At 43.7% G+C, this 72,089-nt stretch overlaps 1 protein-coding gene across 2 annotated transcripts; it reads right to left on the bottom strand.

The window, feature by feature from the left end:
- Positions 1-14,524: 14,524 nt before the first annotated feature.
- Positions 14,525-64,314, bottom strand: LOC147629847 (serine/threonine-protein kinase BSK5-like). Of its 2 annotated transcripts, none has more exons than XM_086811382.1 (11): positions 63,136-64,314; positions 62,689-63,046; positions 62,167-62,384; positions 61,936-62,071; positions 51,429-51,562; positions 51,260-51,365; positions 48,629-48,714; positions 18,716-18,904; positions 18,401-18,565; positions 18,150-18,263; positions 14,525-15,329 (listed from the first exon to the last, which is right to left on the bottom strand). In XM_086811382.1, exons 2-11 carry the CDS (start codon positions 62,768-62,770, stop codon positions 15,081-15,083), a joined length of 1,479 nt encoding a protein of 492 aa, XP_086667508.1. In that variant the 5' UTR covers positions 62,771-63,046; positions 63,136-64,314; the 3' UTR covers positions 14,525-15,080. The 2 variants fall into 2 exon arrangements, with proteins under 2 accessions (XP_086667508.1, XP_086667509.1); XM_086811383.1 differs by having other exon boundaries at positions 62,689-63,043.
- Positions 64,315-72,089: the final 7,775 nt, after the last annotated feature.

Genomic DNA, 72,089 nt, shown 5'->3' with positions numbered 1-72,089 from the left:
TTGAGATGTGAGGGAGAGTAGCCATGATTTCAGCTCTTGTGAGGCCTCACCTCAAGAAGCATAAGCTTTAGGTATATCTATGTGCTAGCCTCATACAAAAGTCCATAATTAATTGTGGATTTTATGTACTTGAGAATCCATCTAGACACATCCAAGTGTGGCTTCTTGGGAGCTTGCATATCACAAGTCCAATAGTATAGCTCATAATGCACTTGTAGATAGTAGGGTCCTCCAAAAGCTCACCTATATCTATAGGGGTTCTATGTGTTCTCTTATCTAGCCCTAGTAGTGTTATGATCAACACCCATGGATGAAATCAGGGTGGAGACATTGTGCATGTTCTTGGTGATCTAGATTTTGGAAAAACTACAGTGAATAGCACAAAAACATGTTACTACAGTTAGAGCTTATACAAACCTGATGGCGGTGATATGAAAGATGCTTACTACAGACGTGTTGCTCAGAAAGGGGTCTTGTGCGCATCTGCTATGAGCAAGGTGCCAAATCTCCTTTAACAAAGATCTTTCCATCTTTATGATGAATCTTCATCAGCAAAGATCTTTGTGCAAGGTAAATAGAGACTCGGAGCAAGATTGCACTTGTTACCATTGATCATAACAACCTTTGACAATTAACCATTTTACTGTTGATCATTAACATGACCATTGACCATACAATTATGGTTAGCCATTATCATTATCTATTGACTAATGTTCTTGGATTTTCTAACCACCCACCTTTGAATATTTCCATACATGGATGAAAGGCATTTGCATTTGTGAAGCATTGAAATTAATTTCTTTCACTAACCTACTTTGATCCATGTACTTTCGGACATAGATATGCTTGTGGGATGTGTGGATCCTAACAAAATACAAGGATCACATTCACAATTGTTCTAGGACTATATTTACAAATGTTCACCTCAATCATTGTATCCTAAACCTATCATTATTCAATATTAATAAAATCATATTTGCATGCATATCATATTAATGCGTTGATAGAAGGATGTGATGTATTTATAAATCTTAGAATAAATATGTATCCTTGTTCAATCTTTATACATTGATTAACTCTATAATTTATACAAGGAAATGGGTGACCCATTTGGTTGTGCTCATTTCATTGGGAGTACCCAATCTTTATACATTTACTAACCTTTATAATCTCTACAAGGAAATGGGTCGTGTACTCAGTTGGTTGTGCTCATCTTATTGGGGGCTTTAATCTTTATGTCAATTGTGATATATATATATTGTAATTCTTGTCTTTGAAAATTTTTACATTGTGTAGACATGAAAAAATAATTATCATGCAAAGCAAGTGTGGAAGTTTATTTGTAAATTTGATTTAAAAAGTTTAGATTTGGTGTAGATATGTTTTGATTAGAATTTATTATTTGAGGAAGTATAGTTATTGTTTATAAAATAAAAATACCACATGGTGGTAAGACACCTTTTTTTAAATGGGTGTTTGCAACTTTGCTTCAAAAAAATATTTGTGATCAACTATATTTATTTGCAAATTTTAATGCGTTCAAAGTTCAATATAGTTTGCCTAATAAATATATTTATCAACTTTAAAAAATTAAGAATTATTCTAGTGACCATTTTGTTGCTAATTAGTAGTCCTAAAATTGAGAGGAATACTCGTGAGCTAGGGTTCTCCATAGGATAAAAAGGTAAGCTTGGGTTGTCTTTTTTTGGGGGGAAGGGAGGGGAGGGGGGCATCATTGCCAATCTAGTAGACTATATATGATCCATATGATGACACTAAAGTGGATAAATGCTCAAGATCTCTTGACAAGATTGGGGATGTAGATAGGCAAGACATCTCTCTCTCACACACACACACTCTCTCTCAATGATATAAAACACACAATCAACCAAGGAAAATAGCAACCACATATTCAACTAAGATAGAAGATAAACACAACGAGAGTTCAAAGGGAGAAATATGTAGCCTTTTTTCTTAACATGGAATGAGCTTGTTGCAACATTGTTAGAGGAGCATATATTTACAACCCACTAAAGGATTTTGAGCACTTGCAAGTTTAGAAGTCATTAAATGTATTATTTCTTATTGCAAAAGCTTTTAGAGATTTTACTTTTTTTTGTAGAGGCTTCTATTTGCGAATTTAAAATGTAGTGAACCTTTTTAGTCTCATATGTCATTATAGCAATAGGTAGGTTTGGGAAGAGATTGCTTAATGAATTCAAGTCCACAAACATGACCAAACCAACACTTGGTCAAACTATGTATGAGAGGCATGGCAAAAGCACTATTAGATACTATACATGAGAAGTATGAGAGGCATGACAAGCACCATCAGATACTATACATGAGAAGCATGACCAAACCAACACATGGTCACACTATGTATGAGAGGCATGACAAGCACCAGTTACTATACATGAGAAGCATGACCAAACTAACACATGGTCACACTATGTATGAGAGGCATGACAAGCACCATCAGATACTATACATGAGAAGCATGACCAAACCAACACATGGTCACACTATATGTATGAGAGACATGGAAATCACGATTATACATGAGAAGTACATCAAAATTAAAGCTTACCTCATTTATATAAAAAATTGTGGGATGTGAGGACGTAAACGAGTCTAGGATAAGAGATACAATGCTAATATCAAGCATATGGAAATATTGATAGCAATGGGATTTATCTAGTACAATGGGATTCATTCCAAGGAAATGTATGCCTAGGATTGTGCAAGACTCACTCATTGGGGAGCCCTAAAGGCTTTGCACTCTCACAAAAGCAACCACATAGGATTCATATAGCTTTAATCATGCCTTCTTTATTTTGTGTTGACTTTAGAGAGGCTTAATCATTACGAGGAGGAAACAAGTACTTTTTATAAAAAATTGGTAGATGGGCCCCCTCCTCCCTCCTATGGCTCATGGAAACTAGGATTGATATTTCAATATGATGTGGGTTTCATTATCCACTACTTTGATATGGCTTTCACTTGGTGAAGGCAATGTTTCTTGATTCAGCAATAAATATAGGAGACTTGTAATTTTATGTAATGGCAGCGTAGGTGCAACTATATATGGGTTGGTAATATTTAAGATACTTTGATTGATAGTTGCTTCTTCATATATGGTTGTTTGATAGCCATAAATAGTCAACTCTTTATGGAAAAGAGTCGATTTAATAAAAAATATTAAAGGGTTGCAAAGGGAGCTCTCAGTGTAACAAAGTGGTTGCAAAGGGAACTCAATATAAGAACCTCTTACGGACTTTGTTGTTTTCTTCAATGCACATGTTCATTAGGGGGGGGCTAACAAATCATAGCCTGAAAGATTTTGGCATGTAAGTTTATGAGACTTGAGATATGGAGAAAAATGAATTTTTTGTTCTAGATCTTCCATTTATATGAGGCTTAGTACTCATGAAGATCACACGGGCTAATTGTTTCCCTCCAACTCATCCATGTAGATCTTTGTGGGAATATGGGAACACAAAATCTAGATGTTCTTTCTACTCCATCTCTCTAACTTCTCAATAGAAAGGTTGGATATAAGGGCAAGTCTTAAGCCTTAAAGTTTAAGAAGTTTAAGCAATAGGTGTCAATGGTTCAAAATGAGAGGCTAAAATTAAGCCTATTATATTATCCTTTCTCATTTTCACATCAAAAGGAAGATGCTACATACATAAGGGCTTCCATGGTCCTTCTTAGAGGGGGTAGTTGACAATACTCTACATCATCAACACTTAGAGAAGGATTGCTTCTTTAAGAAGAAGTCCCAAAACCATGTTGCTAATCACGCTTTCTTCATGTTATGATCTACCATAGCCTATTGAGCCCAATCATCCTAATTAAGCACCTAGATTAGCATCTAATCACTCAACTCAATTCTACCTTTTTTCCCCTTTAACCTCTTGGCCTAAATCATCTCAAATCTAGAGTTTGAGGCATTTCTATTGGATTTAACAGTGCTTTTAATGGAGCATGTATCGTTATAATTATATGAATAAGGTGAGGATAAGGTGCCATGTGGCACTTGGTTAAACCAATTTGCCATGTGCCAACAACAGATGAATCGATTGAATTTTTTGTGTAATCGATAATGCACACGTATTGTTTCTAACTTCACACACCTTAAAGCTAGATACCCATGGCTCATAAGTGGCATATTGCTTATATAATTCTTAATGTCATAATACATCCATGAAGTATATCAAGAATTCATCCTAGCTTGTATTGCTTATATAATGCTTAATCTCATAAGTTGCCTATTGCTTATATAATGCTTAATCTCATAATACATCCATGAAGTCTATCACAAATTCATCCTAGCTTGTTGCCACATTCTCTTGGAGTAAGAAATCACCATAAGAATTCCATTTCAAACTTATTACAGGTGCCCATCCACCAAGATGTAGAGATGGACACCATTGCTTTTCACATAACGTCTTTTAGTGTGTTCTTCTTTGTTCTTTGGTGTAGAATATTCGAAGCACATTGTTGCTTTTTCATAGCACATCCTTTTGGTGTGTTCATCATTGCTTTTCATAGCATATCCAAGGTGTAGATATGGACATCGTTGCTTTTCATAGCATCCTTTTGGTTTGTTCGTCTTTGTCCTTTGGTGTAGAATATTAGTGGAAGCATGAGTGTAGATATGAACACTGTTGATTTTAATAGTACATCCTTTTGGTGTGTTCGTCTTTGCTCTTTGGTGTAGAATATTAGTGGAAGCTTTTTTTAACCCTAGAAAAGGGTTGGGTTACCATTCCTTTATGGGTTTATAGGCCTAGTCCAAATGAAGTAGAGGGTGGTTATGGTTGACCAATGCCCAAATAATCATTTAGATATTGAGCTCAACTAGTGCTGTAGATATTAATGACACACCTGGGTAATATCTTTCACACTTACGACATTGGCATGGTTGGTGAGATTATGGGTGATATGCCACCAGTGGTTTATATGCTGTGTGATAGCCACTTCGGTGTATTAGAGTTATGGAAAAGTTATAGTGCCATCTTATGTAGTTGGATTCATACTTGGACCAACCTTTATAAGTCATAGTAGGAGAGTACTTTCCCTTATAAGTCATAGTAGGAGAGTACTTTCCCTTATAGTATGTATTGTTCCTAATATTATGAAATATTTGGTTTCTATTAGAGAGATGGTTGAGCAAGGTCTACAAGTGAGGTTTAATCCTCAAGGATGCTTTTTCAAAGACTTTAAAAATTAGTGCCACTTGGTTACAAAGGGTAATAGAAATGACAGGATGTTTACTTTGGATGTTAACATGCATGAGGTGAAGGCAACCATGTTTGCGCATGGGACATGTGTCATTATAGATATTAACATATGGCACAGGCACATTGATCATGTGAATATATAGCATGACTAACATCTATGTAGGCCCAAAATATTGTTGCAGGTTTGCTAAAGTTTAAGGTTGATGGTATGCACAAAGTATGTGAAGCATGCCAGCTTAGTATAATAAGAAGGCCAAACATGTGTTCTCACATGAAAATCACGTCAATGCAAGGCTATTGGATGTTATACATTCTAATATACAAGGACCGACCAAGACTACAATAATTGCAGGTTATACGTAGTAGTACAATGTCACGTTCATTGATGATCACATTAGGAAAGTGTGGGTTTACTTCATGAAGAAGAAAAGTGAGATGTTTGCTCACTTTCAGAGATTTAAAGCCTTGGTTGAGAAGGATAAAGGTATGCAAATAAAATGCCTAAGATCAAATGGTGGGGGAGAATATTTCTCCAATGAGTTCAGTGATGTCATGAGAAAGCAAGAGGCAATTTACATGTAGGTACACTCTACAACAACGGAATGGGGTTACACAAAGGAAAAACATGCACATTGCAGAAGTTGCTCATTGTAAAAGTTTCTCATGCCTTGATGTCTCAAAAGAATATGGCATATTATTTTTGGGATGAAGCAGTAGAGTAACTATTCTTTTACATTATGAACATGACCCCCACTAAAGCTATTCATGGTATGATGCCTAAATAGAAGTTTATAGATATAAAACCAAATGTGTCTCACTTGAAAGTGTTTGGATGTATTTTATATATACATTTATTAGTCCATGATCACAGGCAGGTTATGGATAGATGCAAAGAATGTAGATACATCGTCTTGTGTGGTACTACAAGTTTGGGAACACGTATCACACAACGAGAAGGATAAGATAGATCAACTTTTTGTGCCTAATCTATCAGCATGTCACTCTTATATGGATGGTGACTCTAGTGGCTCTGAGAAAAGCGTTGATGAGGAGCTTGGCATTCTATCAATGTTACCCCTAGGTGCACAAAGAACTAGGGCTATTTTGAAGGTCTACTCAGGCACCGGATAGTGATCTACGTGTATGTAGGTCTACTCAGGTTAGATATCCTATTGAGACAGGTTGAGATATGATGGTTACAGCTCATCATTATGCTTGCCTTAAAACAAAACAGCAGATAGAGCCCACTTGTTTTGAGCAAACACTTGGAAATCAAAAATTGGAAGATGGCATGGATGAGGAGGTTGTAGCATTGGATAGAAATGCGACATGGGAATTAGTACCTTTGTGCGTAAAGGATAAGAAGACAACTGGATGTAAGTGGGTGTATAAGGTCAAGCATAAATTAGATAGATTTGTGAATATGTAAAAGGGAAGATTGGTTTGTCAAGAATTATACACAGACATTACCAAGAGTTATGGCATTGACTATGAGGAGACATTCATCCCCCATTTTTCAAGAATGGCAAACCGTGAGAACTGTCATTGCTATGGTTGTAGCGAAGGTTTGGTCTTTACATGTGATGGATGTAAAGCATGTGTTCTTGCATGGTGATTTGGAAGAAGAAGTCTACATGATGCAGCCACCAGATTATGAGAGTGCTGCAAACCCAGATTTTGTATATAGCTTGAAGGAGGCACCCAAAGGATGGTCAAACACGATCAAGGAATATCTTGTTACCATTGGACTTTAGATATCCAATAGAGAAATCATGATGTTAGCCATTTATATGGATTACTTAATTATCACTGGTGACAGTGATGTTTACATACATGATGTGAGGATGCTTTTGAAGTAGAAGTTTGAGATAAAAGATTTGGGTGAGCTATGATATTTTCTCAATATAGAGGTTATGAGATCACCTAATGGAATTTTGTTGTTATAGAAGCAATATGACTTGGACATGTTGTCCAAGTATGGTATGATAGACTGTAAGCCTATTTCAGTGCCATTAGAGCAAAACACTAAGTTTTCCATAAATATAGGTAAGCTTTTGGAGGACCCCACTATATACATGCTCATAGTGGATAACTTGACTCTCTACATGACCATTACTAGGCTATATTTAAGCTATATTGTTAGACTTATATGTAGATGCTAATTGGGCTTGTAGTGTCTAAGAGACAAGAGATCTACCAATGGCTTTATGTTTTGTTTTGGGAGTGCTACTGTGAGTTGGAGCAGCAACAAGAAACATCCCATGACAATTACCTTATTGAGTATGAGGCAGAGTATAGGGAAACTACTATGGTAGCTTGTGAGGTGGTTTGATATGGGTGAGCTTGTGGATAGGGCTATTATCATTTATTGTGACAACATGAGTAGCATACAGCTTGCACAGTAACCGAGTTGTTAGGACAAAGCACATTGAGGTGCATTATCATTTTGTGAGGGAGAAGGTTCTAGTAGATGATGTGGATTTGGTATATGTCAACACAGAGGGTCATGTGGATGATAACTTAATGAAGGCATTAGGTATACAAAGAGCTTTACAAGTTTAGGAGCTTACTTGGAGTATAGTGTGTGGAGTTGAGCTAGAGAGGGAGTTTTTATTGAGAAATGTGGTGCCATTAAGCACAAGGAAGAGGTAGGGAGTGAGTAGGAGTAGCCCAAATGTACAAGCCTAGCAAGCAGCGAGATAGGCAAAGCAAGGATAATCCCACATATGGAAGCCCAAGAGAATATAGCCAACTCCTATAAAAGGGAGCCATTTTCAAGCAATGAACATATTGCTTGCACTTAACTCTCTTTATGTATCCAAGCTAATTTATCTTGTTTAATTGTACTTGAGTGCATCTTAATTAGCACACACTCATGATGTGTTTTCTTCATTTTTATCGACCTTAGATGAGTGTTGTCATTAGTGTAGGATTAGCTTCTGATTAGGTAGATGTATTTTGTTTAGAAGAGCTTGATCCGTGTTTCTCAACATTGTATCAGAGCTAAGGTCTAGCTCTCTTAGCTTAGTTTAGTATTTTGCACATCATTAGCACTAATCTCTATCATTAGGGTTATTGTGTTGGTGTCTTTAGTTTAGAGTCCTTTATCACTCTTTAGGTTCTCAAAGGGAGATTCAGTGAGCATTATTGCAAGAGGAGGGAGAGATTTCTTGTTCTTATTATATGTTGAGAGAGAGTAGAGAAGAGAGAAAGTGCATATGCATCAGCTCTTTTTTTTTTTTTTTCAAACACACCCGGGGCCCACTCAAGTGGGTGGAGCCGATTTCCCCTTACAACAATTAGCCAATTATCATGGTAGGGCAAGGGCCACGTACCATCGGGCAAGAGCCACGAATTAGGCATCCCCCATGACCACCGCGATGAGTCGAGCGCTGGAACAGCGGAGGGGTCTCGTATGGATCCTCCTATCTCGGGTGATCCACCACCCGAGGAGGAAGAGTCACTCGAGTGTTCAAGGGGCAAGAGCCCGAGCAACCAAACACATCAAGCGAGCATAGGTGTCCCTTTATAACATGAGAGAGCCTAGTGGGACTTGAACTCATAACCTAGAGGTTACAAGTCACAAGCTTTGACCACTACACTAACTCAGTTGGGACGCATCAGCTCTTTTTCATTTGGTAGCTGCATCTTTGGAACAACCAATGCTGGGTAGAGCTGAGCTAACAGCTCAAAGAGAAGAACGAGTAGCAAACTTCACACTCAAAGTGGAAAATAGCATAAAGAGAGAAGGCGCAAAGCTCCATAAGTAAGATCAAGTTGTGACAAGTAGGCAACAATCACATGAGTGGTCGTTAAGACCAGCACTAAAGAAGAGGTTGCAATTGCATAGCTATGGATGATTGGCCCTTCAACAAGCTGCAAGAGTAGTAGAAGACCATAGTAAGAAGAACTTGTGGGATGGATCGCTGTGGCATAGGTGCAAGCAGTGCTTACACATCAGGCAGCACATCAACAAAGGAAACAACAAAAGAAAGGGCATTTGCAATAGCACAAGGCCATGCACTATAGCCAACACTGTCACCAAGAGAGAGAGGCGACCATCTTCAAAAGCTCATTGGCGATGACAACTTGCCAACAACATCAAGCCATTTTTTTTTTGTGGGTAAAAATTAGTGATCCTAGATAAGGTATTAAAACCTTAGCCTTGGTGCATAACTCAAAAAACACATTAACACATATTGCATGCCAAAACATTGCATTAATGATTGCACCATTGATGGAATATTATCCAAATTTGGTCATTCTTAACTAAGTCTACATCGACTTCTACGTCATCAATAAAATATTTTTCATTAAAAAATTCGTAAGCCGTGAGTATGAGCAAGCATCCATGAGTTTATTTTTATGTGTAAAAAAAGAAGAGAACAATTTATGAAAAAACACTACAACCAAATGAGTATGCGAGTGTATGTCTACTTAAGAATATCAAAAGTGCATTAAATACTATCCTAAGCATGCTAAGCACATGGAGTGACCACATCACAAAGCATGACACTTGCACACAAAGCATCAAAGGAAGAATCAAAGCAGCAAGCACAAGCATCAAGGGGCAATAAGAAGAACAAGGTCCACATCAAAGGAGTTGTCCAAAAGCCAAGCGTCAAGCCAAAGAGAAAAGGCCAGGAGCCAAGAAGCATCCAGTAATGCGAAGATCGAGAACAAGGACATGACATCAACGTGAAGCATGAAGCATGAAGTCAGCAACTAGGGATCTTCATCAAGCAAAATCAAGAAGATCTCAAGGAAGCAAAAGCACTGAGAAACAAAGGAGCTACCAACCACTACCCTAACCTAATCAATTCATATGTTGTAAGCCACCAAATAAGTAGGCAAGTTTATTTTCTTGTAAGCATGCTTTACCACCTAAGAGTAGCCAAAGAGCACCTAGGGGAAGTGATGCAAATGTAAACACTTCTATAAACCACTTGAGAGTAGCTAATCAAGAACCCAGGAGGGAGATGTCCCATGTCCAAGTCTAAATGTCAATCCACCTACCATCTACATTAAGGGGGGGTGTGAAGTATTTGTAAACCTTGCATCTTATCACCTATAGTAGCCTTTTAAAAACAATATGGCACCAACAAGCCTAGCAAGTAGCCACATATGGCAAAGCAAGGATAATCCCACATATGGAAACCTAAGAGCATATACCCAACTCCTATAAAAGGAAACCATTTTTAAGCAATGAACATATCACTTGCACTTATTTCAAGTCTCTTTATGTATCCAAGCTAATTTATCGTGGTGTCTAATTGTACTTGAGTGCATCTTAATTAGCACACACTCATGATGTGTTTTCTTCAATTTTTATCTACCTTAGATTAGTATTGTCATTAGTGTAGAATTAGCTTCTGATTAGGTAGATGGCTTTTGTCTAGGAGAGCTCGATTTGTGTTTCTTAGTAGTGTTGAGATAACAAGCTTAACTAGTGTTACGGACATTGATGACTTGCCTAAGTGATAGCTTATGTACTTATGCTGCTATCATGGTTTGGTGATATCATGGGTGATATGCTGCCAGTGGTTTACAAGTTGTATGATAACCACTTTGGTGTACTAGAGTTATGAAATAGTTATAGCACCAATTGATGTAGTCGGGTTCACACTATGGACCGATCTTTTTAAATTATAGTAGAAGAGTACTTTCGCTTATGTATGTACTCTTTATCTCTTTATGTTATGGTTGTAAAGAAGAGAAGAGAATAGAAAAGTCCCTCTCTCGTGTGCTTATCCACTCTTGTGTGTATGTATTTGCTTGCAAGTAGCTCAAGCTCATCCTCTCCCGTACAATTCTTCTCAATAATAGTATTCACACACATAATTAATGGGTGTGTGAACACATTCCTTGACTATTATTATTTTTTGGCTAATTTTCGAAGTGGTTTTGGCCATAATTTTGTCCCTTGTTTTCTCACCTCGCAAAATGTCAATTGCTTGTCAATATATAAGATCACACAAATGGTCATGTAGGTAGTAGTTTCGAGCATCCGGCCCTACAAGACAAGTCCTCAGCAGCACTAGCAGCACACAAAAACATAGCATATATCTAGAAAATCATCTAGATTCATATGTCCCCGTTCTTAGTACTTGCATCTGGGCGTCCAAGCTCATTGGTCACTATTCATGAGAAAGGGTCAAGACTAAATGGTGACATCCCCCCCCCCCCCTTCTAAACAGTTGACCTCAATTGCCTTCACTAATAAGAAGGAATGTTATCTCTTTTTTTTTCTAGGAATGAGTCGAACGAACTCGAGTTAAAGTGGAACTCGAGTCAAAGTGAGAGAAGGGTCAACAGTTGACGGCATGAAAGGCTGAAAAAAAATGTGAAGGTCTGCAGGGAGGCATTACGTTGGAGCAGGCATCAGATGAACTACCTTGTGCAAAGTATGGCGACATGTGGTGGAGGCTCTATGCAAAAGAAGCTAGCCGCATTATGTTGCTCCTCTCTGTCTCTTTGTCTTCGCTGCTGCTAAAACACACAAAGCAAAACGAAGATGTGAGAGTGGTCTACATGGCATTAGTGGAAGCTAACACAAATCAAAGAGATAGGGCGATCAACATGCAGGTTTTCATAGCATGGCTCATGATAATGATGGGCAGTCGATGAAAGCGATTAGACCATGGTGATGTGGAAGGAAAACACAAGCATACGAAGGGATCAAGGTGGAGGTGGTGACTCTGATACCATATTGGAAAACATGGTGCCACAATCACAAGAGGTGAGTGGAGATGGAGATGGTAGCTCAAGCCATAGTGATGGTGACCACTGCTAGATAGAGAGAGAGAGAGAGAGAGAGAGAGACTCCACATGAACACAACGGTTGTATTATTATGAATGATAATACTCACACCATGTATAATGTATTTATAGGCACTAAGGCCTTATCTTCTGACCTAACCCTTAATAAAGGGCATTCACAAGAGGGTATTCACACCAAAACAACCTAGACATAGCCCACACCACTGAGGCTCTGATAATTCCAACATTCTACACGTGAATCTCCGTGCAAAGGTCAACCACACCCTCAATGGCTGCCTTCATGGAATTGGGCATGATGGACATGATGGTGAAATGCCTAAGTGGGTATACTCATTTACATATATTTTTAAGGAAATGGGTCACCAAAAAAAGACATGATGCCTAAGAGGGCACTTATTTATTACATATTTTTTAAAAGGAAATAGGTCACCAAAAAAAGACAAGGGTTCTTTTAAAAGATTCTACTTTTATAATGTATTTGTCTCTTTCTTCTTTAGGCTTATGTTTATGCTCTACATATAGTCGGTGGCTTAACCACCTCATCCTTGCATATCCATGGTACTACTCATAGAGAAGAGATCAACTCTATAAATTCCACCATGTATGTCGAGGATTTTGACTTCTAGGAAACTTTTGCTCACAAAGCTACGTTGGCTAAGTTAGAGACCTCAACAATTGAGTAGACATGGGTGGTGCTTTGCATGGATGTGAAGTCCACTTCACATGGATCCTTTGAAGAGTGGAACAACCCCTAGTGTTTAAGCAATCTTAACAATGATCACATCTAATGCTTTACTCTATAATTTTGTAAAGAAGGGGTTGTGTATGGTTATTGTTCATATACATGGATGATCCCATCTAATGCTTTACATTATAGTTTTGTAAAGAAGGGGTCATGTATGGTTATTGTTCCTGTACACTAGTGGGTTGACCTGTGCATGTATATAATTCTCAGCTTGATATTTTTCAAATTCTACCTCACCTTGAATCTCCCCCTCCAAACTCCAAACTACATTTCAAACCTCCGAATTGTTTTTACGTGGCAGCTTCGTGAAACTCTTCTTTTATATAATATATATAGAGAGATAGAGATGGATGATGTCATTGTAACAGGGACAAGAGTTATTAAAGTAAGAGTATGAGGTAACGGACATCAATTGGATTTAGTACTGTCTCAGGATTAAGGTTTAGATGAAGCCAAATCGTATTCTTATCTCTTAGCACAATTGGATGGTAGGATTTCGACATTGGGTTCTTCAAGTCCCGTGAGAACCATTTGTATTCCATCCAAGCTTCTGTCTCAAGAGTGCATAGCCAAAGGATGGCCCCAACTATTGTAAGTTATTCAACATATTAATCAAGGTTTAATTTTTCACTCTCTTGTGGAAGTTGTGGCTCTTGCTTGAGGGTGACTTTTTTCTTAAGAGTAAGCACTCAAGGGGAGATGCCTAAGCAAGAGAACCACTGCTTTTGGATTGAGTTTACAAACAATTCTTTATTGATTGTGAATTTTTTCTTTGGAGAAATCGATTATTATGTATCTAGCTAGAGCCCATTGGCTTCTATCATAATCATTAGATCTTGATAAAGTCGTATCCTTTTTACAAGGATTGGATGACCAAGAACCTTGGTAAAAAAATTCTTCATAAGCCATATTCCCAAACTGGGTTCTGTGTGTGTTTTTGATACATTGCCAAAATCCTTTAGCCTATGTGTTGGAGGAACCTATCCTACTCTGAAATCTACAAAAGCATGTTTGCTATGGCTCATGGAGGATCTGATTTACCTATAATCAAGGCATGTAGGCAAGGCTTCAAGTACCATCACCAATAACTTACCACACTCTGTCCTTCCCATGCCCTTTACGACGCAAGATGTCCTGAGGACTTCTTTTTTGTTATAGCTTGTCCACATTGTTTGATTGACATGCCCAAGAGTCTACATCAATTTGAGGCAGCATAGCAAACCTAACAGCACACAAATGCTTTGGGGGATGCACTAAAATTCATGCAGAATTGATTTGCAAAAATACTTTAAGGGAGGGGATGTGTTTATGCTATAACTAAGGACTAGGTGATACATGCTTATAAATCTATCACAATTGACATCTCCTCATGTTTTTGTTCATGCTGCATGTGTGTAATGAATTGTTTCACAGATTTCGTTCTTGTAGGAGTATTATTATCCTTGGTTCTATAAAGATTATCACGGATTTTGTTCTTGCAAAAGATAGTATTATTGTCCTTGGTTCTAAAAGGTATTGTTGGGTCCTTCCATGGTGATTTTGCAATGCTTGTTCTGTGTCATAGAATAAGCATCTGGTCACGATCAAGGGAGCTCAAGGAGCTGCCACGTGGTCGAGCCCTTGCTCGGCCATGTGACAGTTTTCAGAATAGTGTGCATAATAGTGTGGCTTTATATCAAAACCTTTTTGAAAGCCATACACAAGAAGGGGGCACACAAGCGCACATGTGGCGCGCACCAGAACACACAAGATGATGCATTTATATCATATTTCATTGTAGAATCAATACCAGGAGTGTCTTAAAAATTCAGTTTTTAGATCTGAGTAGAAAAACAGACCCAAATGGCAAGCTCTACATAAGTCTTGGGCAAGCAAGGACCCCCTGGTTGCTCAATTGCTGCAGTGTCTATGATATGAAAGTTGAATGTAGATATAGTGAAGAACAAAAGAGAATGAAAGCCTTGTTGGAGGGAGTAGAAATTGTGTGTGGATGGTATATATTCAAAACAATGCTGAGCTGATCAGTTTGGCCGATAGCCCGTTCATGCTTCTAGCAGAAACATCCTGAAAATTACACTGAGCAGCAAACATCTTCAGGATTCGGGTTCGGCAGCACCCACAAAGCTCTTTTCTCTTGTTAATAAGCTCTGCTGCATGAAAAGATGAATCTGCGTTTGATCCATTGCTATCTAGCCATATACTCCTGCTAGTGTGGGCAGCACACTAGCCAGTTTCCACATGCCCAAAACAAAGAAAAGGAGGCACTTTGCAAAGAAGCTGGCTGCCGACTTTGTCCCGTGCCTTCTTTACAGAGAAGTGCTTGGTCGCTGCGCCTCAATAGCTTGCCCTTCCCTCATCATCTCCTCTGCATCTTCCTTATGCCCAAGCTTTGTGAGGGCTGCAGCTTGCAGATAGAAAGCTGTGGGCCATTGTGGGCTGACCGTCAAGGCCTGCATTGCATCTCCAAGGGCAGCATCCGGCTGGTCTGTTAGCAAAAAGGCCAGGCTTCTTCTTGCAAGGACAGTAGGTGAGACCATCGACCCCAAGTCAATAAACTGCAAAACAGAAATTGAGTTAGTGTACATGCAAAGCATTACACTGTACAAGAACACATATTACTTGCATAAAAATGATGATACATTGACCAGCGCATGGCATTATCTATGAATCACAAGCAATTATTATTTATCAGTATACTGCATAGCCAACTTTCATGCAAGAAGGCACCACGCACACGTGCCTTGCTGCTCTCTCGAGGGATTAGCCCATGCTGAGTACAGGAGACTTGTAACATAGCACAAGATCATCCAGTTAGAGCTCAAATCAAGGCCCACCCAGATTGAACAAGTCTTGTGCATGTCGGAGACTAGTAACATCCTGCAAACTCAATGTCCAGCTCTTGTGACTATCTGTACATGCCCACGCATCCTTGTTGAGAAGAATCCATTGCTGCCTTCAAGCACTGGGGAGCACTCAATGGACTAGCCACATTCTCACCCAGTTAGACAAATTTTTCTATTTCTAGCTTTCATTTACTGTTTATTTATGGACATTGTTGATTTCATTTCCTAGGATATATTTCGCTAATACTCTCTCTCTCTAGTGCAGGAGCTCGGCCGATAGGTGTGACAGTCGACAGAGCCACTCAGTTATTATGCAGAGCTCAACGCCCCAGACCCCATGGCCCTCGCCCATGGCCACTCCACCACAGGAGGATCCAGGCCATCATCGCAGGACCTTCTCGCACCAGCTCAGTTTTACCACCTTGAGCACCATGTCACAGCGGCCCATGAGGGATGTATTAGGGTAATATGAGAGCTCTCCGCTCACGTACCTAGATCAGATTTTTTAGTTCTACATTTTTTTTATCGTTCTTTATTACCATTTTGTACCCAGGATGATGTACCTCATGGATATGATGTAACCTTTTGGTCTCATAGGTCATTTTGGCCTTTTGAAGGCGTTAATACAACTCTCTCTCTCTCTCTCTCTCTCTCTCTCTCTCTCTCTCTCCCCGCCCATAGTTTTATCTTTCTTTATTTTGACCTGTTTTATCTCTATGTTTATGATCTTCAGTTTACATAAAAGAACATCTGTAACACTTTTTGGTCTCATAAACCCATTGGATATTTGGTATAGATCAAGACATTCCCTCCAGGATGAGTTTGTAACAAGACCATGTTCTCTGAGACGGTAGACAGATCTATTTCAGATACTTGGGCATTCATATGTCACATGCACTCAGGATTCACATGGGCCTGATTAGGGTGCTGTCACAGAGCCTTACCATTGAGGCTGGGAGAGAGGAGGCACCCATGCCAAAGCATCAAGAGTCATGAGTATAAACGGTATGTGACATGCATGAAGAGAATGAGACTGAGGAACAAGCTTCGAGAACAGGGGCCTCTTCAACTGCCTATTCAGACAGTTGTTTGGTCCTTTTCGCTGAGTCATGGACTTGTCTGATTGAGACCCACGCATCCCACAGACCCATGATTCGTGGAACCACGTTCAACAACCCAGAGGAGACCACAGAGAGTGCAAAGGGGGGCTTTTCAAGCTCCTTGGACAGATGACACATGGAGGGATCACCGTCTTGTCCTCTAAAAGATAAGGTTCTCAGCCACCTTTTGCTTCGACACAGAGTGAGCTTGCAGTCCTAGGGTAAACATGGCCAGAGCCCACTAGTGCTTCATTGAACTTGTTAATCATATGCTTTGCTACAATGACCTGGCCAGATCTTCTCTCTGTTGGTATAGCTTCTAGGGATGCTCTTAGCTCTATGCATCTCTTATTACAGTATATATGCACATTGGACCTTCTTGGCCTCTCGCAGGCATTAATAAATTCTCTGTCTCTCTCTCTCTCTCTCTCTCAGGCTTGTTTATCATGAATTAAAAAAGATACCAACTACACAGGTGATGTCAGGTCTTTCAAAGCAAACAGGCATACTAACTGGCTTGGACAAAACCATCCAGAAACTTGCAAATTCTCTCAATCATAACTGCACTATCAGATGCACTTCTTCCAAGATAGTAATGCATCACTCCACAATTTTCAGCAGCTCCCAAGTTGCCAGGTCTTTCCTTTTTAAGATGATAAGGTCATCCACATGTGAAGTATTGCACCCTCACGAAACCTATTTAACCTTGTAGAGCGCAACAGCCAGGAAAACTAGTGCTCAAACTAGAGGGCTGCTGAGCATGAACCTCCTCCTTGAGGTTTTCCTAGAGGAAAGGAGACTTCACGTCAATATGGCTTACGATCCACTTTTCATCATCTCTTACAGACTGTTGTTAAAGTGGTGATCAGAGAAAATGTATCATGAAAGTCAAATTCCTTGACCTGCATGGAGCCCAATGTACTTGGTGCCAATGACCTTGAATCTCACTTGAGATGATTCTTTGAAGTGGAGTTTACACACTAAGTATGACCTTCACACACTCCGGTTTCCTTTGCGTGTCTGCAAGGACCTCATACCTGTCATCAAGGCATTATTGACTAATCTCTCTCTCGCTATGCTCGTTCTTTTATGCTCTAACATTTGATGGAATTGTGTCAGTGGTTGATCCAGATTCCACCTCGTCATCAAAGAGCCACTGGTAACATTAGATTTGTGGTATGGCTGTTTGTATTTGTTGTTGGTAAGCACATGATGCCAACTGACCCTGCTGAGGCAAGGGGGGAGCTGGCCCAACATGTGCTGGTGGTGGACAAGCTTGGGTCTGGTTGGCGAAGGGGAGGGAGCCTCCCCTTCACCAACCAGAAGTTCATGATTGTTTCTGGTTGGCCTCGCAGCCTTTTTGAAGGTAACATCCGATATTTCTTTCATCCTTTCAGAAAACATATAAACCTCCATCCACACATCATCTTACCTGTGTATAGCAGTCGATTGCAGTTTTGAAGTCCTTTTCTCGAAATGCACTGTCACCTCTCTTTTTGGCAGACAACATGTCTTGCATCTGCTTTGTCCACACTTGAAATGAGAGCTGCACTTTCACCGACCAAACAAAATTATAAGCCATTTTGTCAAGGATGACTTTGAGATTTGACGCTTTTCCACACATGTTTGTTCATCATAAAAGGTATATAATCATAATGCATTGGAAAAGAAGTGAGAAGTGACCTCGTTTTCAGTGCCTTCGTCATCCTTATAACCTGTCTTCAGCATTATGTCATGTATGGTAGTCAAGTCATTCCTAGAGCATGCCTCCCACATTGCAGACATCGAATGACTTTGAGGTTGGATGGTCTCAATTCTCTTAATGCCCATTAAGATATATGAAGGCACCTGCCATAAGATGACATCTTGTTAAGTGTGTTATACAAGCAAATGAGAAGTCCTTATGCCTCAGTTAAGACCAACAATTACCAAGACACTACCACATAAGCAAGACGCCACCCTTGCATTCTCACCCAATAATTGCACAGACAAACTAACCTCTGCATGCTTTTGAAGTGCTGTTAGGGACGTCACAAGGTTCCTTGCACTGGGTCTCTCTCGGGGTTCGAATTGAAGACATCGGGATGCTAAACGAACAAGCTCAATCCCATCATCATTTGAGTATTGCCCTTCCAGGTATGAATCCATAAGTAAAAGCATATTTTTACTCCTGATCAAATCAAGAGCCTGGAATGACAAAAATTGTCATGTATTAGTAAAAGAACCAATGTACTTCCTTGCCTCCAAGAAGCAACTTTACTTCCAATTTCAATTAGAATTAGGTTTTTAGTGGGAAAGAAAAACTGGAGAACATTGCTCATGTCATACTTTGGAAAACAATTGCCCTGCATATAGAAGAAGACCGAAAACTAGCGCATCAAAAAATCTTCTTAAAATAATACATGGAGGATAGGAATAAAAGGGAAAAAATGTATCTTCAATAAATAGCCCCATCAGTGCCAACAACACCATTCGCTTCACATGGAGATTGATTGCACGTGCAATCAGCCTACGAAAGCACAGGGTCGGCCTTGTGCACTCCTGGAATCTAGGGGCTCTACCCTATCCAAGCACTCAACACGCACGGGTGCCAGAAAAGGAAAAAAAAAATTGTAGGTTCACTAGGGTTTGATACCAATTGTAGAACGCGTGTCTATGTGCTACGGTTTTCACATATGAGCACACGCAAGAGTCCATGACTTTTTGTGCCTAGCCGAGTGTCCCAAGCACAAATGGCCGAGTGTCCCATCAAATGGCCACCGACTTCCACGTGGCACCTGCATTGGTCCAAATGTAGCTTACAGTCCTGCATGCACTTCCTTGACTGCCTGCAACACACTGCCGAGTGTCCCAGGCACAACTGGCCGAGTGTCCCAGCAAATGGCCACCGACTTCCACGTGGCTTGGTCCAAATGTAGCTTACAGGCCTGCATGCACTTCCTTGACTGCCTGCAACACACTGCCTGGCTGTTCCACACTTACCATAGGTGCGTTGTGTCACGCAGCAGTACAAGTGTGCCATGAATGGATAGAGGGAAAAAACACTCTGACAGAGAGTGTGTGAAAAAATATGTGTGTGCACGTGTATGCTCGTGTGTGCACACGTGTCACCTCGACTGCGATTTGTTGGAGATCAAGCTTGAAGGATGGGAGATTGTCCAAGCAATAGGGCATTTTGCATAAAGCATGATTGCCTAAAAAATGATTTGTGTGTGAATTTGGTTTTGGTGTTATCCGAACGTCGATCTCTTGTACTTTCTCCTCTTGTATAATTCTGTCACATGCACGAAAGCTTTGTCTTCTTTCAGCCATAAACACCTTTCATAGGAACATCCTGATGCAAAATGCAAAGAAGAGATGGAGAGAGAGAGAGAGAGAGAGAGAGAGAGAGAGATGTATTTTCAATATATTCATATAGTACAAAAAGGGTACATAGTTCCTGGCAGCCCTAGGCATGCCCAAAAGGTGGTCTTGACTCCAAAGAGTCCTAATGTATTGTAAGGTCCCTCCCAAGCCATGTATGTATGTGTCTCTTTTAATATAGATTTCAATAAAGAAAGAGAGTGCACTTAGAGAAGAGTGAGACAATAAGGCTAGAAACATTAGGAAAGTGTTAGAATAAAAATATTAGCTCCAAAAAAAAAATCCTAAAAGAAATAAGAAAACAAGAATAGTTCTATTAAGAGATAAGTATCTCCAAAAATAGAAATTCGAGTTTAGATGATAAGAGGTCATATTTAGAGTACTTTTACATATTTAGAGTCCACATACTAAAAATGTAAAAAAACAACGCGTTTCTAAAGATGGCGTGTTTGTGGCTATATACAGACGTTTTTGCCTATTCTACCCGCGTTGGCTTGTAGACCAAATGCCTTCCGGTTCTTTTGACTGGTTATATGACCATATTCTGAGTTTTTATCAGAGAGTTATGGCCGAAACAATTTGTTGATTCTGTCATGGTCACTACACAGGGAAAACTGTAAGAAGGCAACAAGTAGTCTCAAGGTAATCCTAGAGCTTGAGATGTATATATCCCTTCATTCTTATCTAATATCTTAGAAGAGAAGATTAGATTGCTATGGTCTTTCGGAGGAAGAGACCAAAACTCCATAGCTTTTCTTTTAGAGAAAGAATAGTATGCCGTAGCCCTGTAAGAGAAGGCTATTTTGCCATACACCTTAGAAAGAGAGAAGAGTCACAGTACGAGTAAGAGGAGATAAAGCTTGGGGATGATTGGATGATTTCAATCGTAAGAGGTATTAGAAGACTCTATTCTCATATGTCAAGTTCTAAAGCTCTTGTTATAACGAGCAAAGGCAACGATAAACGACAAATTTCTATAAGGTATATACATATTTTGTTTTTCAATTATATATCATTCTTAGGGATTGAGGTATGGCCCCAGCTTCTCTATTAATTGTTAATAGTGATCTATTTGATTGATTTACTATTTAAAGTTTGTTTTCTTTTAAACAACAGCATATGCCTTAATAAAGAATGTCTTATCACAATCTCAAGTTGAAATGCTAAAATCTTTGTGAAAAGGATTGTTTTCTTAAGAAGGTAACATGGATTCTAGTCCTATGGTTTAGTGAATAAATGGATTGTTATCTTGATTAAATTAAGGTACAGGTACAACTCTCCCTGCCTTGACGATGCCCCGTTCTTGTGCTTGTATAGCTAGACGGTGGAGATGTTAGTAAGGCCCGGAGTTGGCCCATGGTATCCCTCATACCATTGGGAGAATGACGTTCGCCGATTGAGGCGAGTGATTGTGATGCTGCCTAGTTCTGAGGGCCTAGGCTAGTGCGGTGAATTAGCCCACCCTAGTACGCAGACATCTCTCTGAGGGGCGGGAGGATCAAGCGATGGAGCCTGAGAGGGCGACAGGCCGGCTTGAGTTCTCGCCAGCGGCCGACGATGAGGTGTATGGTCCCGTAGGGTTTTGCCCAGCATGTAGAGACTGGAAGGCCGAATTCTAGATCATCAGCGGTATAAAGGAAAAGAATAAGAGAGTCGGTATGGCTTATATGAAATTGATTCATGTATAAACTTTTTTGTTATAAATCTTGTCTTGGTATTATTGTGTTGTATAAAAAGACAGTTTTAACAAACCTTGTGAAAAGGACTTTAATTAAGGAATATGTTTATTTATGTCAAACAGTGTGGTAGGATTAATTAGAAAACACATTGACGCGTGAGTAGGGTGGAAAGTGGGAGGATGGAATGCCCTGACGGCACTATCCTACGGACGGGTGGACCCGATTAGTCGGGTAGCTTTCCAACATATTAAGTGAAAGCCCTACGTTAGATAAATAGGTTCTCGGATAAGTCTATTTTAGAAGACTAGGCCAGCGGCCGTGCCTTGCATGGATGAGGAAAAAAGCGTTGTCTCTAGGAATCAAGACTAGTAGTTGCCCAAATTATGATCAATTACCCTATGGGTGATTTGATTTGTAGAAGACCACGCTGTAGGATAGAACTAGGTCTCACCTATAAATCGTATCCTTGAATCTCTGCATGGTCAAGGTGTCGATGAGTAGGAAATTTTCTCCAAGATAAGACTTAGTGGACTATCTTAAGTGTTTCTCCTATTTTGGAAGGGGGGAACCTTACAAGTGGTATCAGAGCCGATCTTAGTTCCTAGGATTTGTTTTTCAAAGATTAACTGTCAAGGGATTAAAACAAGTGATTGTTTATCATATGCGGACGAATCAATCATCTCTACTGGCCATAAAAGTGATTTGAATATCCTCATATGTTGAGACAATCATTCTATGAAATTGTGCTTGTATCTTGGGGGTGCACACGCAAGATATTTGTACAATAAATTTGAGAAATTAGATTGGGGAGAAAACCTTTTGTGAGGAAAAAACATAGGGTGATCAAATTAAGAAACTAGTGAGAGATTGAATAGAAGGATAGACCGAAACTTTGTTTAGAGAAATTTTCAGGATATATCTCATTAGTTCGCATATTATAAATTATTAAGATTATAACTCCATTAAGGTTTGAATAGTTGACGTGTGAATGTCATCCATTGGATGCTTTACACTAGGATGATCATCCAAGATCTAGAACCCATCTCCGACAAACATGAGTCTAACTTCGGATGTGTAATTAATTCCCAGAGGATCATGCTATTAGATGTGTTAATCCCAAGATACTAGATGTGTAATTTTCAAAAAACTAATCATCTATGTTCTAATCCTGACTGCCTTTAAATGTGGTGCTATGATAAGTATTTGATAGTTTTGAACTTTTCATGGATACAATGAAAGAAGCAAGTTTACCCTTGCTCGTCTAAAAATTGAAAGAAATGCCGAATTAGTTAGAAGCACTGTTGTCAATCTAACCACTGGAACTAGAATCAGTTATATGAGATGCCATGAAATTACACCTTCGTGAAAGGTTTTGTCCTCTAGGATTTTGAGAGGATAAAATGAATGAATTTTTGGAGAGCTAACCCAAGAAAGGAAGACCCTAAAAGAATACCACTAAAATTTTGTTAAACTTCTCCGATTTACTCCAGAGATGGATGAGGTAACTCTTCTCCATCGATTCATTTGGAAGCTTAATCTACCTTTGAATAACCTCATCAAGAATGTAAAACTATCCTCTATTTCAGAAGCCATAATTCTAGCCAAAGACTGTGATCAAGTTTTTTTTATATATAGAAAGTGTCGAGAAGGACATGAGTCCTTCCATGTTAATCAAGAAGAGGTCTCCTAATTCAAGAGGAACGTCAAGCCCCCACCCCTGGCTACAAGGAATCATGAGCTAGAGCAAAAATTAGGTCAAGAAATAGGGATAGTAGGGTTAAAGATAACCGAATTCAACAAGTATTTCTATGAGTAAATAGAAGAGGATTGGTGCAAGATTCATGTGAAGTAATGTGCATGATGAATAGAGGTATTCTACAAGACGATACTAAGATTATGAAATTGCTATCATAGGTTAGATTGCGTAAAGGATTGATTCCCTTACATTTCTCCATGACAATTTGTTAAGTACTATATTACATGGGGGTATAGAATAAGGAAATCGAAGGTTCATAGTATTTGAGAGGTATATGGATGCATGAACTTAGGATAATAAGGCCAATTAACTTTAGAATAATAAAGATCTTTTGGAGGCACAACAAAACGAGCCGAGCACATGAAATAAAGGACTCTTTAAGAACAATGTTTAGATAAAAGAAGATTTTTACCTAGTGGAGACAACACTTTGAAAGAGACAGGAGGATTTACTTAGATACTACCCCAGCTCGCGAGATGAGGACATCTCGAATCTTTTAAGTGGGGGAGATTGTAAGGTCCCTCCCAAGCCATGTATGTATGTGTCTCTTTTAATATAGATTTCAATAAGGAAAGAGAGTGTACTTAGAGAAGAGTGAGACAATAAGGCTAGAAACATTAGGAAAGTGTTAGAATAAAAATATTAGCTCCAAAAAAAAAATCCTAAAAGAAATAAGAAAACAAGAATAGTTCTATTAAGAGATAAGTATCTCCAAAAATAGAAATTCAAATTTAGATGATAAGAGGTCATATTTAGAGTACTTTTACATATTTAGAGTCCATGCATACTAAAAATGTAGAAAAACAACGCGTTTCTAAAGATGGCGCGTTTGTGGCTATATACAGACGTTTTTGCCTATTCTACCCGCGTTGGCTTGTAGACCAAATGCCTTCCGGTTCTTTTGACTGGTTATATGACCATATTCTGAGTTTTTATCAGAGAGTTATGGTCGAGACAATTTACTGATTCTGTCAGGGTCTCTATACAGGGAAAACTGTAAGAAGACACAAGTAGTCTCAAGGTAATCCTAGAGCTTGAGATGTATATAATATCTTAGAAGAGAAGATTAGATTGCTATGGTCTTTCGGAGGAAGAGACCAAAACTCCATAGCTTTTCTTTTAGAGAAAGAATAGTATGCCGTAGCCCTGTAAGAGAAGGCTATTTTGCCATACACCTTAGAAAGAGAGAAGAGTCACAGTACGAGTAAGAGGAGATAAAGCTTGGGGATGATTTGATGATTTCAATCGTAAGACAAGGTATTAGAAGACTCTATTCTCATATGTCAAGTTCTAAAGCTCTTGTTATAACGAGCAAAGGCAATGATTAACGACAAATTTCTATAAAGTATATACATATTTTGTTTTTCAATTATATATCATTCTTAGGGGTTGAGGTATGGCCCCAGCTTCTCTAATAATTGTTAATAGTGATCTAGTCCTATGGTTTAGTGAATAAATGGATTGTTATCTTGATTAAATTAAGGTACAGGTACAACTCTCTCTGCCTTGACGCTTCCCCATTCTTGTGCTTGTATAGCTAGACGGCGGAGATGTTTGGTATCCCTCATACCATTGGGAGAATGAGGTTCGCCGATTGAGGCGAGTGATTGTGATACTGCCTAGTTCTGAGGGCCCAGGCTAGTGCGGTGAATTAGCCCATCCTAGTGCGCAGACATTCCTCTGAGGGGCGGGAGGATCAAGCGATGGAGCCTGAGAGGGCGACATGCCGGCTTGAGTCCTCGCCAGCGGCCGACGATGAGGTGTATGGTCCCGTAGGGTTTTGCCCAGCATGTAGAGGCTAGAAGGCCGAATTCTAGATCATCGGCGGTATAAAGAAAAAGAATAAGAGAGCCGGTATGGCTTGTATGCAATTGATTCATGTATAAATTTTTTTGTTATAAATCTTGTCTTGGTATTATTGTATTGTATAAAAAGGCTGTTTTAACAAACCTTGTGAAAAGGGCCTTAATTAAGGAACATGTTTATTTATGTCAAACAGTGTGGTAGGATTAATTAGAAAACAAATTGACGCGTGAGTAGGGTGGAAGGTGGAAGGATGGAATGCCCTGACGGCACCATCCTACGGACGGGTGGACCCGATTAGTCGGGTAGCTTTCCAACATATTAAGTGAAAGCCCTACGTTAGATAAATAGGTTCTCGGACAATTCTATTTTAGAAGACTAGGCCAGTGGCTGTGCCTTGCATGGATGAGGAAAAAAGCGTTGTCTCTAGGAATCAAGACTAGTAGTTGCCCAAATTATGATCAATTACCCTATGGGTGATTTGATTTGTAGAAGACCACGCTCCCCCTGCAGGATAGAACTAGGTCTTACCTATAAATCGTATCCTTGAATCTCTGTATGGTCAAGGTGTCGATGAGTAGGAAATTTTCTCCAAGATAAGACTTAGTGGACTATCTAGTGTTTCCCCTATTTTGGAAGGGGGGAACCTTACATGTATGATCCAGTCCCTAAAAGAATGAATGAATCATACAATGCTTGGCTGAGCCTTTTCATAGGCCTTGGGACACCCCCATATAGGAGTTTGCCAGTAGAAAAATACACAAAATATTGTCCTTGCTGCCGACAAGCCCAGTAGCTCCTCGATTTCCTTGCCATGCCCTGCTCAAGCCTTAACCGGTCTGTTTATCTCCTTTAGGGATTAGCCCTCGGATGAGCATGTTCATGTGCATGCACATGACATCCCCTTCTACTAAAGGATTCCAACTTCTAACGTTGGATGACTATCCTCATCCCTTTGTTTCCACATGGACTCCCCAACTTATTCCTGGCAACATTTTCAATGAAAACCTCCCTATCTCCAATTGTCATGTGCACCCATGCACTGTCGTACACGGTGACAAACTGGCTCATCAACAGTGCAAGAATCATGTACACAAGTAGTACCTTTTAGGATATTTTGTTGTATGCCGTGACCCCTTTGTGAGCCCCATTTCTCAGCAGGCCGACACCACCTTCTGTCAGCCGATCAGCCCCTTAACCCATATAAAAAGGCAAGCCATCATCAGTCCCAAAATCATCACTGATAAAAATCAGAGTAATCAAGTTATTCACTCACCCTTGAGAAGGGTTATCTGATAGAGGATATCCGATAACCCTTGAGAAGGGTTATCCGATAGAGGATCTACTATCAAGATCTTGAAAACAGAAGGACAGAGAGGAGGAGACGGAGAAAAAGGGGCTGGAAAACGGGTTCTTTCTTCCAGGGCCAAGATCTGCACCTTCTGCTCTTCCAATTTGGTCCTCTGGTCTGTGATTGCTCGCATCATCGTCTAGACTCTAGAACGTGTCAAGTATCTATCCTGCAACAAATACCAACGAGCAAAGGATTCTTCTTGCACGTACATGCAAGAGTAAAAACATATATTCAATTGAAAAACTGAATGTATATTTATTTCAAAAGAATTGCATATACATAGCCAAAAATACTTGGCTAATAAAAGGATATTGGCAAGAGTACACAACTAAAGTGTATGCAAAATAGCATCCTTTGTACAAAAATATACGCCTTGATGAGAGGCTGAAATCCATTGATCTATATTTCAAGCGAAGCCTTGGCATCGTCATGATGTGTGATCTTTGGTTGAGGGCAGAAGACTATCATATGACCTACTACTCCACAATCTCTACACGTAGGCTGCCACGCATGCTGTTTCACACTAGTTCGGGGCTTCCATCAATCCAAGGGCTACTCTTCCCTCAAACCCAGGAGGAAGAGAAGGAACTGGGTGAGGATCTTCGGTCTTCTTTTGTTCCTCAGAGGATTATCGGGGCCTCTTCTTCACATAACATGAATGCTCATCCAAATCCTTAGCTAAACGTTTCCTGTATTGCTCAAGGGGTTTTGGAATGAGGAATTCGCCATTGGGCTGCACCTTGATGTCACTGTTCTCCCAGAGGTACCTGAAAGCCAAATCTGCGAGATTTCGGCATACATTTGTGCTAGATCTCCAAAGATATCCATCACGGACCTGTCACAAGCTACCTTCCTAGATAATAATCTTTCTACATAAGGGTAGTGTCGGTAGTTTCTCAACAAGAACTCCCGTTTGGACAACTATCCCAGAAGCTTGTCCAATTGTTCTATATAAAACTCCTTCTGAGCATCAAGGGTCTTCTGAAACCTTGTAGCCATGTGCTCAAACAGTGTTTTGATGTTGTATCCTAACAAAGTTGTTATGTCCATAGTATAAAAGTGAAAGAGAACTATAAAATTTTTTTGAGTCTTCCCAATATCTTTTGCCCTTTTCCAAGCAATCTGGAAAGGCTGCGCTTTGATACCACTATAACCGATCGGGGACTCGCAACAATAGACAAACATTTCAAGTATGAATACAGAGTATGAATCATAGCGGAAAACCACAATAATATAACGACACTGCATTGAGTCGAAACGGCCAGCCTCCCGTAGGAACTTCTTTATTCAATAGAAGCTTTTACAAGAATCCAAGGTGCGGGTGCTTACTTGCACCGGATTTGCCACAAAGCATCGGCGAGACTATTACTCAGGTCTCTATCCAAAGCCATTTGTTTTTCCCATCTTGCTCCCCAAGCTGAAGCTAGACACTTCTTTCTGTCCACTTGTGTGTGCCCAAAATAATAATATGTCTAGCCAGGTTTTAATGATGTGTGAAGACACAAACTTATAAACATTATAAGTCACTTTAAATGATAAAAATCCCATGATGCTTATGTTGTGCAGCCATCTTTCTGAAAAATGTATATCAGGTAGATCCATGTATGCTGATCAGGTAGAGAGAGAGAGAGAGAGAGAGAGAGGGAGAGAATGAATTGGATACAACATTGGGTCCCGAATACCCTCTGTAGGGCCCCCACCATGAATGGTGTATTTGCTTTATTAGAATGATGCAAATTCTACAAGAAAAAATCTTGACTTGCACTCTTCACCTCGGTTGAGAGTTCCCCTTGGCTATCCTGGCCCTTGGAATTCAGCAACCCAATGTGAATTATGAGTTACTTTGACTGATTCATGCCTGGGGTATTTATACCCTCTTCTATTGTTGGTCGGCTGGTTAAATAGGGGTCGGCCTGCTGCAGAAAACCCCATGACCTGGTCCAATAGGCATTAAATGCTTTTTTGTCAATCGTTTCACACTATAGCTGATCTGTCCACCTTGTCTTGTCTGTCCAGGCTGCGGCAGCACCTAGGCCCTGGCCAACTGGCTGTTGGGCAGCCTATCAAACTTGGCCGCCTGGCTGGGCTGGCCTCTAGGGCCTGTCGGCTGCCTGGCCAAGCCCCTTGGATTGGCCAACAGTCTGCCCAGCCCTTCATTGGGCTGCCAAGCAAAGCCTAGGGCCTTCCTGACCCTTCTTGGGTGGCCTAAGCCTTGCCAATGCCCACACAAGAGATAGAATCTCTCTTTTGGGTAAGCCCTAAGGGTTGGACCCCTTCTACATGCTTTTCCTACAGATGCCTAGCAGCCCAAACACTCAAGTCACCTGATATCATTCCAGAGGGAGACTCACCGTACAGACTGGCACTGCTTCATGTGCAGGACAATGCACACCTTACCTTGGACGCTTAGAGTGGAACCCTGTCTGACTCGGATCTGGCTTATGGAGGTAGATGCTATATAGTAGGGGCGATAGGACGTACCGCTTTAATGGGCGAACAGCCCAACCCTTGGGACGTACTACCGCCCCAGGTGGCGAGCGTGTTCGTTCTGTCCGGGCATCCTAGTAAGACGCGGAACACCCGATCCCATTCCGTAGGCTACCATGGGACCAGGTTCCACTCCAGGTCCTACACGACACTGCCCACTCCATGTCTTCAACCATCACCCATAGCTTCATCATTCCAATCACCTTTGCATTTTTATAAGTGTTTGTATGAGTGTTGCATTTTATTTTATTTTATTGTCTCTAAGCCTAGTTTGCATTGCATGCCAGCCCGACTAGCACCGGCATCATGTCAGCTTGACCACCAATAGAAACATCATACTACTGCCCACCACTACTTTGGCAACAGCCGACCTTTAGCCACGTAGTCTGCTGCTCCATCGATAATGAGTTTTTGGCCAATAGCACCACCGATCGACCAATGTCTACACCTGTGATCTGACGTGACAATGAGTCACTAGATGCATCTAAATCACTATCCTTTGTCTTGTCTTTGCCCTTCTTATCGGATGAAGACTTGCCCTTGCCCTTGCCCTTGTCCTTCTTGGACAAGTAGTCCTTAGACGAATGTCCTTTCTTCCCACACAAGTAGCAACGACTCCGACTTTCTTCTGTACTATAGAAAGTGCCTATTCCTAACCATTGAGAGACATCTTGATCTTTCCCTGTGAAACGAGGACGGACTCTTCTTCCAAGAAAAGGGAGCTAAGGTCATCAAAATCCAACTTGCTTTTTGTGACCTGGCACCACAAAGCCCAAGAAACCACATTGTACTCTGGAGGAAGCTTTGTGAGGATAAGTGCAACCAACTGAGCAGAGGACAAGGCAACACCCATTGCCAATAACTGGTCATGGATAACCTTGGCCTCATTAAAAACCACTGCATCAAACTACCAATAGAAATACCAAATTGTAGAGTTGCCCTTGCAGAGTAACTGCCCTCATCAAGGTATCTCGAGCATAGAGATCCTCCAGCTTGGACCAAACTTGATGTGCACGAGCAAGAGTTTGCACAGCCGGTGAGACCTCCTTCGGAATGGTCCACACAAGAACCGAGTGCGCCTTCGAATCACGATCCCCCTAGTCTTGTAATTCCGTAAGGAATTCATCCTCCTGACCCTGGGGTCCAACGCCTCGAGTTTTGAGGACGCTCGGGCTCCTTCTCATTGCATTGAACAATCTCCTAGAGACCCTTATGAATAAACCAGACCTGCAGATTCAACTTCCAATGAGCATAGTTGGTTCCATCCAACTTGTTCGTTCAAAGGGGGAGCCATATCCACAGCAACAACGAACACTGCAAAAAATGCAAATCTCAGCACTCCAAGACTTCTCTCGAGCACTTTTCAACGGAGCAAGGCACAAGGATCAATCAGCCCCCTCTCAAAACTGAGAGAGAATGGAGCTTGATAGCAGTAAAACAGTCCACCAAAACTCACCAGGAACACCCAACCGAGGGAGGGGAAGCCGGGGAAGAAGCAGGGTTGTTGAGGCTGCTTGTCAGGCTGCACCACACGCGAATAGACCACCTTCAGATGCTGTCCTGACTGTAAAAACAGCGCACACTCCTCACAAAGCTGCTGCAAAGTTAGAAAAACAAAGCGCAACACCCCCAACACAGCACCTTTGTACCCAGTAGGAGAAAACGCAAGGGGTAGGAGCACAGCAGGAAGAAAACGCTGATGAAGGAGAGTGAAGGAGAAGAAAATGCAGCAATTCTTCTTCCTCCAAAAACGCAGAAAAGGGAAGGGAAGAGATCGCAGATGAAGTGGGCAGCCAAGGAACCTAGGCGACTGATACCATGTTGGAGTATGCATAGGCAGAAGCATAGACAAAGAAAGAGAGAGACAGAGACAGAGAGAGAGACAGAGATTGTAGACAAGATCACTTTATTGATTAGCAAGAGGCTTACAATGGTGATAGCCAGCAGATGAGCATTACAATGTGTGCTTGAGATTGGATGATAACAAGTGATGAGAGGAGGCCTTTAAAAAGGAGGCCAAGAGCTGACCGACTAGGCATATATCAGCCCACGACCTATAAATGAGAAAAAATACATGTGTGCCAATAAAAGGCTTGTTCCCACACAACACAATGAGATGCACAAAATTCTAACAATGTGATCTCTTCAGAAGGAGATTGGGTTTATCTCAAGATAACGAAGCAAGGTTGAAATAGGTGGGCAACCGTTGCCCAAAGTTGTCGTTTTGGACCCTTTCCCATTTTAAAGAAGATCAATGAGATTTCCATGAACCTGAAGCTACCACCCAGTTGGACCGTGCACGATGTGTTCCATGTCAGTTGGTCCAATCCACCTGTGCATCATTACAAACATTGTTCGACCCATCACCCATCACCCAACAAAGGCATATTTGTCTCCGGGGTTGCTGCCACAACCATAGCCTCATCTTTATTGTCACCGCCAAAACATTTAGGCCTCTTAGAAAGGCCTAGCTCACGAAGTTCATCCTCTATCTCGCTTTTGTCAATGTCAGGACCCAAAGCAACCACTGTTTTGTTAATGAAATCTTCATTGAGAGTCAACATCTCACCCACTTTCTCCTGTCTCTCCCTCTCTCTCTCTTTGTGCTGAAAGCCTAAAACAGCAGAATTTAGTTGTACAAAACCCTAAACCAGCAGCCCCAAACCCTAAAACAGCAGTTTGAAACCCTACAACAGCAGCCCAAAACCCTAAAACAGCAGATTGAAACCCTAAAACAGCAACCCAAAACCCTAAAACAGCAGCCCAAAACCCTAAAACAGCAAAAAACAGCAGTTTGAAAACCTAAAACAGCAGTAAGAGAGCAACTTGGAACCCTAAAACAGCAGAAAACAGTAATTCGAAACCCTAAAACAGCAGCAGACAGCAATTTGAAACCCTAAAACAGCAGTAATAAGAGAGCAATTTGAAACCCTAAAACAGCGGAAAACAGCAATTCGAAACCCTAAAACAGCTTCTCTTCACACAGATCTCTCTCTCTCTCTCTCTCTCTCTCTCTCTCTCTCTCTCTACTCAGTATCATCTCGGAGTCTTACAGTTCTGTTCTTATAACTGTAGGACAATCAGTTTTATTGTACTTTTTAGTCTCATTTAGTTGTTCTCTTTGATAAGACACCAACTCTCAGTTTTGGTCTCATAGGCCACTATGGCCTCTTAGAGACGTTAATATATCATTTCATTTCTCACTCTTATTTCTGCTACATTGTGCAAATTGTCAAGAACCAAGGTGCAGAATATTCGTTATCTGAAGTATAATGTTGTGTGTAAGCTTCCACATGTTACAATGAAACCTCATTAGGGTTTCCATTCTAGGTCAAGTGATCCTTGGGTGTGGTCTATGGAGACCTTACACCTTCCTACGAAATCAAGTGAATGAGCCCCTTCAATAGCCCCTCCGGCATGTGGCCAGTGATCATGATCCCATTGAAGGCAACCCAAAAACCAACCTCCATGAGGTCCCAATGATGAAAAAAGAGGGAAGCCGGTAGGCCGTCTGCTCTGGGGCAAAAGGGCATCACTCAACAAGGTCGGATGTGGGGTTGAAGTCGTGCTGCTATCGAGAGTGAAGAATGTCTGAGTTGTGCATATCATGATGGGACTCCACTGAAGCACCCTATCAACCCTTTGAGAGTCAAAATCTACTCGGGTCTAGCCGTGCCCAAGAAAATGAATATCAGTGATTTTGTCGGGCTCACCAACGAGGCCTACCATGAGCAAATCCCAAATCTGACCACATGCTGAGTGGCATCTGTAAACCGGCCTCGGTCTTCAGACAAAACAAAAGGGCGGTGCAAAAACAAACACTCGCACATAAAACACTTCAACGCCATTGAGGACCTAGAAAAGGAAAACAAACAGGGGGAGCTAGAGTGCTCCTGCATATAGTACACGGACACCGATTGGCCCCAAAACGCAGTGGCGTCCCTTGCGGTATTTCTTTAATTGATTATAAGAGCTTTGATTACAATAAGGTTGGGAACTCAGCCGTCATAGTAGAACTCCTGAAGCCTGCAAATACCCTGCATCATGGCTTCATATCCACTCGGCATCCACAAACAAGTCCAGCCTTGTCACATCAAAAGACTCTCACACATTGAGTCTGCATACAAAAGCTTTCTCCCATGATCAAGGCTGCCGCAACCATCCATAGCCTCTCACACTATGAACAGCATCACACCCTAACACATCCAGTGCTTCTGCATCACAACACAGACTCCCAAACTGTCTCTCAAAAGAGAACTCGCATCACAGCACAACATACCATACACTCGACACACCTGTACCAACCCTCTCTACCTTCCAAGGGTACTATCCATCTCTGTCATCATGGATTCCCTGTCCCCTGCCCAATCAGTAGCAAGGCTGTACCAAACATGTGTCCATTCCTGTACCTTCTGCCTGCATGTGACCTATCTCCTGGAGAAACCCAAATACATGTTTCCTCGAGAAACCTACGACCTGTTTCCACATGAAACCCTTAGGCCTGTTTCCCTTTGAAACTACTGTCCAGTTTCCATACAGAACCATTCATGGCACCATTCAACAACAGTGCCAACAACGGCATACATCTAGTTACGTGTTCCCTCATGAAACATCTGGAAACATAGAGATGCCCATAACTGTAGGTCCCTCTGTTCCTTTCTAGCAGGAAGAAAAACAATCTGCTCCATGAGCATGCAGCCATGCGAGCTTGCTTCACTCCCATGCCAAGAAACACATTCAAGTGCAGCCAACCAAAACATCTCATAAACAATCTCAAAACAGTCTTGGCTGTGCGCCTCTTTCAGCCCGCTCCTTCCAAGAGAGAGAGAAAGATAGAGAGAGAGACCTGCTCAGCCTGCCTGTGTTCAGCCCAGCACCTCCCTGCCTGAAACGGCCTGCAGTCCTGGCCGCCTACTATGGGTGGGAGAGAGAGAGAGATAAAGAAAAGTCCTGTGCCTACAGTCCAGCCCTTGCCTGCTGCGGCTGCTGTCCAGCTGGACACAACACTCCTTGCTCCCCACCGTTATTTTGCAGCCAGACGCGTGTAAACTCCCCGACCAGCCTTCCAAAGGCGTGTGGAGAAAAGCGCGTACTGTTCTGTCCAGCAGCCGCCTACAGTTCCCCTTGTGCGTGGAGAAAAGCATGCACTGCTCTATCCAGCACTGCCTGCAGCCGCCCGTTTGCCAAGAGAGAGAGAGAGAGCATGGCATGCTGACACCTGTACCTGCAGCGGCTGTTCAGTCCTGCAGCCAGTCCAACAGCCACCTAACTCCTTCCCTTCTGCAACCTGTTAGAAGCCTGTAGAGCCTGCTGTCCTTGCAAAGGAGAACCATCCCACAAGTGCTCCTCTGTCCAGCAGCCGCCTCTGTGCAAAGGAGAAAAACGGCGTGTAAGAGCAGTCCTCCTAAGTGGAAAGCACACGTTCATCAAGAGATAGGCGCCTCCTTTCTGCCCGCCAGCCCCTCTTCTTTAGAAAAGCACACACGTGGCCCCAATAATAGCATATGGGCCACGTTTTCTTTCATGTATGGCATTATAATGTTTTTAAAGGTTTTTAAAACCTTTTGAGTTAAAATCTCTTTGTCCCCTTCACACTTGGGGTTGTCCACACATGGGTTTCCTTTTTAGCTCCAATCTGATGCCATTCACACTGTCCACCATGTCCCCGTGCACACCTGCATACTGTCCAGAGAAAAACACAGGGTCGTGACATACCCCCCTCTTGAAAAATAGCAAGCGTCCTCGATTGCACTCAATGGCACAGTAAGGCATCTTATGACCAAAGATGCCCCATATGGCAAAAACAATGGCCCTCCAATGCATCTGGGTGATAAAACAATCATCCTGCACAATAGACCACACTGTCACTTCAAAACCACTCTTGCTCAAGAAACCACTCTTGCTTGTTCCTTCAGAACCTGCAACAAAAGTCTAAAATCAAGTGGAAACATGTTACTTGTGTTAGCCAAAAACAAAACCGTGCATCATTCTACATATGACACACATATGCATGACACACGCAAACAATATGCTCCTCAAGATGCTCTACCTACTCTAAAGTAACAGTCTAAGGGCTACTCGCAAGCCTTACGCCCATGGGCATCCCGCAGGACCCACGACTGATGGTACAACATAAGCATATGAAAGCACTCAATGCATCCAAACAATACATCCACTAAGTACTTCCCACATATGTCTCATGGCCATCCCGCAGGAGTCACACCCAGTGGTGCATCCATGAACATAATAAAGCACTTGATGTATCATACCATTATACATGCAGCACACGACACAATCCAGAGTATTACCCAATGTATTCTCAATGGTACCAGGATCCAATGGCACCAGAATACAATAATACCACAAAAATTGTATGCATACATGCACAAATAGAGTTCAATCCATATATGAACCAAACCAACTCTAGGACTGCTCGCAAGACTTATGCCCTCCATAGAGTTATCCATAGTTGCAGTTATAGTTCAAGGTGCGCGCGACTGTGAACCATACTCAACCATCATCTCATGTGTCTAGAACACAAGATCATAGAAGTCCCATAAGCAGATGTACTCTCAGTCTCCAGTACCTTCGGGTAAATACAAAGATGTCACCAAGCGACTCCTAGATAACAACTGAGCCTGTCTGTAACAAGGGAGCGGAGGTGCTACCTCCCTCTTGAGCATCAGGCAATGCTCCAGACCTATGCTCTGCTAAACCTGAATGAGCCGTAACAAGAGTCGACTCCAACTCAAAGGCATCAAGATAAAGCTGCAAATCCTGAGGTGAATCTGCTAAGTCACCCTCCTCCATCCACTTCGCATCCATCAGTGAACAGCTCTTGAACTTCACAGGATAGCGACGGGAAACTTTACCCTGTACCTTTCTTTCCTTGTGTGCCAGTATCTGCTCGGGAATAAGAACCTCGTCAAGTTCCTCCGCTTCCGTCTGAGCCTCATCTGATACATCCTCAGGCACCCAAAACTTGCTTGTACTCCACCCAAGTGGTAAGCACAAGTCCTCGATGAAGCATAGTAGATCACCACTGCTAAACATAGAAAGAAACTGTCTTCCGAACCCATGAAGCCTCTATGAAGATACAACCCGTGACAAACTGTCGAATGTTTTGCACCATAACACTTCAACTGCTTCTTGTTCTCCTGGCTGACTACTTCTTGTCCTTGGTGTCTTTTCTCCTGAGCTTCATCTTCAGCTCTTGCTCTTCACCTCATAGAGGCAAAGACACACAATCCTGCACTGCCTTCTGCACCTCCCTTTCACTTTCCACATGTTGAAGCTTTTGATGTGACTCTCATGAGACAACCACGAGATCGCCCCCTTAGGAAAGTTGGCGATTGTCCTGACCAAAGCAACCACGGACTCGCCTCCTTGAGAAAGTCGACGATGTCCCGGCAAACGGAACCTTGTAAACCGGCCTCGGTCTTCAGACAAAACAAAAGAGCGGTGCAAAAACAAACACTCGCACATAAAACACTTCAACGCCATTGAGGACCTAGAAAAGGAAAACAAACAGGGGGAGCTAGAGTGCTCCTGCATACAGTACACGGACACCGATTGGCCCCAAAACGCAGTGGCGTCCCTTGCGGTATTTCTTTAATTGATTATAAGAGCTTTGATTACAATAAGGCTGGGAACTCAGCCGTCATAGTAGAACTCCTGAAGCCTGCAAATACCCTGCATCATGGCTTCATATCCACTCGGCATCCACAAACAAGTCCAGCCTTGTTCACATCAAAAGACTCTCACACATTGAGTCTACATACAGAAGCTTTCTCCCATGATCAAGGCTGCCGCAACCATCCATAGCCTCTCACACTATGAACAGCATCACACCCTAACACATCCAGTGCTTCTGCATCACAACACAGACTCCCAAACTGTCTCTCAAAAGAGAACTCGCATCACAGCACAACATACCATACAGTCGACACACCTGTACCAACCCTCTCTACCTTCCAAGGGTACTATCCATCTCTGTCATGGATTCCCTGTCCCCTGCCCAATCAGTAGCAAGGCTGTACCAAACATGTGTCCATTCCTGTACCTTCTGCCTGCATGTGACCTATCTCCTGGAGAAACCCAAATACATGTTTCCTCGAGAAACCTACGACCTGTTTCCACATGAAACCCTTAGGCCTGTTTCCCTTTGAAACTACTGTCCAGTTTCCATACAAAACCATTCATGGCACCATTTAACAACAGTGCCAACAACGGCATACATCTAGTTACGTGTTCCCTCATGAAACATCTGGAAACATAGAGATGCCCATAACTGTAGGTCCCTCTGTTCCTTTCTAGCAGGAAGAAAAACAATCTGCTCCATGAGCATGCAGCCATGCGAGCTTGCTTCACTCCCATGCCAAGAAACACATTCAAGTGCAGCCAACCAAAACATCTCATAAACAATCTCAAAACAGTCTTGGCTGTGCGCCTCTTTCAGCCCGCTCCTTCCAGGAGAGAGAGAAAGATAGAGAGAGAGACCTGCTCAGCCTGCCTGTGTTCAGCCCAGCACCTCCCTGCCTGAAACGGCCTGCAGTCCTGGCCGCCTACTATGGGTGGGAGAGAGAGAGATAAAGAAAAGTCCTGCGCCTACAGTCCAGCCCTTGCCTGCTGCTGTCCAGCTGGACACAACACTCCTTGCTCCCCACCGTTATTCTGCAGCCAGACGCGTGTAAACTCCCCGACCAGCCTTCCAAAGGCGTGTGGAGAAAAGCGCGTACTGTTCTGTCCAGCAGCCGCCTACAGTTCCCCTTGTGCGTGGAGAAAAGCACGCACTGCTCTATCCAGCGCTGCTTGCAGCCGCCCGTTTGCCGAGAGAGAGAGAGAGAGACAGCATGGCATGCTGACACCTGTACCTGCAGTGGCTGTTCAGTCCGCCTGCAGCCAGTCCAACAGCCACCTAACTCCTTCCCTTCTGCAACCTGTTAGAAGCCTGTAGAGCCTGCTGTCCTTGCAAAGGAGAACCATCCCACAAGTGCTCCTCTGTCCAGCAGCCGCCTCTGTGCAAAGGAGAAAACCGGCGTGTAAGAGCAGTCCTCCTAAGCGGAAAGCACACCTTCATCAAGAGATAGGCGCCTCCTTTCTGCCCGCCAACCCCTCTTCTTTAGAAAAGCGCACACGTGGCCCCAATAATAGCATATGGGCCACGTTTTCTTTCATATATGGCATTATAATGTTTTTAAAGGTTTTTAAAACCTTTTGAGTTAAAATCTCTTTGCCCCCTTCACACTTGGGGTTGTCCACACATGGGTTTCCTTTTTAGCTCCAATCTGATGCCATTCACACTGTCCACCATGTCCCCGTGCACACCTGCATACTGTCCAGAGAAAAACACAGGGTCGTGACACATCTCACAAGCTTGCAAACCAATGAAGAGGCCAAGAGGGAGTACACTATCAATGCCAAGAGCTCAAGGTCCCCTTTGAAGAATAAGCAAGTGGCGGCGGCCTCAGCCGGGGATGACGGAATGGCTGCCATGGAGTCCTCTTGAAGGGGTAAAGACCAAGCTGACACTCGCGGAAATAGCTGCAACCCAAACGCTTAAACTTGGCGGAAAGGGGAGGGAGAGGAAGGGCGCAGAAAAAGACAGGAAAGGGAAAAAGACGAAGGAGGCAGAAAAGAGGGTGGCAAAGGACTGAGAGGGGATGGCCAGGCAGGAGAGGAGGCGGAAAGGCGCTCGAAAAGCTCAGACGGATGAAGGCGGGGGTGCGAGGAGGCTGGTGGTGAAGGCTCATAGGAGAAGAGAGGAGGGAAGGGGTGTGGAGGAGGGTGACGCGTGAAGGGAGGAGGAGGCAAGGGCCCACAAGTGGATGGAGTGGGCAGTGCAAAGGAGGGGTGCAGCCGGCAGCGTGCAGATGGGGGCAGGGGCGGGGGCACACTGGAAGGAGGCAGGGGCGCATGGAAAGAAAGGGGGGTGGGAGGGAGAGCTCCAACTCGCTGACTCTAGCTGAATTTATGATTTCCCAGAATGAGGCTCAAGCATTTCATGGAAGTTTCTTCCAAACATGCTCCAAAGAAGAAAGGTTTATTTCAGATCCTCAATGACGATGTTTTCAAGCTGGAGTTACCGAGCATGTTTCGCTTGAGTGATCTTGTGAAGCACCATGGGCTTGCCTTTGACACTCTCCTGGAGGAAGAAGAATGGCAGGTTTCTGGAAGTGCTGATATTGAAACAGGTGGTTCGTCGTCAGCACAAAAGAGGCTCTTGTTGAAAGACTATATCCAGTATCTCCTCAAATTAAATGGTTATCCGATTCAATGGGCGGATTGGTTTGATGAGGACCAGTTTACATGCGAGTCTCACCTGCTATTGAGAGCTTATCAATGCAGCCCAGGACAACTGCAGCTGTCATGGGGGAGAAGGTGACTCACCTACACCATGTGGACAGACTGAGTGCCAACAGCCAGGTCAGACAAGGCACATAGGCAGCTGAGCAGGGCCGACACCCGCATGCGGCCCACACAACAGGTCAAGTGCTGGTTGGGCAGCCTTAGAGCAATCATGGAGCTGGCCGTGTTCTGGTCCTGCAGGCTGACTAGCAGAAATGACCCCAAATGTTCCTGCAAGTAGGCCTCCTTTCCCCGTCATCAATCAATCAGTCAACCTCCTTCAAAAGTGAGCAGCCAGAGAGGGCCTACACATGCATTTGAAGGAGGAAATCTGCAGAAAACCGCCAGCGTTTGAGCATAGCGACATCTTGCGCCAACTTGTCTGAATGTTGCTCTCTTGTAACATCCCACACAGCCATTGTATTTCTCCCTGTTGTATTATTGGGCTTGCGTTCTCAGAATCGATACAAGATTGGAGTAGATTGCTTGTGTATATTTGTGTTTGTGCAAGTTACTTGTTAGCACATTCATAGAATCGATAGGTCGAGAGAAAGAATGAAAGAAAGATATATTAAGTGTTTACTAAAGACCCAATGGGCCTATGAGACCAAAGTGATACAATAATGTCCATGGCATATCTCTTCGTGGAATGGAAAATAAAACAGAAACAAAACATAAACATAGCTATCTCACTGAGATGATACAAAACTGTCCATGGAAACTCATCATGGAAACCTAGGAACATACAAACATGAGAGGAGCATAAGCCCCCATTAGATAGTATACCACTCTCCAAAATATCAAGTATGGGGCTAATGAGTATGGCCAAGAGGTCTCCCTCAGCTATGTCACGTGGAAAGGTAGCTCGATGGCGGTGGAGCATGTCCTGGATCTAGAGCTGATGAGAGAGAGAGAGAGAAATGAAATGATATATTAACGTCTCTAAGAGGCCATAATGGCCTATGAGACCAAAACTGAGAGTACATCAGAAGTTGGTGTCTCATCAAACAGAACAACTAAATGAGACTAAAAAGTACAATAAACTGATTGTCCTACAGTTATAAGAACAGAACTGTAAGACTCAAGACTCCGAGATGATACTGAGTAGAAAATACTGGAAAATACTGAAAAATGTATATCAGGTAGATCCATGTATGCTGATCAGTTGAGGTGTTGCCCTCTCCTTAGATCAAGTATCTCCGCCATGGGGCTGTCTAGAATGGAGAGGTCGTAGAAGCGAGGTAGGCGCCTCCGATGCCGAGCAATAATGACTCTGATCTAGCGATGGTGAGGATGCCGTGGTCGGGATCCTGGTGGGCGTGGCCGACGAGCACGACATAAGATAACTGCTCTATCAGTGGTGACTCCCTGGGAGCGTGGTCGGTGCCCTGATGGCCCAATGGAGGAGATATCAGGAGGTGTGTGGGCTGGGTTGCTGGTGCCGGTGCTGGTGCCGAAGAAATCTGTCAGGGTCCTCTGTCTAGATACATCATGGCTCGGTCTCCTATCTGCCAAGAGGGTCTCTCTGTGTCTCCTGAGCTCAAGTAGAAACAATCTAGGCATCTCTGATCCTCAAACTCCATGACCCTGCGTAACGGCCCAAAACCCTCTTGGAAGAGGCAATGATATCTCCCTCGGATCTCATAATAGACTGTACATCGGCAAATGTAGTGTTCCTCTGTCTCTACCTCCTAGTAGCATAGCTGACAAATGCGGTCATCCAAGATCTGATGCACACATTGCCCTGTCTCAATCCGCAGCTGGTGTGATGAGGTCCGGATCTGTCCAATGGCACAACGTATCCCATGTGATAGGTGTACATCCATGTACGCCGGGCGGGTGATAAAATCATCTGGTGAGAGGTGTAGAAAATGGCTCTTGTAATGAGCCATTTTCGTGCCTAAGGGCTCAAGGGGCCTAGTCCATGTCCTCTCTGTGTCCACTTTGATGATATCCATCCTGATCACGCGGTTTTGCTCTGAGCGGGTGAGATCCAAAAATGGACAATCCAGACTGTACTGAAAGGGTGGTAGTGCCTCTATCTGCAAACCATGTAGGTCAAACCATGATCTCATCTGAGCGTACCAGCAATGAGTATCTCCATCCTCTGCCAACTGTCTATGGATGAGGTCAATGCCAATCAGGAGTACCTCTGCTGAGGGAGCTCCCATAGCCGCTGTAAAAAGGTAACTGCCTGGAATAGGGCCTCGGTTACTATTGGTGTGGCACCCAGCTCAGCCCAAATAATCTCATGTGGTACTGATGATTTGCTCCGAATCATGCGGGCAATCATCATAATCAGTGGTCTCTCCATTTGCCTATCCCTCATCTGTCCCTCTCTGAGATCTGTGATGTATGCTGGGCCCCCAAATTGGAGCTCCGTACAGGAGGGTCGGTGTGACAAGCGTATCAAATAGCCACAGTTTGGTGTGTGGCTCCTGAAACTGTATGTGTAATGAGTGATATTGCCTAATAAATATTTACTAGGAATGTGGTAACATACAAGCAACGAACCAAAAAAGAACATCTTTTAAATTTGCCACTTTTGTTGCCACCAAAGCATCTCATGCAGTTTCCATCCTATGATTTAGGGAAAAACATGACCATTACTCCAGTTTATAATCATTTAGAAGACAAAGCAAAGGCATCATTATGCATCAACTACGGTAGCAGGAGGACTCGACAACGTCGTGAAGAGCTTCTAAGCCCCCGCATCCCCCCCCCCCCCCCCCTTTCCCCCCCTTTTTTGCCGCTTTCCTTCGCCCCCCTAGCCTGTCCCACCTTTTTAGAGCCCCCACACCCCCCCCCCTCCTTTTCCGTCATCCTTTGTGTTCTCCGCCTCTTTCTTTTTCTTTCCTACTGTGCAAGTCGGTTCTTTCATGCTCTTTGGGGTTTTTGCTCTATTCGGCAAGCTTTGGCCTATTCTGGTTTTCGCCCTCAGGACTCCATGGCAGCCGCTCCGTCATCCCCCACCAAGGCCACCATTGCTTGCATTTCCTTCTCCGAAGCGGATCTTCAGATTCTAGCCACAACTGTTGCCTCACTTGAGGCCTCCACCATAGTCTGCAAAATTGTTGGTGGCCGCCCTGCGTGCAAACAGCTCAGGGGTCTTTTACATGCGAGCCTCATTGGCGAACCTGCAAAGATCACTGATATTCACCCTCTGGGGCGCGGATACTACCAGGTGGAGTTCGACTTGCCATCGGCGTCAAACCGAGTCATGCAACTGAGTCCCCTTACACTGCGTAACGGCACACGCCTTCTTTGCATGGTGGCAGCATGGCTTCGATCCAGTGTTTGACCCTTTGGCGGACGTTTCAAGCTTCCCAATGATAGTTTGTTTCCGTGCCTTATGAAGGAGTACCTTCCTCTTCTCCTAGTGATTGGTGGTGCCATCAAGAGAGTGGAGTCGCCCCCCCCACTGCTGCCTAGGCCCTCGCATGGCAGTTGGGATTCCATCCCTCTGCATTTGTGTAGCCTTGCTGGAGTCTGCACTGCATTGTATATCTATTCCTAGCCTCGGGGGCGACCCCATACAGCAGCGCGTGGAGTATTCATGCCTTCCAGGTCAATGCTTCATTTGCAAGCAGATGGGTCATTTAGCCACAACTTGCCCTCGGCGGCAATCCAGGAGACTGTCTCCGGTGGTTCCTCCCCCCGTTTTTCGTGCTGATCCTCACCTAGGGACAGGGAGAGAGACAGGCCCTCAGGCAGCAGAGCACCAGGTCCAACTATACAGACAACCCAATTGCCGGCGATGAATGGTTGGCCCATGCTCAGGCCACCAGACGACCACCAGAGCCAAGCGTCGTCGTCGCACGCACCAGGCTGCAGAGCTCAGGAGGATTCAGTTCTGTCAAAGAACCGTTATGAGCATTTATCTCAGCATTTTCCTGCTGGTGACGTGCCCTCTCCAATCTCGGAGCGGGCCCCTCCGGCCCCACCAGTATAGCGGCCGATCCCTCATCGCGATTTCCCCCCCGGCCCCCAGTGTTCTGAGAGGCCGGCCGGCCTCTCTGAGCCCCCGGCGGGCCCCTCCTCACAGCCTTCCTCTCCGATGGATCTCTCACAGCAACCCCCCCCCCCCCAGGCGGCCTCTCCAGAGCACTCTCGTCGCCCCCCAACAGCCCCTGACCCGGGGCAAAGGCAGCCGGCGGGTTCCGTCCATCGCTTGATTCACCGATTTTCTGAGCCGATAGAGATGACCATTGCCACCTCCCCAATGAGGGCTCTCCCACCACAGTCCCTAGGTGGGGGCCCCAAGATCTTGGGACAGCATGTGGACTATAGTTTCTTCCGATGTCTGCTGATGCAAGGGACCGACATTTTTTAGGAGACAGTAGCCCTTATTCAGGTATGTGTAGTTTTTCACCACTCCAGGCCCTCTACGCCAAATAATGGCACAATGATCTTCTATCTCTCGTTCAGTGCAGCCCCGGGGACGGAGTGGGATCCCGAGTTGGTGGCAACTGCCATCCAGAGACAGGCAATCGAGCTCTCCCACCATCTCCACGATCTTCACATCATCGATATTCTCACCCATTTTTGGCCTTTGGCTAGGATGGAGCTTGGAGGTTCAGCCCATCGAGGCCAAGACGGGGAGATGGTAGCCTCCAACCTGGAGGTGTTTCTTTTTGTATTCATGCATACTTCTGCCACGGTACCTCTTCCCCCTTCTTAGAGATACCTCCATTGTGATTGATGGACTCCGAAGTATGCATACGCTCGCACTCAGACAGAGTGGCATCACATGGAGGATAGGATTAGTGCCCACCTGGTGCGTCTTCGTCCCCGCACGGATTGTGACCATTCCCCGTCTAAACCCTCGCCCAAGACTCTTCGAGTGGAGGGCAGTTCCGCTAGTGCCGCATCACAAAGAGATTGATATGCGGATTGTTTCATGGAACACTCAGGGTTTAGGGGGGCCTCAGTGCTTTCAGAGACGAGGTGTCCTCAGAGGCGAGCTTCAAAGAGGCATAGTTGGGGGACCCATAGACATTTTATTCCTCCAGGAGCATCACCTTTCAGAGGGGCGCACTCGCCGATGCAGGAAGATTCTTCCAGGCAAGGAGTCAGACTTTCAGGTCCCCATCCTTCGGCCCCTCTCGGACACAGGGAGGTGTTTGTATTTCTGTCAGTGAGCAGCTGTTGACTGGCTCAGGAGTCATAGCCCCGGGGCGTGCACAGTGGATTACCATTTTGATCGGAGAGGATAGCGTTGGCTTCCTCAATGTTTATGCTCCAAACGCCGCTACAGGTAGAGCCCTCTTTTGGAGCACAGTCCGGCCGGCCCTCCCTCGGGCTGACTTTTGGTGCTTGGCGGTGACTTTAACATGATAGAGACAGCAGAGGACAAACTTGGAAGTGGCACGGCCACAGTCTCAGGAGCAGAGTATTCGGCCTGGGAGGAGATGATTCTCGCACTCAGGGGACAGGACCCTTGGCAGCTTCCAAAGTTTGGGCATAGCCCTGGGAGCCTCTACTTCTCGAGATCGGATAGGAGCAGCACCGGCCCCAACTTCTCTAGACTAGACAGGTTTTATGTTGATGAGTGGGCTTGCAGCCGAGGGGGTATGATTGGTATCTTGGCAGGCACTTCCTTTTCTGATCATGCCCCGGTTATTCTGTCCTCATAGGACCCCTAGAGACACGACATGCATGTGAGCTCGAGGATTCCAAACAGCCTCATTCAGGACCTGAGCTATGCAGCAAGAAAGAGCAGATATGGGCGGGATTAGACTTTATTTCAAACTCTCTCCATGCACATTGGATGAGGGCTTAGGGGAGATCAGCAATTTCTTGCAAGAGGCAGCCTAGAGCCGATTGGAGGGCTTCTGGGAGCAGGAGAGGAGTCTGAGGAGGAGTCTAGCCTCTTTACAGTGGCTTCAGGAGAGGTCCCCCGATAGCCAGTGGATCGAGAGTCAGCTTGCTGCCGCTCGCACGGAGATTATATCCATCGAGGAGAGGAGGGTGGAGTACAGGCATCACGCCAAGGCCTCTTTCTAGACTCAAGCCGGCTTCAAGGATTGCGTCTTCCCCTCCGCACACACGAGGAGCTACTGGACGCAGAGTTTGCAAACGACACAACAGCTTTCCTTGCAAGAGATGTGAGGAATCTCCAAAGATTTGCGGAGGCGATCGAGATTTTCTGCTGTGCATCAGGTGCGCTCATCAACTGGCACAAGTCATGTGGTTTTTGGGTAGGCTCAGCACCCGCCCCAACTTGGCGACCAATTGAGGCTTTCCAGTGGATCCCGAAGGGCACTGCAGTTCATTATCTAGGTTGCCGAGTTGGCATTGATCTCTCCCGAACAGCAGCTCGCCCCACTTCTTCTGAGTATTCAGAAGAAGCTTTTATATTGGAGCTCAGTGAGGCTCTCCCTCGCAAGCAGAGTGGTGGTAGCAAACCAGGTACTTCTAGAGCCACCATGTGGTACATCACTTCATGCTGGCCTTTTCTTTCTCGGGCATGTATTGGCCAGGTACAGTGATTGATCTGGAACTTCTTATGGGCCGGCAGTGATGGGACAAGGTGGCAGGTGGCAGGTGGCATGGAGAGTGATCATTCAGCCATGTCGCAAAGGGGGGCTAGGCCTCATCGACCCTACTATCCAAAGCCGTGCCTTGCTAGGCAAGCTAATTGTTAGACGACTCCTTCTCGGTGGTGAGCCATGGAAGGATTTCCTATTGGCCCGGATTTCAGCCCGCACTCCGAGTCTTGGGGAACCTTGGCCACAGAGTACCAGATGGAACTTCACAGAGATGTGAGCCCGTGGTTTTAGCCCAGCTTTTGAGGACAGATTTGCAACCAATTTACTTCGTGCCTGGGGTCATCTCAGGCCTACCCTCAGACAGATAGCTCCAGTTGCCTCAGAGGAGCAGCTTCGGCAGCCTTTGGTATGGACCCCCTAATCCGTTTACCCAATGGCCACATGTTAGGGGCCCGACCGCATGTATCTTGGGGCACCTTGAGCATGGGACTAGCCAGGTCTCTTGGAGATTGGATCACGCACAGGCAGTTACCCCTGGAGGTGCGGGAGAGGGGCCTAACAGGGATCCCGGGTGGAGACAGGCTCAACATCAACATTGACTTAGCTATCCCTCAGGAGTGGCTGACTCCTATCCCACTCCCAACCCCCCCAATGTGGCTAGGCGTGTTTACCAGATACAATATCCTCGTGGCGGTCCACGGAGCAAATGACGATAGTGGTCTGCTCAAGCCTCACTTGCTCTATTGGATCCCATGGCAGCATAGTAGCAGGGGAACGGCGTTTCCACCCCTTGGGAACGGTGGAACGCGTTCCCCCAAGGCTGAGATGCCTAAACCGGGTGGAACGTGCATGGGGGAACGATTTGGCATGGGAACGGCCAAGGGAACGTGGGGGAACGGTTACATGGAACGTCTTGCTGCCGTTCCCCCTTTGGGGAAAGTTTTTTATGTTTGGCCAAGAAAAAAAAATGAGAAAAAGTGTACCTATTGTCGCGAGCCGCCTGTGGATATCCTTGAAAGACGTACCCTATTGTCGCCTGCCCGCATACTTCCTAGGCCCGTGCGGCATGCGTGCTTGACAGCTCTGAGTCACGAGTGGGCTCCTCTCTCGAGTCTCTTTAGACTTTGACTCCTACTTTCCAAGGCAAGGCAGCAAGGCTACTTACTTTTCCCTCTCTTTCTCTCTCGTTCCCCCTTACGGTTCCCCCTCGTTCTCGTCCGTTCCCCCTCGTTCTCGTTCCCCCTGTGGCCCGTTCCCGTTCCCCTGATGGGGGTTTCGTTCCGTTCCCGTTCCCATTTTGTTGCTACTATGCATGGCAGACTAGAGAGATTTGAGCCTCCCTTGGAGGATTTCAGTGGCTGCACCTTGCAGAGGGTGAGGGTGATTGGTTTTCGCGCACGGGAATGGCACATAGATCCAGCACCGGCCAAGGTGAGATTATGGGAGTGCCGACCTCTCACGCGCCTTCAATGGGACCCGGGAGAGTGGACCTGGCATGATCCCACAGGAATGGCACATAGATCCAGCACCGGCCAAGGTGAGATTATGGCGGCTATGGATATGGGAGTGCCGACCTCTCACGCGCCTTCAGTGAGACCCAGGAGAGTTGACCTGGCATGATCCCACAGACCAAGAGGAGACTCTGGATGCCCCCTTCTTTGCATACACAGCGCGGCTAGGCCGCAAGATCTAGATGCCTGAGATAGATGGCATACCGGCAACAGCACATTGGCAATCTCAGGGCCTCTCACAATGCTTTTTTTCAGATTTTTGGAAGAGGCTTTGGGACAGCTTTCGGCCTAGAAAGATCACCCTCTTTCTTTGGTTGATGGCACACAGAGTTTGGCGGCCGGTACTTGGCTGGCACTTGGAGGTCAGCCAGCAGCTTGCCCTCGGTGCAGCCACCCCCAGGAGTCTCACAGACATTGCCTTTGGGATTGCCCGAAGGCTCAGCAGATTTGGCGACGGATTCTCCACATCTTCGCTATGGACAGGGCATCGGTCCGGACCATTACATGGGGCACTGTCGCTTGGGCCACAGAGGCTGGAGTGGTCAGGGCTTATGAGGAGGATGTGGGAGGGCTAGCCCTTCAGGTCTCACCATCGTATTGCAACAGTACCAGTCACAACCCCACCTACAGGGGACTGGCGGCCAGGCTCATGCCAGAGATGGGAGCTTTGCAGTAGCATAGCAGCCTGGCACATTTGGCGTGCTACCCACACTATGCCGGCTGAGACCATCAGGAGCATATGGCTTGATATCATTCACACCCTCTGCGGTCGATGGGGGAAGTTACAAGGCGGTTCTGACCACATGTGGAAGCGGTGGGAAGCTTTCTTGAGGCTTTGGAGGCCTGGGCCTTCCTCACAAATAGAGGCAGTGACCCTATTTGGCATTACAGACCACCTGTGTGGTTGCCCCCCCACCCCCCCATATGAGATAGCCTTATCCTCACAGAGCCTCCAGCTCTTCCCCTTTTGATCATTTACTTTTCGCCCTTAAAAGAGGCGAGTTCGTTTTTTAGCCCTTCGTGGTTGTATCTAGCCCTTTGTGGCTATTGTTTTTTCATTAACTAATATGACCATTACTCCAGTTTATAATCATTTAGAAGATAAAGCAAAGGCACTTACATGACTTGGAGGAATATGTTTTCCACTTAATAGATCCAACAGGACCGTACCAAAGCTGTAGGTGACACTCTCAGCTGTAATTCTACCTGCATAAATAAATAAGCACATTTATCCAAGAAAAACAACTAAATTATGCCCAATTCATGATGTTTTCTTTTGACAAAAAACTCCTCTCTCCTTGTTAAAAATTACAGTAAAAATATCAGTGTGGAGGAGAGAGACAAAACACACAATGGTCTTCATCTTCTTTCTTCGTTTTCCAAGGAGGTGTCCAGGTTAGAGACATACGATAACAGAAGCTCAATGCCAGGAATACATGTTATATTTTGGCACCAACTACATGATATGATGATTTACACAAGAAACGCAGATAACCATGCCTGAATGGTGCTTCGTTTTGTAATTAGCGAAAATGGAAAAAGCAATAGACCACTTCCTGTCATATTGATGCAACTTGGACGTATCCAATTTTTTAAAACAAGCGCAACAAGTCTGGCTACAAACGTGGTCAATGATGCCACCATCAACACTCCTGAGTCCTAGCCAATACAAAAGAACAGCAGCCACACCACATGGTGAGTTACCTAGGACTGTGTGCTTGCCGACCAGCAGTCCACCAACCGACCAACAAAGGCATCCAAACGCTAGCTTAGCATAGTCCAAGCAAGAAGCAGCAGAGGCAAGTCTTGGGTAAAAGACGGGAGTTCCCAAGAAGCAAGATTCAGCACAGTAACGGCCAGATAAGCATCCTTTTCCAGATATAGCTTAACACCCACAGGAAATAGTCCAGATAACGGTCCAGATCTGAGTTTTAGCATTGTATATAATCATCTTTTGGCGATATACAGGACATTGGTCAACTCCAAACGCATGTTACAGTGGCATCAGAGCTTCAGGTCAGCCTACAGGAAGTCCTTGCATTACGCGTGTCTTAAGGCATCTTGCATAGAGGCTTGCATTAAGGATGCTGCGTTAGTTTGCATAGGGTTTTGTAGTAGATCCATGCATTAGCTCTTGCATGTAGGAGCCTTGCACACAATCTTTGTCTAGGTGTAGGTAGGCAAGTCAGCAATTGCTCTTCATGGATTCCTTTAAAGTTGTTCCAGCAAGAACATGCGGCTCCAGAGGAGCAGTACTGCCAGGAAGATGAAGAAAGCAAGGCACGAGAAGAGGTAAAATACTTTTGAGTAATATCGTCAAGACATCGCAGCGATTGTGTTAAAAGCAGAAGCAATGTACAGGCGTACCATAGTCGTAAGTACACCCATGGTTGAAACTTTGCAAGAGGGACTTTCCCCAGCAATTAGGCTAGGAGTTGTCCATAAATAAGATTCCTCACAAGTCAGACAGCTTTAAGTGCCTGAAGTTGTCTTATTTGGACCAGTGAGAGACCGAGAACAGGTTCTGATGTCAATGTAGGCAGGACTTGGCCTTAGAGAATCAGCAAAACCTAGAGTTGATGGCAACACCAGTAGCCCATAATCATGCAAGCCTAGTTTCAGAGTTCATTTCCGAGGGGAGTACCCGTAGTTCCGGTTCAGGGATGTGTTCCCTGACCATGGCTCCCGAGGATGTAGCAGAGCCAGATGTGTTCTGTGACCATTGTTCATGAGGACGTAGCAGAACCAGATCCATGAGAAGAAGAAAAGCCGGAAGAGAGTAAGTTGTGCCTACAATTGGACCAGATTGGGGAAGCGGAGCAAAGGTGAATCATGTTCCCCTATGCTCCCAGTTACACAAGAGGAGATGTCACATGCATCACTTTCAGGGATGCCACCTCAGCACGTTCAGATTCAGAGGCCAGCCCAAGAGCTGCCCAGACATCCCCAGGCTAGGTGCCCAAGTGTGAAGAAGGCAAATCATCAGCGTTTATGGGGCTGTGTGCTGGCGACCAGCAGTCCACAAACTGGGAACATATAAATAGGAGGCTGAGGGGTGGACAAAAGGATCCATATGCCAGATCTGCAGAGTCATCTGCAGAGTCCACACCAGGAGCAGAGGCAAGTCCTGAGTCAGAAGAAAGGAGTTCCCAAGAAGGATCAAGATTCAGCTCAGCAACAGCCAGACAACTTTTCCAGATGTAGCTTAACACACACACACACACAAGCCAGATCGCGGTCCAAATCTGAGATTCAGCATTGCATGTAATCAACTTATATATAGTAGATTAGGTCAAGGTCAACTCTTGGACTGTGGCAATTAGCATTAATTAGCCTCTAATCAGTATTTTAATTGGTGATGATCAAGCACACTTCTGCACGTTACACATACACACACACACACACACACACACACACACATATATATATTATAGAGAGAGAAAGAGAGTACCTTCATACTTCAAGCATTTGCAATACTTGTACTACATAACTATGTATGTAGTACAAGTGTAAGTACTACTAAGCATATTTGTAATACCTATGTATTTATGTTTGTCATATGAGGGTAAAGGGTTGCAAATGCTGCATTCATATAAATATGTACTACATACATACATATATACACATGCACTACATACATAACACATACCAAAAGTGTCCTCCAAAGTTTTCTTTCTTTTTGAATTCTTGATGTTTTAATCAACTTTGAGAAATGACCTGGAAGTGAAGTCCAAGCAGGCCAACTAATTACCAGTCCTTAGGTACTCTGGAGGAGTGAAGACCAAATTAGTGCTGTAACTCTTCCCATCTCTGCTGTTTTTCATCAGCCCAAAGCATGAGAGTCGTGGATTTCCGTCCTGTAAACCAATCCTTATTAGGGAATAGTATACCTATGTTTTAAAATTGCTGCACTATTTTACCTGGTCAAAGAGAACTCGATATGCATTTAGATCATGGTACAGACGTCGCCCTTGGTTGGCACAATGTTCTAAAGCATGTGCTATGTAAAGTGCAACCCTTAAACGCATCGCCCATTGCATCGGCTGGTTCTCCCCTGCACAAATTTCAATGCTTATCATATGGCTAGTTATATGGAAGACCTTAAATAAGTAACAAAAAGTTTGAGAAAAACAAACATGCCAAGATGAGAAAAAACAAGCAGTTGGTTAGCAAATGTGTGAAGCCAGGTGAAAGGGATTTTTAATGGTAATCTATGCAAGGGAATGGGACTTGTGTAAGAATACACAATAGCGGAAGCTAGATCAACACAACAAAGCACTAAATTGCAGAGAGAAGTGGAGAGTAAACAATATTACTGCTTGCAAAAACTTGATTACAAACTGATGACGTCCACCCGTCCGTGTGCTCTCGGTAAGGAGCTTTGATGGTGATCTAGACAGACTCTGGACGGAGGATGTCTTGCTTACAAGAGTGCTTGAACTCAATGAACTCAATGAACTCAATGATGAAGTAAGGCTGCCAAACTAGTCTATATATGGTACCCAGGGTTGGCATGGACGTAGGTCAGCCATGTCGGCCAACCCACAACTTGGTCCAAAATAACCAACCAACCACATCATTCGACTAGGACCACATTAGACTACAACAGCGTCCCGTGGGAACTTTGTGAAACTCCCACGGCCATCTGAGACCGTCAAATGGGCCCCGCAACCCGAGGATTGTGTCCTCGGTTTGTTGTCCACAGCACTCGCTAATGTGGTCACATAGCCCGCACAAGCATGCTACATCCTACTTGGCACAGAGTGCCAAGTAAAGTCTAATCTCTACATAAGCTATCACATGCATGCCCATGGCATGGCTAATCTCTAGCATGAACAGCATTAATTCCTTATTAGAATAATCAATTAGGACAGCATTTAGGTCATCTATAGTATTAGAATCATTTTTATCAAAACAATCATCATCATTTGCATCATTAGCATCAGCATAAGCATCAATATCAGATCACTAGCTTCAACATCATCATCATTTTCACGTGCACGCCCGAAAGGTGTACAAGTGACATGGCATCATTCATGGCATCATAAACATTAATCGAGATTTATCAAGATTTATCTGGTATTTTCCAGCATTTTATCAGGCATTTAAGCATGGTATTCAGCATGTATCTCGCGGTATAGGCTGAGTACATCATCTAAAGCAGCACATTAGACTTCATTAGTCTTCATAGGCATTTATGGTGGCAGCCGACAAGTATTATGAGCATTTATGGCATTTATGGGCAGGTTGTGAGCATCTAGGAGCTGGCCGACCAGCATCATTCACACATATATATAGAAGTGCATCAATTCAGTTCAAGTATCTCAGCTTCTCTTCAGCGTTTTCCTTCCCAAGAGACAAGGGAAGTCAACGGGACAGCAATTCACTCAGCATACAGTCATCATAGGCAGCATATTCAGTCCATGACCTCCTCTCTCCTCAGCATTTCTCATCCATGGAGCAAGGGAGAAGCAGATCAGCAGTTTAGCCAGCATATTCAGCACATAGTTCATTGTAACACGCGGAAGCTCTCAGAGTCTTCTTTCAGCCTTAAACACCATCTAGAACATGCTGATGCAAAAACGCAGACAGAAGGGAGAGTAGAGAGAGAGAGAGAGAGATATGGCTGGAATCAGTATATTTCTGATGGTACAAAAAGGTACCTACTTCTACAGCCCTAGGCTGCCTTCATACAAAAGGTGAACATCACCAAAATCTGTCCCTAACTTGGACCCAACTCATATGGAGTTGAATACCTAAAACAATGAGCACTCTATGCCTTATATAGTCTCTTGGACCCTAGAAGAGCAGCCGACTGGGCATAAATGAAACGCCTATTGCCGCCTTTGTCTTGATTCAGCCGACAGCCCCTTGTATCTCAGCCGACAGCTTCAGCTTAGCTCTGGTACAACCGACAGGCCTTCTTGCCCTTGCTTCAAGTCCACACTAGCCATTTCTGCACCTTGTGCTCCAAGTCCTATCTCTAATGATCTTTTTCTTGGTTGCCCCTTCTGGATTAGCCCTGGGAATGTTCATGGCAATGCTTGCACATGACATGTCCCTCTGCTAAACTTGATGACGGGCTTCCAACTTGTTCCTTGGATGACTGTCATCATCCCCATCTTTTCCCGAAGTCCCTCTGTCATCCTTCCAACTCTGGGAACCCTTTTCACTGAAAACCCGGCCCGGTCTCCAAAACCACTCTGACTCTGAATAATATCTATGCATCTGTTCCATCCAATCCCCAATCCATTCTTGCCCTGACTCTGAACACTGTCTTGGTCTTCATTCCTGAGAAATGAGTCTGGCACTCTCACATCACCCCTTGGAGGATAATCCTCCCTTGGGACCGTTGCCTGGAAACCTATCTGGCTCACAGGACTACCATCCCCTCTCGCTTTGTGGAACACCACCAACAAACCTCCTGGGAGCTCTTCCCGATCTTGTGTTCCTTGCCCTGGGCTTCATACCCGTGCACTTTCCTGTTCCTTGGACCTGTACACCATCATATGGGACTGAATCAGTGTTTAGCTTTGCTGAGCCTGATGCTCTGATACCAATGTAACACGCGGAAGCTCTGAGAGTCTTCTTTCAGCCCTAAACACCATCTAGAACATGCTGATGCAAAAACGAAGACAGAAGGGAGAGTAGAAATGAAATGAAATGAAATGATATATTAACGTCTCTAAGAGGCCATAGTGGCCTATGAGACCAAAACTGAGAGTACATCTGAAGTTGGTGTCTCATCAAAGAGAACAACTAAATGAGACTAAAAAGTACAATAAACTGATTGTCCTACAGTTATAAGAACAGAATTGTAAGACTCCGAGATGATACTGAGTAGAAAATACTGAAAAATGTATATCAGGTAGATCATGTATGCTGATCAGTTGAAGTGTGCCCTCTCCTTAGATCAAGTATCTCCGCCATGGGGCTGTCTAGAATGGAGAGGTCGTAGAAGCGAGGTAGGCACCTCTGATGCCGAGCAATAATGGCTCTGATCTGGCGATGGTGAGGATGCCGTGGTCAGCATCTTGGTGGGCGTGGCCAACGGGCACGACATAAGATAACTGCTCTATCAGTGGTAACTCCCTGGGAGCATGGTCGGTGCCCTGATGGCCCAATGGAGGAAGTATCAGGAGGTGTGTGGGCTGGGTTGCTGGTGCTGGTGCCAAAGAAATCTGTCAGGGTCCTCTGTCTCGGTACATCATGGCTCGGCCTCCTGTCTGCCAAGAGGGTCTCTCTGTCTCCTGAGCTCAAGTAGAAACAATCCCAGGCATCTCTGATCCTCAAACTCCATGACCCTGCGTAACGGCCCAAAACCCTCTCGGAAGAGGCAGTGATATCTCCCTCGGATCTCATAATAGACTGTACATCGGCACATGTAGTGTTCCTCTGTCTCTACCTCCTGGTAGCATAGCTGACAAATGCGGTCATCCACGATCTGATGCACATATCGCCCTATCTCAATCCGTAGCTGGTGTGATGAGGTCCAGATCTATCCAATGGCACAACGTATCCCATGTGATAGGTGTACATCCATGTACACTGGGCGGGTGATAAAATCATCCGGTGAGAGTTGTAGAAAATGGCTCTTGTAATGAGCCATTTTCGTGCCCAAGGGCTCAACGGGACTAGTCCATGTCCTATCTGTGTCCACTTTGATGATATCCATCCTGATCACGCGGTTTTGCTCTGAGTGGGTGAGATCCAAAAATGGACAATCCAGACTGTACTGAAAGGGTGGTAGTGCCTCTATCCGCAAACCATGTAGGTCAAACCATGATCTCATCTGAGCGTACCAACAATGAGTGTCTCCATCCTCTGCCAGCTGTATGGATGAGGTCAATGCCAATCGGGAGTACCTCTGCTGAGGGAGCTCCCATAGCCGCTGTAAAAAGGTAACTGCCTGGAATAGGGCCTCGGTTACTACTAGTGGGGCACCCCGCTCAGCCCGAACAATCTCATGTGGTACTCATGATTTGCTCCGAATCATGCGGGCAATCATCATAATCAGTGGTCTCTCCATTTGCCTCCATCCCTCATATGTCCCTCTCTGAGATCTATGATGTATATTGGGTCCCCAAATTGGAGCTCCGTACAGGAGGGTCGGTGTGACAAGCGTATCAAATAGCCACAATTTGGTGCGTGGCTCCTAAAACTGTATGTGTGCACACTGCCTCTCAAGTGCCCCCAAGGCTGCATGCCCTCGAGCTAATCTAGCTGCTGCTGCCTCCTTCAGGGAGAAACGCGGTCCTGTGAAAGTAACTCCCAAGTAGACATATGACCTGACATACTCTACCGGCTCCCCTCGGAAAGTGAACTGAGGCTCTGATCTCGTCACCCATGCCTGTGTGGTGTTTAACACCATAACCTTGGTTTTCCCAAGGTTCATTGTGAGATCTCTATCCGCACAGAAAGCCTGTAATGCATCCAGGTGTCTCTGTAATCCCTCCGGAGAGTCTGAGATTAGAACAATATCATCAGCATATAACAAGATGGGTATCAACACCCCTGCCAGGCATGCCCCTAGGCCTCCCAATCTGTCTACATAATCAGAGACCGCATCAATGTACAGTCCAAAGAGGGTGGGCAATAGCGGGCATCCCTGCTTCACCCCTATCGTGCTGGTCACCCTATCAGATAGTCCGCCTGGAGCTCGGACTCTGCCTGTCACACAGACTCATACAAAGCATATATTCCCCACTGCATATCCTCGAGTACCTCAATATCATGCAATCTGTGCATAAGCCTAGCACGTGGTACGGTATCGAAGGCTTTGCGGAAGTCCACAAAGCAGCAGTATATCCTTCTCTTCTGTGCCCTGCCCTCTTCAATAAGTGCCCGAAGTGTCAGCATGTGATCCAAGGTAGTAAATCCTCTCCTGAAGCCAGCCTGTCCATGTGCTCGATGACCATGCCTCTCTGCCCATCGGCTTAGCTCTGACTCCAATATAGAGCCATATAATTTGGCCAAGTAATGACCAATCATGATCGTCCTGTAGTTGCCTGGTACCATGGCGTCCCCACTCTTAAAGAGTGGTACAATGATATGCTCTGTCCAGCTTGTCGGGAAACCCTCACAAATGGCACGATTAAACACATGTACGATGAGCGGAGCCAAAGTGTCTCGTGCATATGAGAAGTGCTCTCCAACTAGCCCATCATGATCCTGTGCCTTTCCATTCTGTAACCTATCTATCACATCTAGCACCATCCGCTTAGTAAAAAAGGTGCTGCTAGCCGGTCTAGCTCCTAGTGGAGGGGGGGTGGGGGGGCTGTCTTGGTGCATCATGTAGCTCTCTAGCATAGGTATGCCATGCCTCAGGTGCAGTAATTGGAGTACCATGCTGTCTCTCCTGAAACATCTTCCATGCCCTCTTGCTGTCCTTCCCCAGGAAGAGTTGGTAGATCTCCTCCTCTAGCTTAGCCAGATAGGCTCGTTTCTTCCTCCGCACAAGGCGCCGAAAGATCATCCTAGCCTGTCTATGCGTGTGAGACCCAATGGCAATCTCACACTGTAGCTGTGCTCGTGTCTCACGACACTCATCATCATACCAACTGATCTGTGGGGCAGTGCTGCGGGGGTGGGTGGAAGGGATAATAGTGTAGGGAAACGCATATGAGGCGGATGCATGTAGTACATCTGCCAATCCTCTCGTGATCTCGTCCAGAGGGCTATGCGGGTCTAAAGCGAACTAGCCATCAGATACTGCATCTCGATAGACCCCGGCTGTCTCACGTGTAAACTGATATCTTGGGTACCTAGGTAGATGAGTGGCTGGCCCATCTCTCGGGGATCTACCCACTAGTGTGAAACTCAGGTATGCATGATCGGCTGCTATGCCTATGGGCCTACTGGAAATCGTGAAACCCCGCACATCAGGTATCAATGAAGGAGATCCCATCAAGTAGTCCACTGTGCTCGCTCCCCCTTTAGAGTTCCAGTGTGTGAGAGCATCTGATCCTTGCCATCTCGATAAGCCATTGTATATGACCAACGCATGTGCACTCCCGAGTGTGAGAAAATGCCTACCATAATCTGTAATCTCCCCCTCATCCTGTGCTGATCTCTGCAACCCTACATACTCTGCCGTGATCTCTCAACTCGTACTTGGGCTTGCATTTCTCCCTTCAATTGGGCATATATCTCTTCCTTCAGCGTTTCGTATATCACTTTCCTTTGGGCATGCATCTGCTCGGTCCATTCCTTTTCAAGCTCCTGTCGCATGGTGTTCATCTCTGTCCTTATGTGAAGCTGTAGCTCCTCATAAAGGACCTCATCTCGTCGGGCCATCTTCGTAGAGAGAGAGAGAGAGAGATATATGGCTGGAAAAATCAGTATATTTCTGATGGTACAAAAAGGTACCTACTTCTACAGCCCTAGGCTGCCTTCATACAAAAGGTGAACATCACCAAAACCTGTCCCTAACTTGGACCCAACTCATATGGAGTTGAATACCTAAAACAATGAGCACTCTATGCCTTATATAGTCTCTTGGACCCTAGAAGAGCTAGCCGACTGCTGTCGGCCAGCCGACTGGGCATAAATGAAACGCCTGCTTCCACCTTTGCCTTGATTCAGCCGACAGCCCCTTGTATCTCGATTCTCATCCAACAGCATCTGCTTAGCTCTGGTACAGCTAACATGCCTTCCTGCCCTTGCTTCAAGTCCACACTAGCCATTTCTGCACCTTGTGCTCCAAGTCCTATCTCTAATGATCTTTTTCTTGGTTGCCCCTTTTGGATTAGCCCTGGGAATGTTCATGGCAATGCTTGCACATGACATTCATCATTCCTACCTCCTACATAGAGGGAAGCCGGCATCGAAGGGTGGACCTCAACATTGGAGCAAGGAATAGTCCTCATCATCAACATTCATCATATCCCTCTCCTCTCCCAAGAAGGATCTTCATCTAGGACAGCATCATAGATCTATTTAGATCTCATTGTAACCCATTCATCTAATATAGCTGCATTGCATTGACACTATTTGTCTCTCTCTTAAGCATCATTAAGTGAAGTTTAGTTAGCCTAAGGTTGTGATTACTACGGTCAATCCCTCACATGTCACATTGGTATCAGAGAGTTACAGGGAAAGGTGTTCAGACAGAAATATTAAAGTTAAAGTCAGAGTCAGAAGTAGCAAGTCAAAGATAGAAGTCCAAGGAGGAAGGATGATAGAGTATCCACCCCATTATCAAGTTTATGTCACGTGCACACCCGTGCCATGGCTAATCTCCAACATGAACAACATTAATCCTTGATTAGGATAATCACTTAGGACAGCATTTAGGTCATCTACAATATTAGAATCATCTTCATTAGAACCATCATCATCAATAGCATCATTAGCATCAGCTTAAGCATCAGTATCAGATCAGTAGCTTCAACAACATCAGCATCATCATCATCAGCAGCAGCAGCAGAACCATCAGCAACTGCAGCAGCAACATCATCAGCATTTACAGCATGGAAGCATGGAACATCTGTCAGCTGCCTATAGACAGCCTAACGGCAGCCATCAAGGACCCTAGAAGCAGGCAGGGCAGCACCCGGTGTGAAGGCCAATCAAGTGGGCAGGCAGTACAGTATGCGCAGCATTTTATGCAATAAAATCAGAATAATCCATGTCCAGACCTGGCCGACCAGCACTCCACGCACATATATAAGCATCAAGTCATAATTCAGTTCATTCAGTAGATTCATCATTATAGAAAGTCTAGCCATCAGTAGAAGTCATGTAAGGGGCCAGAGGTCACCCCTCTGGGCCTGACCAACAGCCTAATCATGCACATACATTCAGTAATCATGTACATACATTCAGCAACCTTTTTGTACCATATAATACAAAGAAAACCCTAACACCAATCTCTCTCTCTTCTTCTCTTTCCTCTATTTTAATCATGTGTAAATCAGCATCTTGTTCTTAATCAAGCTTAGGGCTGTGGATCAGTACAGCAAGGCTTCCGTGCAGGCAACACAGGCCATCTCCTAATCATCTAGCCACACTTGGCCACCATCCAGTGTCTAACCACAACGGCTACTCCTCATAAAGGGGGCCTTACAAAATAGAACACATCCTGTTAGAAATTGTGCATCTCAGTGTATTTGGGGAATACCTATTTATGAGGTTTTATCCATTTATCTCCCTTTTAATAGGTCGTGGGCTATCAGCCAGCTCCTAGGGGCAGTCGGCCAACTTCCCAGCATCACTATAAAAGGGGCCCTCCCATATTCACTTGTTAATCATCTAACCTATTCATCACAGGCACATGTTCTACAACATTTGTTGGTTGATATTGCCATTGTAAAAGCCTATTGCTACATAACATGATGTTTATTGTCTGATGTCTCTCTCTCTCTCCGTTGCTCTCCCTCTCTCCTATGTTTTGCTTCCGCATTGTGCAACTTTATCATGTCATCAGTCGCTTAGGTGACCGGCACTTCAAGGCGGCGGTGAGTTTCCTCATCTGTTGCAAGATCTGCGTTTCTGGAGCAAGAAGGTGCTGCGTTTTCAGTTTGGTGCTGTGTTTTGTGCATCTTGCTGCTGAGTTTTCATCCTGAAGACTGCGTTTTCACATTGGTGGCTGCGTTTTTCTTCTGGGAGTGCTGTGCTTCAGCTTTGGTGGCGGCGTTTCCCTGCTTGGAGCTGCGTTTTCTTCTCCTACGGCTATCTTCTCCTTCAGTCGGTGGTACTGCTGGTGCTGCATGGGCTATGTTCAGCCCTTGGCAGCAATGGAGGTTCTCTTGCTGGTGGTGTTTCAGCGTTGCCTTCGCTTGAGAAGGGGCTGTCGGTCCTGTGCTTCCACGGTATTGGCATTTGGAGCAGAGCCCTGGACAGCAGTTGGTGGTCCTCTTCTTCGCGTGTGGAGTGCCACAGACTTGTGGCATCTTTAGTCTGCCTCTTCTTCGATGGATCTACCTCCTTTGTGGGTGTTTTCCGGCAAGTTTTAGTGGACTGTTTGCTACTGTCCAGCCCCTTTCTCTCCCAGTTTTGAGAGGGAGCTGCTTGTTCCTCGTACCTCGTTCCGTTGGAGAAGTGTTGGAGATTGCCTTCGGAGTGTTCAGATCATCAGTGACACAAAGGCTTGCTTGCAGAGGTGTGCTATTGCCGTGGATATGGGTTCCCTCTTGGAGGAGGCATCTATCCTTGTTTCTCAAGAGCAGGTAAGGTTCCCTCCTAGTGGACAGGATCAAGCACTTGCTATAGTGCAACAGAAAGGATGGTTTCACTGCTAGTCTTATGGAAAGCAGGTTCATTTGGCCAAGGATTGCAAGACCAAAGGTACAACCCAAGCCAGGACCAAGTTTTCAAAGACGGGCAATGGTCATATACAGGATGATGGCTCTGATACTTCTAGTGTCCCCAAGGCTGCAAAAGCCAGGGAGGACCTGGATGGTCAGCTTCTATAGTTATACAAATTGTTCTCCCCCACCTGCTTCCATCCAGAGGAGGCTTGTGGGCAGGAGAGGGGCTATTAGTAGCTCCATTTCTCGTGCATGGGATCCGTGAGTCGGAGTTCCAAGCATTAAAATTATCTGGCGAGACAAGTTCATTTTGGAGCTATGGACTCTGGATATGTTCCACTCTATTGCTTGGTGTGGCAGAGATTATGGACTGGATGAGTTCCAAGTTCATTGTTTGAGGTTTTGGGACGTGATGTGTCACGGTCCACTGTTAGGGGATAATGGGCGCAGTGTGTCCAGGAGCTCATCATTTCATTCTTGGAGTTCACTCCACACTTGTGTGGGAATTCGGAGCCAAGAAAAGTTCCTTGTTGTTCGTGGTGGCATTTTGAGTGCTCTTTCCCAGGTGTATCCCTTACTGGGCAATACTGGAGTGTCCATGGTTGCATCTTCATCACCTTATCTTCTTCAGACTTTGCACACTATGAGCCACAGCAGGGGTGTTAGAAATTGTGCATCTCAATGTATTTGGGGAATACCTATTTATGAGGTTTTATCCATTTATCTCCCTCATAGTAGGTTGTGGGCTGTCGGCCAACTCCTAGGGCCCCACACAGACACAAAGCTAAATGTGGAGTGGACATACACACAAGATGTGGGAACAAAATGATTGAGTATTGGAGTACGTAAAAGAGGGGTGATGCGAGGATGATAAACCCAGTGTATGAGTAGTGATTCAAAATGGGACCTTCAAAAATCGGCAATAAGGTCCTCAGCCCACATCACCGTACGAAAATCTAAGATGCCCCCATTCATGAGGCTGGAGACAAATTTTCTTATCGCAGATACACGTGGAAAGTAAGATACTGAGAAGTAGTCATCCTTGGCAATGCATTAGAATAATCTCAACATGAAGTGCACACAAAACCTAGGGTAAAAAGGTGTGATTGACTAACAGTGAACAATCTCAACATGAAGCGCACATAAAACCTAGGGTAAAAAGATGTGATTGACTAACAGTGAAAGAGGTGCTTTGCTAATGTGTCATTTGGCATATACTCCGCCACGAGCAGCCGTTCGTCGCCTTCACAGCAGCATCCAATCAGGTTCACCATCCTTTCATGCCTCACTTGGCCAACTCCCCATGCTTCATCCTGCATTTCAAAGCATTTTAAACAAGGTAGATAGTTTTCACATTCTTCTTCAACAGTATGGAGCAGAAGATTCCATGATAATGGGAGATGATTACTGCAAATTGTCTGGTATCAGGCCATGCAGCTTTGGGAAAAGACTTCACAGCCACCCAATAGTCAGTAGCCAGCCGGCCTTTATATACAATGTTCGGAGCCTTCTCTCCATGATCAGACACAATGTTCTCCGGACTAAAACCTCCAGTTGCAATTCTTAACTGCTCATAAGAGAACTCGCGAAAAGCAGGCACTCTCTCTGCCTCTGTGCTACCATTATCTGACACCAAAAAATATTGTATGATAAAGCTAGCGCTCTCTCTCTCTCTCTCTCTCTCTCTCTCTCTCTCTAACTAAAGAGTTCTTCGCATTAAGACAATCAAAACAGCCCAAGTTTGATGTGAAGAGTGAGAAAGAGAAAGAGGGGCAATCTTCAGGTTAAAGGGGTATCTAAGCCAGATGGTAGGTTTCCTTCAGATTAAACAGAACACTTGAGCAGCCATTAATGCTTCTCTAATGAAAATGAAGAGAGAGAGAGAGAGAGAGAGAGAGAGAGAGAGAGAGAGAGAATCATTGTAAAAAACCTGCTTCTGTATTATCGGGCTTGGTGAGTAGCTGTGTGTCCGGTACGTTGATGTGTTTGTGAGTAGAATGTAAGCACCCCATGGCTCTTAAACCCTGAAAAAGTCACCTTGCGAGTGAAGATTAAGCCCAACGCATCAAAACCCCATATGCCATTGATGATTTCTTCACATCGTAGATGTCTTGACAACAGAATCCTTTATTCTTAGCTCAACCTCTGTCGTTACTGTCATTCTGGACATTGCCCAAATGAAAGTGGGGACAGATCCTACTGGCCAATACGACCAAAAAGATTGAATGGATCTACAAAGAGTTTCGATTTGCCAGCTCAATTTGATATCTCACATGCGAACCCCGCTGCTGCATAACCCACACCAAAGTAATAGATTAATCATAACCCACCTTGTTTTTGCTTCAAATTCCATTTGATTTTGCTGCTAAATGTATACCAATCACTCTGTGCTAGCTGCCTAGCACATGTAGAAGGAATAGCCCGCCTTGATTTCGGTGCTAATTGCGCTCAGTTAACCCCGAAGGTAGCAGATTAAGCATAATCAACCTCGATTTTGCTGCTAACCGAGACAAAAGCGGTAGCTTGGCGGTGATTAACCCTGATTTTGATGTTAATTAAGCGTCCAGGGATCACTGTCTCTCAAAGTCTGCGTTTTCATTGAGCCCCACTTCGCGGGTCGCGCAACTAAGGCTTGCTCTGACTTGCTGTTTTTATTCTTTTTGACCCACAGCGACCCGTCACCCCGCCCACAAACGATCGTGCAATCCTTCTTCAAAGTTCAACGCAGCCCGCGCAGCTATGTTGTCACACCTCCGTAGAGGCCAATTCTGGGGTCTTGATAAGCAACATATCGGAGAAATTGATGCGTTTCACGGCACAATTGCCCGAATTCCGCAGACAATCAGACACATAACACCCACTTTCTGCCAGAATATTGCCTACAATCAGGCCAAAATCGCCCATTCCTTCACAAAATTTAGCTCAAATTCAGACCAATTCGCTCATTTCAATCATGCTTTCAGGCCAAAACCGCCCCCATCTCTCCAATTCTGCTTTCACTCATGCCAACAGTCGCCCAATTCTGCCAAAACATCGCCCCCATTCATATCCAAACCGCCCACATCTGCCATGATTTTGCCCTCATTGAAGACCTAAATCGCCCACAACCTGAAACAAATTGGCCCTCATAAAGACGGAAATCGCCACAGGTCTGTCAAAATGTTGCCCTCATTACAAGGCCTGGAAGATTGCTCAAGGTACGGCCAAAAGAGAGATACAGCCTATGGCTATGGGGAGCCAAGAGGTGAAAGAATCAGAGTTCACAGAAGCTACGAAAGGTAGGCTAAACAATGGGCGATTTGGGCAAACTGAACTGTTGGAAGGAGCAGGGTATGCTTAGACAGCATACATAGGTAGGTATCCATAGCCATAGCCAGTTGCAGTAGAAGTAGACTGTAGCCATAGCCATGGATATAGTCATCATCCAAAACGGTCCTATGGCCATGCATATGGGTGTTTCAGGTCACAACATGGCCTAAATGCCTGTCACTGGCACTGGGCTATGGCCATGAATAGCCATGGATGTATATATCCATGGCTATGAACTCCAGGTGACTTTTGTATATTTTACGATTGTGGGATTTTATTACTAAAACCTCCTATAATTCACCAATTTTTAATTCTTCAAACTCAAAATTGGAAGGTGGGAGCGGGGACAAATATAAGCGGCTCTCCTCCCCTGGTTAGATTCTGGTCAGTGTGTGTTTTTCTCCTTTAAAAAAAGAAATTTTTTTTAAAAATGGAACTGTCCAACATGGACATAGTCATACATAGGCATCCATCTTTAGAGAAAGCATGGACATACTTAGACATCCATCGATAGCAAGCTTGATTCTTACGACGTACACCCCCTTCAAAATTGGTGGGTTTGGTGAAATATAGCAAGTTTTTTTTTCTTTGATCTGTATTTTAAAATTTTGCAAATATTTAACAACCAAAATGCTCAAAATGGGCGTGACGCCCGTCAAAAAGCACCTATCATTTATAGAGAAAGCGATATTCTTGATTTTTTATGGCAGTCTTCCCTGTTTTTTTGGAACTCTTCCATCAACACACAAAATTTTCTATAAGTAATGAAAACGTACAATAAACCTCCAAACAATGTGAAATGTGAAAGCCAATGCCATCAAATACAACAAAAAATCCTATCAGCAATCAAGAATTACAACAAATATCCACACAAAAAATGTGAAAACCAATTATACTAAGATCTTGTTACCACACGGTGGTGGATGAAGGTTTGGTTGGATTGTGAACGGCCATCCCTACTAAAATTCAGTAACCCCACATGAAAGAAAATGAAGCACTGTCAAAATTTGCATATCCCCTTAAAGTTGATGTGTAGCTTTTCCATGGTCTTATTTTTCTGTTAATTTTTTATTTGTCCCACCACACTTCAAACCTTAAAACATTGTGGGAACATGCTCTAAGAGGGCGTGCTAAGCATGTTATGAGCATATTCATGCATAGCTAGGCAGAGTTTCCATGTAGTGAAAAACTCACAAAACTGGTTGGAGTTATAAATGAGAAGAATGCAAAAGCATCTAGTATCTTGTGGTTGTGAACTAGACAAACAGGTTACCAACCATGAGAAAACTTACAAGAACGGTTGAAATTCCGGACAAAATGAAATGAGATTTAGGATCTTGTGGTTGTGAAGTAGACACATAATTTTTTTTCCCCGACTTTGAAAGTACGCTACCAACACACACTAGATACCATCGCCTGCACAGGGGGAGTTATGGTTGTGAACTAGACAAATGGGTTACCAACCGTGAGAAAACTCACAAGAACGGTTGGAATTCAGGAGAGAATTAAATGAGATTTAGGATCTTGTGGTTGTGAAGTAGACACATAAAATAAAATTTTCGGCTTTGAGAGTACACTACCAACACACACTAGATACCATCGCCTGCACAGAGGGGAGATTTGAACCCATCACCTAGGGACTCTCAAACTCCTTCCTTATTACCACTACACTAACGTACGATGGACAACACAGCTAACCGGATGAATCGAAACACATTGCCAACCATGGCTCTTGTGGAAACAGGGTTCTAGGCTAGAGAGTGTAGTGTTGTGAGGCATGGTGGACAAAGCCATGCCATGACCATCATTGAGAAGACTCAAGGGCCATCCATAGCCATTGCTCATATGATAGTGGTGGCCTGTTGGGGACTGCAGGGTTTTTGTGAGCGAGCTATTATAATAATAATAAAAACTCCCTTTCTCACGCACTGACAACTTGCAGCAGAGCGGCACACAAACACACTCAGACAGCGACTTACAGTACCGTACTGCCGAGCCTCCCAGGTCCGGCGTCCGAACCTATCACGGAATCCTATGCCAGCCCGAAATTTTCCCCCTTTTCTAAACTTTCAATGCCCCAATTTTTGATGCATCAGCTTTTTTTTAATTAAAAACAATTTGCCCCCAGCAAAATTTAGAAAGTGGGGTGGGGCCCAGACTCGAGCCAATGGTGGGGGGCCACATGTAGTAGGTTAGTTGTTCACCACCGCAGCTTGCAAACAAAAATTGGATCATGATTCGTGATGCTTCATTATTAATTATTTATTGATTATTAGTATTTATCAAAGCCCTTTTCTTATATCTAATCTTTATTCCTGATCGTGCAACTTTTAACTGACATTTCGATGATTGAAGGGTCGCGACTCACAAGGTGTATAATCATTTTTTTTAAAAGAAATTTTGAGAGTCTAATTATTATTATGGTAAGATAATAATATATAATTATTGTATGATAATAATATATAATTTTGAGAGTCACATAATATATAATTTATGTGGCCAATTTTGAGAAAAAATGTTCTCCACCTTCTCTTTTTTGAAATATATATCTATGTGGCCAATTTTGAGAAAAATAGTTCTCCCCTGTCTTTTGTGTACCTTCTCTTTTTTTAATATAATTTGTGGCCAATTTTGAGAAAAATAATTCTCCCCTTTCATACCTTTTCCTTTTGAATATATTCTTCTTTCTAGCCCCCCAAAAAAAAGCTCAAGTCTCAACTTCATTTATCATTATTTTTGTGTACTTTTTATAAAAAAAAAACTTCTAGCAAAAAACAAAGCTAAGTCTCAACTTCATTTACCATTATTGTCTTCCAAACTACCAATAGTTTAAACTTTAGAGTCTAGACTATGTGATATGTTAATGTCAACAACATGTTGAGGAAGTTAGGATTCTATGCTTTTCAAGTTGTAGAAAGATGGGCCCACGTACTATGAACAACTTTACAGAATCATGCCCAATAATATTGAGGCTCACTTTCTGTCATATGAATCTAGGACCAATAAAAACCTTTTCTTTCAACCAATCCAAATAAGGAGAACTCATCAAATCCACTTTTTCATTTACAAGAATGTATAGAAGATGTCGGTTCTGTAAATATGGGTGCCAAATTTCTTTGGGCCATTAATTAATTAATAGCAAAGAGTAGAACCTAAGGTCAGTAAAGACTTAAGGCATTGACGTTACGTTAATTTTTTTAAAAAAAGTTGTATAAGGCTTAAGGCCGTGAAGCATTCGAGAGACTTCCGATGAAGGCTATAAAAGCCGTTTGTGTGGCATTTTCATGCTGGGCAATAGCCCGATGCATGAGAGAGAGAGAGAGAGAGAGAGAGAGAGAGAGAGAGAGAGAGAGAGAGAGAGAGAGAGAGAGAGAGAGCACAAGCGAACGATGTCGAGCACTGATTAATGAATATGTCTATCGGCCTGAATATATGAATAATGAGTCAAAATTCGTTCCTTATAATCTATCAATTTTCTTTAATTTTTACCATTAAGAATACAATATAATGCCATTTTTTCCCCTAACTTTGCTTCCAACCTTTTGCCATTTCATGCCTCATGCCTCTCTCCCACCATCTCACAATTGTTTAACTTGGTTGAATCCTAAGGACAAGCTATTCCAAGCAGCTCTTTTCACACAAAATCTAAGTTGACACTAGCTTTATTCCTTGCAAGAAGGGCTCCATGCTCCACCAATCACCCCCTCTTGGAAAAAGGCCCTTCTTTTGTTCATTCTCTACACCAATAGTCTCTTTGAGTATTACAATAATCTTATTTTCTAGGTCCATAAATTATAGACTTATAACCATAGTGCACATTGCACACTACTAGTTTAGACAATACTCTTCTTTCTTTTTAGGAAAATTTACTCACTTTTCACACTACTTAAATTTGAGGAACCTTTACTCTCTTAGCTCTACCTTCTCATGCTTTGGACAAGATTGAATGGGGTTTTCATGGCCTAGTTAATGAAAAGTATGCACTAAATGCTAAGAAAGTAGTATTTTCTCACACTTTAGTCTCTCCATGACCAAATTCTATGAAGAGTTTTTAATTTCACCGATTTTACCATAGTTGGAAAATATATAGCTAAGTTAACTTAGCCCATTGGAATATAGCTTAGAAATTGAATTAGACCTACCCTTGAAGGCATAAGGGAAATAGAGCGACCTTAATTTCAATGCAAATGTACCCTTGAAAGCACAAGGAAAATGGGGGGACTCTCTCAATCATATGCCATCAAGTTGTTAATTCACATTCTTGGTCTAGATGCAAAGTATGTAAGTTAACTAACAATAATGGTGTAATTCTAGAACACTCACAAAATGTAGGATACACACAACTTAAGCACGATAGAAGATAATGATAAAGAGAATGAGAGTATATTGCAATAAGAAAAGATATGTGTTTCACACTCATGCACTCCCATGTAGAGAGCTAAGATGGGTGTTAGAAGCGCTAAGAGTGTCGCCTCTAGGGTAAGGCTGTAAACATAGACTGATGAACTCTATAGAGAAGAGCCTCATATTGTATTTATATAGGCCTAGAAACATGGGATGGCCATGTCTAGATAGCATAGATCCACAGGTTATAGTCGGTGCTAATGTCTACAGTGTAGACTCAACCTTTGAAGAACTACAACCATCTGGCCTCATCTTACATCTTGTATTATGTCAAGGAAGGTAGCCCAAGACTAAGGCCTACCTACCCTGGTGCTTTCATTTTTCGACTTATGGTCCACACCTACTTGTAGCCTATCTAACAATGTGCAATACCTACTTATACCATCTAGTCACTAAGGCCACCATCTAGTATCTAAACTGAACGTATCTGTCAGGCATATGTGTCAAGTTGCTCAACCATGGCTTCTCCTCATAAATGTGAGCCTTAAAAAACATGAGCTAACTAAACCCTTTACATAATAGAGTGATAGTGAACATTAAATATATGTAACAAAAGATGATTGGAATTTACCTCTCTTTGTTTTTTTTACGTAACACAAAGTTTGAAGTATAGAAGATTTGGATAGGCAAGGTGCGGCTTGTAAAAATCTAGTCTAATTTCCATGAAAGAACATCTCTATATAGCAAGATTCTACCAACTATTCCTTTGAAAGGGGTAGCCACTTCACCTAACATAGTAGCTAAGACTTTACCTTGCTAAGCTAATTGGAGAGTCGTGAGTCACATTTAACCCTTTTGAATTGTGGTAATACAATTAACTTGTGGTGTTCTCACACTATCAACATTGTGCATGGAGATATAGGCAATGCACTCACAAATAAACCAAAGATAAGAAACAAAATTTGATTATATGCCATCCTTACCTCTTAATAATGTAGATTTCATGTTTATAAAAATTTATGTGCTTTGTGATATGATAGTGTAAGTACATAGAAAGGTAGCAAGGAAGAAATATAAAATTCCTTTTTTAATGTTGGGTGAAAGTTCACATCATGGCCCAAAAACTATGGACCCAAATGTGCCTAACATGAGATATCCAAGACTCTAGCAACATAAAATACATCCAAGCTAGTTTGTGTTACTTTCACATGGATAATATATTAGATTTAAGCCAAAACATATTTCTTTAAAGCTAGTTTGTGTTACTTTTACATGGATAATATACTTCATTTAAGGCAAAACATATTTCTTTATAATTATTACATACCATTTTAATTGCCTCATAAAGAGAATTCCATTTTTAACATTCAAAGAGCTCTTTTTGCAAGAGTAACATTTAGATATTTATTGAAGGGGTGTTTTTGTTGAAATTTGAGCTAAATGATGAGCTATGGTGGATCAAACACTAGAATCAATATAATTAACAAAGTGATTAGCAAGTCATTAAGACGTAATTAGTGAATAATTAGCACATAGATTAATGTAGGCATGGATACTCAAAAACCAGCAAATTCTCATTAGGGCTATGCCTCAATTTATAGAGTTTACATCAAGCATCTAATCCCATTGATTTCTCCATGATTCACTCCCAGAATATCTCCACCTTTTGCCTGATTCTCTCCACCTCTTCTCTTTTCCCTGATTATCTCCCAGAATAACTCCACACTCCTAAATTCCCTCATGCTACCCATTATTCTCTCCCAGTAGATTCTCCTAACCTTTTCACAGGTTCTTTCACAATTACATCTCCTCTTTTACAGCCTCTATCCAAGAACTTGTTCCCACACACACCCTATTCACTTGTATATTTCAACACCTCCCCTCAAGTGAATAATCCTAGCACACCTGGACCCTGTATCAAGTTTCCCTCTTACTTGATAGCCCGCGACCAGTGCCTCAAGTCCCTAAACTCCATAGTCCTTGACACTCTCTCTCTCTATGTGTCCAAGGCTACTATAAGTGCCCGCGACCTTGATTAAAGTGCTCACACATACATCTACCACTTGGCCTACATCATCGGTGGCTCAGAGGTGGTTTTACTTTATTGGGGCAGGTTACATTGGGTTGTGGGGTCTCTCTCTCTCTCTCTCAGAAAAGATGATCCGACTCCACTTCCCTTGGAGCCTCCATGAAGTTTGCCGATGTCGTTCCTTCTTCACTGGGTTTGCTGTAGCAGTCTCTCGCCATGTGTCCTGGCTTTCCACATTTGTGGCAAGTGAAGGTCCTCCCTCCTAGTCTGCCTCTTCCTCGTCCTCGTCCTCGAGAGAATCCTCCTCGGGTGAAGAATGCTTTTTCCTCTCCTGCTGTTGAGTCGAGCTCTTTCTTCTCTTTACCTCTGCTCTCTTGCTCTAGTAGAGCTGCTTCTATCTCATGTATCTTCAGTTCAGGTACATTCTTTAGTGTTGCTACAATGTTTTCATAATCTCCTTTGTCCACACTCTTCAAAAGTACAGCTAATGCTTCATCATCTTCTACCTTTTTGCCAATAGCTGCCAGCTGTTGCTTAATGCTTTTATATTTGTTCAAGTGTGTGATTAAAGGTTCACTTTCCTTCATGTCCAGTTTGTAGAATTGCATTAATAGATTTATCTTGGAATTTTTTGCTTGTGTACCAAATAATTTATTGAGTTCATCCCATGCATCTTTTGCCCACTGTATCCCTGTGATATGATGAATGATCTCATCATTTAAACTCAGTGCAATAAGCCCCAATGCTTTTTCATTCCTACTCTTCCACTCATTTTCCCCTCTCTCTGGGCATTCATCTCTCCCTTCAACTAATCCCCACAGATTTTTCCTCATCAGCAAATACATGGTTTTTTGTTTGCCATGTATAAAACTGTTCCCCATTAAATTTGGCTATTTCCTGTGTTGAATTCATGGTGATGTGAAGGGGATCTTACCTCTTGATCCAAATTCAAGATTCAAGGGCAGTGTCTACCCTTTTACAACTCAATCTGGTGTTTAATAGATGATTACAATAATTTTATCAGCATAAAATCACCAGAAATTACATTAAATTGAGAGTAACCAATTTGTACGGGATGGTTGGAGTATCAAACCAACTCCGATTTGCAATCTGAAGCTTTAGGGATCTGTATCAGATACCTAATGGTTAATTTGAACCCTCAATTGCACCAAAGTACAGTGATTAGCACTGATTAATCACTGATTAGCAAATTAATGCTCTGGTTTGTGTGCAGAAAACAGAGTATGCGGGGAGCCCAGATCTGGTGCCTTCCACTTCAAATGAGCTTAAATGCTTTCAAAGGCATCAATAGCAATGAGTCTAGTGGAGGATTAAGCCAAGAAACACAAGATTTGACCAAATAATGAAAGCTTAATCTCTGTTTTACCAAAGTCACCTGCAGATTTGATGAAGAGCTTGGATCTCTCTGTAGACTTGATGAAATTGATTTCTGTCTTCACCAGCTTGTAGAGCATGCTTGATTACCCCTTGGGCTAGGAGGAATTGAAGCAATTTGACTTGAGCAAGTAGTAATGGCAAAAACTGCAGAGAAAAAAGGCACCTGCAAAAAATGTGAAATCTCCTGATTCCTTCGGCGGTTTGCTGCGCCGTTTCGATGGGCTGGTAGCCAGGGGTGTTGTCTAGCTTAA

Source organism: Cibotium barometz, chromosome 17 (genome assembly GCF_041138505.1).
Source record: "Cibotium barometz isolate CiBa-2024 chromosome 17, ASM4113850v1, whole genome shotgun sequence".
NCBI classification, from domain to species: Eukaryota; Viridiplantae; Streptophyta; class Polypodiopsida; order Cyatheales; family Cibotiaceae; genus Cibotium; species Cibotium barometz.
This window is presented reverse-complemented; position numbering and strand designations above follow the sequence as displayed.

Excerpts from the sequence above, each read along its gene's own strand:
- LOC147629847 (XM_086811382.1), bottom strand. The coding sequence starts at position 62,770 with ATGGGGTGCTTACATTCTACTCACAAACACATCAACGTACCGGACACA. Across the intron at positions 18,566-18,715 it reads CACTTCAAAAGCATGCAGAG|GTGCCTTCATATATCTTAAT; the intron begins GTTAGTTTGTCT and ends ATCTTATGGCAG. Across the intron at positions 15,330-18,149 it reads CAATCGACTGCTATACACAG|TTTATTGACTTGGGGTCGAT; the intron begins GTAAGATGATGT and ends TCTGTTTTGCAG.